This window comes from Lethenteron reissneri, chromosome 10 (assembly GCF_015708825.2).
Source record: "Lethenteron reissneri isolate LAM-NWPU_2019-01 chromosome 10, ASM1570882v1, whole genome shotgun sequence".
Lineage (NCBI taxonomy): Eukaryota > Metazoa > Chordata > Hyperoartia > Petromyzontiformes > Petromyzontidae > Lethenteron > Lethenteron reissneri.
The window spans coordinates 9,663,393-9,735,099 of NC_083788.1; the positions used below are offsets into that span (position 1 = coordinate 9,663,393).

At 48.4% G+C, this 71,707-nt stretch overlaps 3 protein-coding genes across 6 annotated transcripts in view; 2 read left to right on the plus strand and 1 right to left on the minus strand.

Annotated features, from left to right (window-relative positions):
• Positions 1–4,238, minus strand: part of AMDHD2 (amidohydrolase domain containing 2) — a 10,428-nt gene extending 6,190 nt beyond the window's left edge. The window contains exons 1-4 of one of the 3 annotated variants that reach the window (XM_061548971.1): positions 3,849–4,032; positions 1,457–1,558; positions 798–934; positions 289–428 (exon numbers count right to left, since the gene is read on the minus strand). In XM_061548971.1, coding sequence (XP_061404955.1) covers positions 289–428; positions 798–934; positions 1,457–1,545 — 366 coding nt within the window. In that variant the 5' untranslated portion in view covers positions 1,546–1,558; positions 3,849–4,032. Of the gene's footprint in view, positions 1–288; positions 429–797; positions 935–1,456; positions 1,559–3,401; positions 3,422–3,848; positions 4,033–4,092 lie in introns of those variants that run through there. The other 2 variants (XM_061548972.1, XM_061548970.1) reach the window with 2 other exon arrangements.
• A 412-nt stretch (positions 4,239–4,650) lies between these two features.
• Positions 4,651–17,646, plus strand: ZCRB1 (zinc finger CCHC-type and RNA binding motif containing 1). Its single transcript, XM_061549039.1, is given in 9 exon segments — positions 4,651–5,089; positions 7,885–7,988; positions 9,524–9,552; positions 12,078–12,168; positions 12,170–12,190; positions 12,662–12,769; positions 13,389–13,504; positions 13,929–14,001; positions 15,155–17,646. Coding segments are annotated over 8 exon segments (669 nt in total). The 5' UTR covers positions 4,651–5,089; positions 7,885–7,904; the 3' UTR covers positions 15,302–17,646.
• Positions 17,647–19,433: 1,787 nt separating this feature from the next.
• Positions 19,434–49,301, plus strand: SLX4 (SLX4 structure-specific endonuclease subunit). Of its 2 annotated transcripts, none has more exons than XM_061548851.1 (17): positions 19,434–19,847; positions 21,518–22,040; positions 22,482–22,986; positions 25,355–25,395; positions 26,052–26,253; positions 27,068–27,337; positions 29,951–30,177; positions 32,885–33,255; positions 34,591–34,951; positions 35,104–35,222; positions 37,441–37,581; positions 38,036–38,208; positions 38,810–40,889; positions 41,745–41,946; positions 43,641–43,746; positions 47,753–48,091; positions 48,408–49,301. In XM_061548851.1, the coding sequence occupies exons 1-17, from the start codon at positions 19,692–19,694 to the stop codon at positions 48,853–48,855; spliced, it is 6,264 nt and encodes a 2,087-aa protein (XP_061404835.1). In that variant the 5' UTR covers positions 19,434–19,691; the 3' UTR covers positions 48,856–49,301. The 2 variants fall into 2 exon arrangements, with proteins under 2 accessions (XP_061404835.1, XP_061404836.1); XM_061548852.1 differs by having other exon boundaries at positions 26,055–26,253.
• Positions 49,302–71,707: the final 22,406 nt, after the last annotated feature.

Sequence of the window (71,707 nt, forward strand, 5' to 3'; positions counted from 1 at the left end):
GATGCCAATTTCCACATAAAAATGCTGATCAAATTCTCACGTGCAACTTTCAACAGCAGGCTGAGACAAGGCTACTGTGGGTTTGAATGGGGTCTGAGGTGGATACTCAGTCCCACAATGATGAACAGAAGGCACATGTTACAGATGATAGGCAAATAGTCAGTGGACAGATCATCTCACGGACACACACACTCCCACATGTACACTTAAGTGGACACTGTTGTCATGCATCGATACGCGCAGACATCACCCCCCCTTGTACGAACGAACACGACACACGTACGGCACCTCATGGTAGAGCTGCGGAGGGGAGGTGATGAGCGTTGGGCAGAAGGAGGTGACGCCCTGAGTCAGCAGCTTCTGAGCAACCAGAGATAGCCCTTCCTGCAGCCCTGATCCACCAGACGAAAAGTCCACTCCGTAGCCCCCTGCAGACACAAAAACAAGATCCCCCATTTTTCGATTTAAAGCTTTCGTGACTGCAGGGATTCATCTTCTTGGTTCTTTCGGTAAAGTCACGTGACTTTACCGAAAGAACCAAGAAGAAGATCCCCCATGTAGCCTAAACACACCGATGGGTAATGTACTGTTAGTGAGTACCTGATAAGGACAACATTTACCAGTTCAATAAAGCATATGCACAGGCACAGACATATGCTCACAACACACAGCAGCGCATAAGCTTCAGATGCTTATACGTTATTGAAAAACCATACCGACCTCTGTTAAAATACACGAACCGCAAAATTAATGAAACGAGCACTTAATTGTAACCGAGAGAGCTGTGAGCATATTACCATTGAGTTGAACATCGATGAAGCCAGGAGCGAGGATGAGACCGTGGCAGTCCACCCTGCGGTCAGCGTGCACCTTCTCATCGAAAAAAAGTTTTTCAGGATCAAGGATCCGTCCCGATCGCACCCACAGATCGTCTCTGCCCGGCAGAGGAGGAAAGGGACAGGAAATGTAAGTGGCTCGTCCCAACATGCATTGGGATAATGAGACGTTAACACAGTGGCTCTCAATCTATTTGGTACAGCAGTCCCCTCAATCAAGACCACTGGTTCCCATGCCCCCTCTTACCCCAGCCACACTCATGGCGCAACCATCATAGGTTAAAAACCTAAGAATGGTGACAGCTTCTGCATACAGGACTACAAGTTTTAGAATGTCACTCTGATAAATTCCATACGCAGCTCAATCTTGATTGAGTGTAAGATGTGGTGTAGTGACGTAGCATTAGCCTACAGGCACATATTTAAACCCTTTATTAGTAAGTTCCCCTGCACGGTATCCATTCCAAAGCCTGCACCTCCCTCGAAAGGATTTGGAGAACACGCCCCATGGGTTGAGGAACGCTACCTCAAGGGAAGACGCAAACAAAAAATAACTGCTCTTGCAGCTAAGCGTACGGGCTGTGTAGGTACGCACACATTTTCCCAAAGGCAGCCTTTACCTTATCAGCTTGTGGTCTTTGAGAAGCAGGCAGTTGATAAATTGCGTGATTGGCGCATCTCTCACAGCCTGGTGAGAAGGCATGGCCATGCGACACTTCGCCCTGTGCAAAGCAAGAGACACGTGGCGTACTTTCAGGCAGTTTATGCAGTCTGTATTTATAACTGGAAACATCTGAAAGAAAACTTTTCACATTTTCGCATTTTTGGGCCCCAAAAATGTATGACCTACAGGTTGATTGTTTCACTCATAGGGGTAGGGTCAGTTTTTTTAAGTATCCTGCAATACACTTGAGCAGATTGTATTCCCATAATCAGTGAACCAAGTTTCTACACTATGGGAACCTCATTTGCCAGTAAAAATATGATAATTGTTTTTTTACCCTTCTATCTGGCAACAAAACTGACACCTTTTTATTATGATTGCAGGTATTGCGGTCTATGCAAACATGACTCCTTGTAAAAAGGTGTCAGTTTTGTTGCCAGATAGAAGGGTAAAAAACAATTATCAGTGAACCAAGTTATTCGCTGCCAGTGCAGGGTGACATTAAAGCTAAAGAGTGGTTGCCACTAAAAAAATAAGTTTGTGCTTGTTGAGCTTATTCAACGAATCATCATCGAATATGGTCAATCCACTGATGAATGAAGGCCTCCATAAACCGCTCCCATCTCTCAAATCACGATCCTGGCTTTGTTACTAATCCACCTTCTACCTACAAACCGAGCGGATTGGAAGAACATGTTCATTAAACCACATTATTTTTTTCTTATTTTGCGACGGTAAAAACAAAACTCCTGTTAAATCAAGAAACGTGTTCACCCTTTATCCGTTACTTACAACTTTGATTGTGCTGTTTGTTGCTGGCCGTTTGACGTTCTGGGCATGTTCAGAAATCCAAACCTGTCAACCCCTTATCAGTGCCCTACCTTACTACAGACCAATTCAGACGTAATTGGTCACCCCGTGTCCTTATAAATCTCAACGTTCATCTTACAAAGTCCCATCACAAGGGAGAAACACAAACACATAGACAAACATGTTTTTGCTTGCGCCGTATTGAAACGGCTGTACGCAGTATGGACCTGAAAACTCAATTTCCCTGTTACAAGAATACGGGGTTAAACCGTATGCGTTGACACGGTGTGGAAAATTGTGTGTTTTTACACGCTTTTATTTTACTCACTCTGTCTGTTGTTGTCGTTGTTATATCCTCAAATCTTGTAACTCAATTTTAACCCACTTCCCAATGTGGTATCGACTGCAAACTTGGTATACTTATGATGCCAATACTATATTCTATCCTAAAAAAACATATATTTTAAAACATTATTTTTTATATGTTATGTTTCGGCTTGGGTCTAATTCTAGATCCACCTGAAGACGGAAGCTTGTGTTGCCTCCGAAACGTCGTGATTTTTATAAAAAAATGTTTTTACCTACGTGACTTTACCGAAAAAACCTAAGAATATTTGGGTCTAATTGTCCACGCTAAACTGACGTTGGCTGTAAATCACCACGGGTCCCTTACGTTATGGCAAGCTTCGGGGCCACTTCCTGGAGTCCTTCCATTATTAGCATAGTACATTTCATTAAAGCGTGTTTAAAAAAAACGTTTTTGTTTAGTATTACTTATTTCAAAGTACTCCTCCTCTACAGGTTGCATCCATACGCTCAGCACCATCTTGCTGCACGTGCTGTTGTTGTTCGTACCACGCGCGTCACACACACACTCGGTCACGTGACTCCGTGCGGCGCGTGACTGCCACGTGACCGCCACGTGACCAAGCGCGCCTGGGGTTGGGGGCTTCCTCCTCGTCACGGCTCGCTTTGTGAAGTGGAACAAACAAATAAACAACAACAACAACAACAAACATTCAGCCCGAGCTTGTCCCGGGGCTGAACTCCGGAACAGGAGTTTGAGCATCAATGCATCGACGCTCACTCACGCGAGTAGGAAATCACGTTGACTCGTCGTGTCCTATGGTTAAGTTCGCCCCCGTCATAGGAATGTGGAATTTCCACCACTGGCTCTTCAGGGCTGGCAACAGGAGTTTGAGTATCAATGCATCAACGCTCACTCACGCGAGTAGGAATCTATGGTTAAGTTCGCCCCCGTCATAGGAATGTGGAATTTCCACCACTGGCTCTTCAGGGCTGGCAACAGGAGTTTGAGTATCAATGCATCAACGCTCACTCACGCGAGTAGGAAATCATGTGGACTCGTGTCTTATACGCATGTCATCTACATTACACGCGCACATCAATCAACACGGGACACAACAATCACAAACATTACCAGGGCAATTGAGGGTGTCAAGTACAACAACAACAACCACCATTCGCCACTAAGTGGCGGTGACGTCACCACGACGCTTGTGCCAGGCCATGTGCACCTTGAGGCTGCCACGTGAAGTGTGGAACGCCCGCTGGCAGGAGGTCACGGGGCAGACCCAGCAGGTGCCACGGGTCGCCTGACTGAGACGACCGAGACGACTGGCTGATGCACCACCTGTGCCTCCCCTACTGTACCAACTTGCTGTGCTTTATCCACCCAGCTCTCCGCTCGTTGTTGTGAGCAGCGTCGCTCCTCCGCCCCCCGTTGTTGCACGCACACACACACACGTACACACGCCTTACCCTAGGAGGGTCAGCTGATAACGCCGCTGTCAGGAGGGGGTCTCTGCCCTAGGTTCAGAGACGTTTCCTTACGGAGCCGAGTTGCTGCTGCTGCTGCTACCGATGCCCTGCTCTGCTCTGGACCCCCACACAGAAGCCTAAGAACCTCGCCGGGTGGGGGGGGGTAGAAGGGGAGGCACGTGACGCCCGACGTGACGTCATTCGTCAACTCACGGCCTGTGACGTCACGACGGCGTTCTTCCGGTGGATTCCCGGAAGCTCTCGGCATGACGATTGCGGCTCGGCGTGTTGCGTCACCACACGCGTGACGTCACTCGTCAACTCACGGCGTATGACGTCACGACGGCGTTCTTCCGGTGGTTCCCCCGGACGCTCTCGGCATGACGATTGCGGCTCGGCATATTGCGTCACCACAAACGTCAACTCCGGCGTGTGACGTCACAGCAGGCGTTACGTCATCGGACGTCCGATGTTTTGGTTGTCTGTGGGCAAGCTTTGGGTGACGTCATCGAATGTTACATCATTGAGGTGACATGACGTCACTTGGCAATAGAACGTCATCCGACAACAGCAGCCGCCATTCGCGAACTAAGTTGCGGGGACGTCACCGCGGCGCTTGTGCCAGCCTAGGTGCACGTTAAGTGCCACGCGAAGTGCCGAACGCCCGCCGCTGACAAGGAGGCCACGGGGCAGACCCAGCAGGTGCCATGGGGTCGACGGCTGGCTCGAGATGAGTGGCCGATGCACCACCAGTGCCCCCTACTGTGCCAACTTGCTGTGCTTTAGACACCCGGGGCGCTCCGCTCGTTGTTGTGAGCAGCGTCGCTCCTCCGCCCGGTGTTGTTGTTGTTGTGTGCCCACACCGATATCTCCCATCGGATTATTATTATTCGAATCGGCCTCTTATCTACGAACGACTTCACTGCTGGGCGCGCGGGACGCCGCGCGGGACGAGTTGAACAATCATCGGGCGCGTGCGGCGTGGAACGCTGAGGAAGTAAGGAGATTGAACGCGGCAAGACGCGGTGGTGGTGCGGTGGTGGTGGTGGTGTGGTGGTGCGGTGGTGGTGGTGGTGCGGTGGTGGTGGTGCGGTGGTGGTGGTGGTGGTGCGGTGGTGGTGGTGGTGGTGCGGTGGTGGTGGTGGTGGTGCGGTGGTGGTGGTGGCGGCGGTGGTGGTGGTGGTGGTGGCGGCGGTGGTGGTGGTGGTGGCGGCGGTGGTGGTGGTGTGGTGGTGCGGTGGTGGTGGTGGTGCGGTGGTGGTGGTGGTGGTGTGGTGGTGCGGTGGTGGTGGTGGTGCGGTGGTGGTGGTGGTGGTGCGGTGGTGGTGCGGTGGTGGTGGTGGTTGTGGTGACGGTGGTGGTGGTTGTGGTGACGGTGGTGGTGGTAGTGGTGGTGGTAGTGGCGGCGGTGGTGGTGTGGTGGTGGTGCGGTGGTGGTGCGGTGGTGGTGGTGGTGGTTGTGGTGACGGTGGTGGTGGTTGTGGTGACGGTGGTGGTGGTTGTGGTGGTGGTAGTGGCGGCGGTGGTGGTGTGGTGGTGCGGTGGTGGTGGTGGTGCGGTGGTGGTGCGGTGGTGGTGGTGGTGGTGCGGTGGTGGTCGTGGTGGGGCGGTGGTGGTGGTGGTGGTGCGGTGGTGGTGGTGGCGGCGGTGGTGGTGGTGGTGGTGGCGGCGGTGGTGGTGGTGGTGGCGGCGGTGGTGGTGGTGTGGTGGTGCGGTGGTGGTGGTGGTGCGGTGGTGGTGGTGGTGGTGTGGTGGTGCGGTGGTGGTGGTGGTGCGGTGGTGGTGGTGGTGGTGCGGTGGTGGTGCGGTGGTGGTGGTGGTTGTGGTGACGGTGGTGGTGGTTGTGGTGACGGTGGTGGTGGTAGTGGTGGTGGTAGTGGCGGCGGTGGTGGTGTGGTGGTGGTGCGGTGGTGGTGCGGTGGTGGTGGTGGTGGTTGTGGTGACGGTGGTGGTGGTTGTGGTGACGGTGGTGGTGGTTGTGGTGGTGGTAGTGGCGGCGGTGGTGGTGTGGTGGTGCGGTGGTGGTGGTGGTGCGGTGGTGGTGGTGTGGTGGTGCGGTGGTGGTGGCGGCGGTGGTGGTGGTGGTGCGGTGGTGGTGGTGCGGTGGTGGTGGTGGTGGTGGTGCGGTGGTGGTGGTGTGGTGGTCCGGTGGTGGTGGTGGTGCGGTGGTGGTGGTGCGGTGGTGGTGGTGCGGTGGTGGTTGTGGTGGTGCGGTGGTGGTGGTGGTGGCGGCGGTGGTGGTGTGGTGGTGCGGTGGTGGTGGTGGTGGTGGTGCGGTGGTGGTGCGGTGGTGGTGGTGGTTGTGGTGGCGGTGGTGGTTGTGGTGACGGTGGTGGTGGTGGTTGTGGTGGTGGTAGTGGCGGCGGTGGTGGTGCGGTGGTGGTGGTGGTGTGGTGGTGCGGTGGTGGTGGTGGTGGCGGCGATGGTGGTGCGGTGGTGGTGGTGGTGCGGTGGTTGTGGTGACGGTGGTGGTGGTGGTGCGGTGGTGGTGGCGGCGGTGGTGGTGCGGTGGTGCGGTGGTGGTGGTGGTGCGGTGGTGGTGGTGCGGTGGTGGTGGTGCGGTGGTGGTGGTGCGGTGGTGGTGGTGCGGTGGTGGTGGTGGTGTGGTGGTGCGGTGGTGGTGGTGGTGGCGGCGATGGTGGTGCGGTGGTGGTGCGGTGGTTGTGGTGACGGTGGTGGTGGTGGTGCGGTGGTGGTGGCGGCGGTGGTGGTGCGGTGGTGGTGGTGCGGTGGTGGTGGTGGTGCGGTGGTGGTGCGGTGGTGGTGGTGGTGCGGTGGGGGTGGTGGTGGTGCGGTAGTGGTGGTGGTGGTGCGGTAGTGGTGGTGGTGATGGTGGTGGTGCGGTGGTGGTGGTGGTGCGGTGGTGGTGGCGATCTTTACGCACCGCGCGCCAGGTATTTATTTTAGGCTGAGTCGACCTAGGGGAGGAGGCCCCAGTTCAGATAATCGCCGCTGGTGGTGCTGGTGGTTGTTGGTGGTGGCGGCCGTGACCGGCAATATAACCCCTTGTGTTCCACTGTCGTGCCAAAAGAAACTCGGTATTTCTGCGCGTGTAATAACCGTACATACATGCTGCTTCACACTGACACGTTAAATAAGAACCCGTGACCTCGTTTGCAAGAGTAGGCCGTTGTGGGCCGGCACCGCAGTCCAATTTTGAAAGATTTACCTGCATATCGCTGACTTGGAATGTTCATAGCAAGCATTGCCTCCGACTGCAAAAACTTGACAGGACCCTTCGGCCTTGAGACTCCGTGAGTGAGGCTATCCAGAGTAAACAAGTGTAAATACAAACTCCGTGTTAGTCCACATGCCAGGACTAGATATTTCACTTGTTGATTCCAATTTTAAATGAGGTCAACAATAGTGTGTTATGTCATACACATTTTAAATGAGTGGATTGTCAAATAATTAACTTTTATGACCAATATACATATTTTTGTAGTACCAAACTATGCTCTGACCCAGTGTTCTTCACTAATTTTCAGAGAGGGGGGGGCACTTTCGCCGATTAGACATGAATTTGAGGACCACCACACATATGAAACCATTAGGGGTTTGACCGCATGATGATGGAGTGTTTTCACATTTGTGTAAGGTCGGGGGCCGCACTAAAGGCCACCCAGAGCCTGCCAGTGGCCCATGGACCTTGCAACGAAGAACACCGATTTGAGCCGTGGCCTCTGCGTTTCAGTGTCAATTGTGTCTCAAGGGCCTTTCGTTCATGGTGGCTCAGACCCGTGAGGTTGCTCGTTGAGATTTGACCCCCCCAACCCCCCCTGCTGATCCTAGGCTGCTGCGAAGATCTCGTCATGAGCGGAGGTCTGGCTCCCAGCCGGAGCACGGTCTACGTGTCCAACCTGCCCTTCTCCCTCACCAACAGCGACCTGCACAAGGTGCATGGCACCCTGTCACGCACTCTCGGCACCTGCACGTGACGGGTGAACACGAAGTGAACAGGGAGCCAGGGAACACTAAAGCTAGAGTTCGAGGTAGGTAGGGATATTGTCCGATTGGCTAGTCTGGTTATAATCGAGGATGGGGATCGTGCAAGGGGCTGCTTTCCTTGGTTTAGCTCAAGGTGAGGCTACCGTTTGGTGTGCCAGTGTGGTTAGAAGTAGGGCTTTTGTCCGATTGGCTAGTCTGGTAATAATTAAGGATAGGGATATTACTCCAGGCTGGTTGTCTTGGAATAGGAGTAGAGCTGGTGTTTCGTTGGCTAGTGTGCCATGTACCATTCCACTTTAAACCGACCTCACTCTACATTCGTTTTATACTTATGTTTTTACAGCGCCTCACTCCATCCATGTAGTGAAAAAGCGGAACCTCGGTCTATTTTCCTCGTCACTTTTGTCTCACTTTTTTTCCCGTGGGTTCAGCAGATATTTCGTTTGCCAGAAATTGGCACCGCCTGCCTGTGGCGAAAATGTGGATTTTTTTGTTGTAAAGGTCATAACAGTGGAGGTGACAATCCTTGGAACTCCAGGCCATTTTGTTTATTATCCGTATAAATAAAGTTATCTGTGATGTGTTTTTGGTTTCTTCTGAGAGCGAAACAGCACGGCCGCGAAAACCTATAAATGAATTGGTACCATAATGGTGTTGCTCCTCGGGTTGTACCAATTTATGTACTGCTGCTTGTACGATGTGTCTTTCTTCCTTCCTATGTGCACTTTTGCTTTGTCAAACAGTGGGGAAGTTTTTGTGGCAGGAGAGCGGGCGACTGTGGTTGGAGACGTTATGATTGAGAAAGTCACATTATAACATATTATTGGTTTTCTTGGTTCTTTCGGTAAAGTCACGTAGAAGGGAAATAATAAAATAATAAAAGTAAAACATAATAAAATACAATTGTCACGACGTTTTGGCCACAACGCAAGCAGCCGTCCTCAGGTGAAGAACAGGTCTGTCGGAAAGACAGCGTCTGAAATGACGCTGTCTTTCCGACAGACGTCGTGAGAATTGTATTTTATGATGTTTTCTTTTTATTATTTTATTATTTTTCTTCTATGTGACTTTACCGAAAGAACCAAGAAGTTGAATCCCTGCAGTCACGAAAGCTTTCAATCGAAATATTATTGGTTATTTCGGTAAAGTCACGTAGATAGAAAATCAAATCAAAATAACTGATCAAATAAAAGAAAAAGAAAAAATGTAAATGCAAATAATAAATTGAAAAATAATAAAAGCAAAAAACCCACGACGTTTCGATCGCAACACAAGCGGCCTTCATCAATATGAATTCCTGCAGTCACGAAAGTTTTCGGTCAAAATCATATAACATTTTCAGTTAAACGTTTCAGCAACGCTATTTATTGAAGCTGATCTGTAAATTACATACATGTCGGTTGACATTGAGATGAAACTGAGGTATATTTTCATCATAATCGACCAAGTGTTCTAAAGAGTTGTGTTTTATCTTGTGTTTCAGATCATGGAAAAGCATGGTAAGGTTGTTAGGTAAGCAAAAAATGCATTCATGAATCTGGCAGACGTAACGTAGTGACTGGGTGGCACAGTGATCAGCACACATACTTATTGTATATATTTTAATCCAACCCGAGCAAATAATAGTTTACTTCTATTGTATTTACATGTTCTTGGTTCTTTCGGTAAAGTCACGTAGAAGGGAAGTAATAAAATAATAAAAATAAAACATAATGAAACAATTCTCACGACGTTTCGGCCACAACGCAAGCAGCCGTCCTCAGGTGAAAACCAGGTCCGTCGAGGCGACAGAGTCTGAATGAAACAGCACACGAGCTTGGAGCATATATATAAGCTGGGCGCATTGACAAAGGAATTTGCATATCAAAAGGACTTTAGCATATTTATGGGAAATGCAGGAATGTGATTAGTACTGCATATGCATGTGCATTATGCAGGATTAACAGCATCAAAGGAGCTGCAGTTACTGCTGCTGCAGCAGTTGCTGCTGCTGCTGCAGTTTCTGCTGCTGCTGCAGTTGCTGCTGCTGCTGCAGTTGCTGCTGCTGCTGCACTTGCTGCTGCTGCTGCACTTGCTGCTGCTGCTGCTGCTGCAGTTGCTGCCTTATCCATTTTAAAATGGATAAGGCAGCAAGTGCAGCAGCAGCAGCAAGTGCAGCAGCAGCAGCAAGTGCAGCAGCAGCAGCAAGTGCAGCAGCAGCAGCAACTGCAGCAGCAGCAGCAACTGCAGCAGCAGAAACTGCAGCAGCAGCAACTGCTGCAGCAGCAGTAACTGCAGCTCCCTTTGATGCTGTTAATCCTGCATAATGCACATGCATATGCAGTACTAATCACATTCCTGCATTTCCCATAAATATGCTAAATTCCTTTTGATATGCAAATTCCTTTGTCAATGCGCCCAGCTTATATATATGCTCCAAGCTTGTGTGCTGTTTCATTCAGACTCTGTCGCCTCGACGGACCTGGTTTTCACCTGAGGACGGCTGCTTGCGTTGTGGCCGAAACGTCGTGAGAATTGTTTAATTATGTTTTATTTTTATTATTTTATTACTTCCCTTCTACGTGACTTTACCGAAAGAACCAAGAAGATGAATCCCTGCAGTCACGAAAGCTTTAAATCGAAATGTATTTACATGGTTTCCCCAAATGCTGTATGGGCTTAAACATCTGTTATCATTGTGTAATGCACAAGTTGTCAATGCCATCTATCATTCGCTTAAATTTGTTTGATCAAAATGCACACTGACCCTTCCCATTGCGTGCTCACGCCACTGCTGCTGGAAGGGACTACACTCGAGGGAGCTCTAGAGAGACTGGCTGACTATGTTCAACACGAGCCCGACGTCTTGGAAGAAGCCGGAGTGGCCAGACTTTGCCCCACGAAACACGACCTGCCAATCGAATAACTGTTTCAGTTTTTTTATATTCTTAGGTTTTTTCGGTAAAGTCACGTATGTAAAACATCAAAATTAATGAAAATAAAACAAAAATCACGACGTTTCGGAGGCAACACAAGTCTCCGTCATCAGGTGGGACCGTCATAGCCGAATTAGCTGCATCAATCAAGTGAGGCAATGATTCAAGATGTAATCCCTTATAAGCAAGTTGAAGGGGGGAGGAGAGGGGGGGGGCTCATCAGAATGTGGTAGCCAATGAATGGAAACGTATCGGGAGGGAGGGGGGCGGGGCTCAAAGACAGCACGGAGTGCTCAACACATTGTTTCAGTTTGAATTATTAGGATTTATCCTGTGAGCCATTCGGCTCTTGATTTGGGTTCAACCGCAACAAACAATAAAATAACAAGATACACCTAAAATTCATTGTACACGAATCTAAACATCACAAACGTAAACAATAAAATCCTACAGAAAAAGCACAACCCGTCCATGCTGCGTACAGAAAGTGCAAAAAATTCCATTTCGATGTTTCATCGCAATAACAATAATAATGCAATACAGATAAAAACTTTTAAGTATAAATCTATACCAAATAAAAAAAATCGGGCCAAACCAAGACCCTATACAAACTTACTAAAACAATGCTATATAAACAATGTAACAGTTTTCCCAACAAATGTGATTAAAAGTTTACAATAGCGACACACACAACACACATCACTAAACCTCGCATCCTTCGCTAGCTGCATAAGTCAATCCGGTGTGCCCTTTTAGACTGCTGGGTGGACAGAGGCACGGGGGAAATTAGGAAACCGGTATAATGAGTGTTTTTTGTGCTTTATGTGATTCGTGCATTATACGGGCGTCGTTTGTACGTGTAGAACTTCTTTTTCACCGTACGTAGCCGACCGTGCTCATCGGAGGTGCGGAGGAAGGACAAGAAACGATACAAAAAAAGTAGTTCTAAAGAAATTAGTTTTCAATCTAGATGATGTAAATGTGCACAGCTTCAGTGGCTTCCTAATATCGGAAGGAAAAGCGTTCCAGACGGCCGCAGCAGCAGCGCATCCGAACGCGCACGATGCAGGCACCTGTCTTTGTTCGATAGCCAGCCTAAATTCCCGTGCGCGTCTCCTGCAGGGTGACCGTCGTGCGTGACCGGGAGACGCGCCGCAGCAAGGGCGTGGCCTTCGTGCTCTTCCTGGACCGCGAGTCGGCGCAAAACTGCAGTGCGCAAAGTCAACAACAAGGAGGCAAGCGCCACGTTCGCACGTCCACGATACTTGCAAGAGTTTCCCCTGTGTTTGGATTTCCTTGCTCTGAGCCCGAGAATTTGAGATAACGTGTCGATTTCGATTTAAAGCTTTCGTGACTGCAGGGATTCATCATCTTGGTTCTTCCGGTAAAGTCACGTAGAAGGGAAATAATAAAATGATAAAAATAAAACATAATAAAATACAATTCTCACGACGTTTCGGCCACAACGCAAGCAGCCGTCCTCAGGTGAAGAACAGGTCTGTCGGAAAGACAGCGTCTGAAGGTCTGTCAGAAAGACAGCGTCATTCAGACGTGTCGATGTCGTGCTCGTCATATCACGTCTCGCCAGGCAAAGATGTTTAAAATGATAAACCGCTTCCAAAATACGAGTGTTTAATGAATGCGCGCCCAACCTCGCCTAGATTCTTCCCCCGTCTCACTGTGGACGTCTCTCTCGGTGTGTGCAGCTGTTCGGTCGGACGCTGAAGGCAAGCATCGCCGTGGACAACGGCCGCGCCTCGGAGTTCATTCGCCGCCGCACGTACACGGACAAGTCTCGCTGCTACGAGTGCGGGGCAAGTACTCCTATCCCACGCGCGCGCAAAAGGGGCAAACGTGTCTTGCGTTTGTTGATGTGTGATGACACTATACGAGTATATGTGTACATCCTTGGAATGATCTGTCTACTGACATTTGGCCTTTCAGCTGTATGATGCACCTTCCGTTCTTTCACTGTGAGAGAGGGCATCCACCTTCGACAACATTCAAACCAACAATAGCGTAGTCTCTGCTCCTCTGTTGAATGTTGCACACGGACACACGGACAAGTCTCGCTGCTACGAGTGCGGGGCAAGTACTCCTATCCCACGCGCGCGTAAAAGGGGCAAACGTGTCTTGCGTTTGTTGATGTGTGATGACACTACACGAGTATATGTGTACATCCTTGGAATGATCTGTCTACTGACATTTGGCCTTTCAGCTGTATGATGTACCTTCCGTTCTTTCACTGTGAGAGAGGGCATCCACCTTAGACACCATTCAAACCAACAATAGTGTTGTCTCTGCTCCTCTGTTGAATGTTGCAAGAGTGACATTTTATCAACACTTGGAGATGAGATTGGCATCGTTCCCTTCTCCTGCTGATGGTTTCATGTTGGATTCTGTGTGTGTGCACGTGTGCTCCTTGACTCTTAGGAGGATGGCCACCTCAGCTACATTTGCCCCAAGAATGTTCTTGGGGAGAGGGATCCACCAAAAAAGAAAGAAAAGAAGAAGAAAAAGAAGCTAGATGCTACACAAGAACAGGAGACGTAATGACCTCTTGCTTTTGCTACGGTTTTGGCAAAGGGGTCAAGATGGTCAGGGAATTTTAATGAAGTCTGCGAGCTTTTGGAAATGTCTTTACAAATGAATTAGATTAACACAGGGCTGGTACCTCGTTGAAGTATTTTTAGTTTGTCTTTGAAATTGTTACTTTAACAGTTTTTAACAAAAATGTTTTTTTGTAATAACAAAAAACTACAGCTCATGAATTATATACTATTTTTTTCCCCACATCTCAGCCGCGAATTTCATTAAAATTGACTGTGCCAAAATAATAGCCTTCACCCATCACCGCTAATGCTTGTCTGTGTCTTGCATCGGCGTTCACAAACTGCGCGCTACACTCCCGCACCATCGCCGAGCAGGAATTGTTGATTGATGGCTGCTGTTTGGTGCACGCGTGTTGCCCAGGAACGTGTCTGGGAGTGAAGAAGAAGGGGAGGACCCGGCCCTGGACAGCTTGAGCCAAGCCATCGCTTTCCAGGTGCCTTGAAGCAGCCGAGTCTCGGACTGGTCGACAGTACACCACTAAACGTGTCTGCATATCAATTTAGCTTCGGTTTACACATTCCCCGCCCCACGGTAATTTGTGATGGATATTGTAAAATTACATTTTGAGCATCAGAGGGTAGTGCAGATGCTCACACACACACGGACCAGCAGGGGTGAGGTATGCATTCAGAGTATTTGGCTGCTATACATTTCCACGTGATTGCACTTAATTGGGGTATCATTTGTGGCCAGGTCGCTTCTGAAAACCGGCCATAGAGCTCAGCGGGCCTTGCCTAGTAAAATAAAAAATAGTTTAAATAATTTAGTTTTAAACAACCCCCACGACCTGCACGGCATGGGGGGAGGCCTTCAGTAGTGGACTAATCAAGGGCCGTGCATGTACATCACTGTGGAGGTAAAACACCCTTTTGGTATAAACATATTCAAGAGTCGGCTAATGAGCCTTAACAGCAAAAACACCAACCATGCATATTAAACCTGCGCAGTGCATGTATAGCAATGTGTGCGTGTCTTGCCCCTGTTTGTGCTGTATTGCTGTCCGATGGGTTTTCGAGTTGTACCGCGTGTTGGTTGGCGTGTTGTCCGACACGATCTGGGACTTCACACCGAACAAGGTGCGGTAGAAAACCGTGTCTATTAATGTATAATGGATGTATTCATCTTCTTGGTTCTTTCGGTAAAGTCACGTAGAAGGGAAGTAATAAAATAATAAAAATAAAACATAATAAAATTATTCTCACGACGTTTCGGGCACAACGCAAGCAGCTGTCCTCAGGTGAAGAACAGGTCTGTCAGAAAGACAGCATCTGAATGAGACGCCGTCCTCAGGTGAAGAACAGGTCTGTCAGAAAGACAGCGTCTCATTCAGACGCTGTCTCATTCAGACGCTGTCTTTCTGACAGACCTGTTCTTCACCTGAGCACGGCTGCTTGCGTTGTGGCCGAAACGTCGTGAGAATTATTTTATGTTAAATTTGTATTATTTTATTACTTCCCTTCTACGTGACTTTACCGAAAGAACCAAGACGATGAATCCCTGCAGTCACGAAAGCTTTAAATCGAAATGGATGTATTGTTTGCTTTGCTCGTTGCGCTTTGTGCTGGGCGACGCGTTGTGTTCCGCAGCACGCGCGTGTGGAGGAGGAGCGGCGCCATTTCGGTGGCGGTGGTAACGGCGGGGATGGCCAGCCCGGGACCTCGGACGCCGACGGCACGCGGCACCGCATCAAGCAGAGCCACTACTTCAGCGACGAGGAGGAGCTCAGCGATTGACGCCCGCTGACCTCTCTCACTGGCAGACGACGGGGCCCAGCGTCCCTTGTGCGTCGTTCACCAAGACGGGGCGGTAGTGTAGCCTGGACTGCCGCTGATCTGCAGCGTAGTGCTGGAAGCAATTGAATAGCCCTATCGTTAACCCCATTCATCTCGCTTCTCCCATACATAGTTGTGGTGCACCCATAATAAATACACCCATTACTCTTCCCCTTGAGCCCAAAAACATTTTTTCTTGGAGGTAGCAGTGTTTTGCAGAGCAGCGGTATTTTGAATCACGCCAGAAGTTCCCATATGAACGCTGGGTTTCGTATGCAAGCGTTTGCTTTTTGCCACTCGCTGCAAGATTTCACATTTGTTTCAAGTTTATTTTGTTTAAGCAGGGTGAGAACTCGAAGAGACCAAGATAAAGTTTCATTTGCAAGTGACTTGGAACACCAATAGCAGTATCGGACCTCTAGTGGCGAGAGATACAGTAAAACCTTGGATTGCGAGTTACTTGGTCTGCGAGTGTTTTGCAAGACGAGCAATTTTTTTAAATAATTATTAATTTGATTAACGAGCGAGGTCTTGCAATACGAGTAGTACGTGTGTACGCTTTGTCTGCCGAGCGTCACGTGATCACAACTGATGTACGAGTGCTTTGGATTACTAACACGTTTCCGGAACGACTTATGCTCGCAATCCAAGGTTTTACTGTATTGGACTCTTCTCTGCATGCTTGTGGGTATGAGCATCCAAATGCAACCTTGGTTGTTGGCGAGTGGATTGCCTGAGCTGTGTGTGCAGCTCACCGGACGCTGTGCAACGCATGCCAGCCTCTTTTTTTTAAATCCTTTATATTAAGTTCGCTTGCTTGCTTGCTTAGGACCGTGCAAATTTTTCGGTCGTTTTTTAACCCACTTCCCGTGATCCAATCGAGCTGACATTTTGCACACAGACTCGTTGTGCGTGACAATGAATTTTCGTGAAAATTTTTTTCCAAAATTTTACACTTTTTAGGAAAAAATAAATTATATTTAATTACCAATTGCTTAATGGTGGCAGCCATTCATCTGACCCATAGGTGGCAGCCATATCAAGCCAGAGGACGAGAGGACTCTAGCCTCCACGCATATGAAGGATTTATAGTGAAAAACTTTGTTTTTACGGGTGAATTTTTTTTCCCTGTTCGTGGCACCGTGGCGTATCTCCATTTACGAGATAATTTAAACTTACTTTTTCAGGAACGCAACAATTGTAATAGAAGTTTTGTCATTCAAATGTAACAAAATATTTGGTGAAATTAGGTGAAGAGGCAAACATCTGTAAATAAATGTGTATATATTTTTTATGAATGTAAAAAGAATGTGGAACAAATATTAGACCGTGAATGTTTTTTATTCATCTTGCACTGTTTCTCGCAGTGGGCATATTGAATTACGGAGAGAGGAAGGCAAAGGAACAAAAGAAAGGTCTTGAATAGGCGTAGGGAGTCCACAGTACATATTGCTGGTGGCAAGGGAGTTCCAGACTATGGGGACATTCAAAGAAAACGAGCAACCTCCCACTGAGTGAACGTAGACCGGGAACTTCGACCGAATGCGTTGAGAGGAGTAGAGTGGGATGAGAAGGCAGAGGTAATTAGCTTAAAGTAAATTTTCTTTAACCAGGTGGGAGCTCAAGAGACAAGGATAGTCTTATTTGCAAGCATGACCTGCTTCACCAAAATTACTAATCGGTAACGGATGAATGCATGGGGGATCTTCAAGACTGCAATTCTGAACATTGTTCCAGGATTTGATGGAATGTGAACGGAGCATGAGAGATATGGTCTCGTTTATGGGTGGGGTTAAAAAGTCTTGCAGTGGCATTTTAGAGTTTGGAGAGGAGGGAATTTGAGAGTCTGTAGAGGAATTGCAATCATCGAAGTCGAGATGGGATTAGGGCATCGATGAGTGTCGGCACCAGCTGAGAAAATAGGCGAGGAAAATTGAAATTTTACGATAAAACATTTTGTAACTTATAATAAAAGTGACAAAACGAGCGGTAAAAAAAAGTTGGATTCATTGCTTAATTTCCATGACGGTATTTGCCTTCTGTTCTTCGTTAAGTAAAACATTTTTTTTGTTGTTTCTGTGGAAACATCAACAATGTTCAATAGGAGGCACTTCTATTGAGTAGGCAGGGACAGTGATCTCGCTAGGAACATTTTAATGATCAAAAATGATAAATCCACTGCCAAACAATGGTCTCATCACACCGTTGCCATCCGCGTAATTTTGCGATTCCACAAGCCATTTGGACATTTGAGCTGATTCCATCTCACGCGCCGAGCTGGAAGGGCAGACGGAACGAGCGGGAGGAGATGTCGGATGAGGGGCCGTCCATAAATGACGTCACGAATGTAAGGGGGGGGGGAGAAATGTGACGTCACATCAAAATGCGCAACTTTTAATAAATATATAATTGTGCAAACAACACTAGTTGTTATAACAACACTCCTACAACATCAGAGTGCAGCGCCACATTAAATACGCACTACAATGACAATAGTTTAAAGCGATTTGAAGCACGTGTTTTATTTTGAAAATGGAAATATGGTTTTGGGGGGAGGGGGGTGCAGAGCTTTGTGACGTCATATTTGAGGGGGGGGGGCTGACTTTTTGTGACGCTGTGTGACAAGGAGGGGGGGGTGTCAAAAATCGTACAAAATCGCGTGACGTCATTTATGAACAAGAAAACATCTTAAAGTGACTATGTGGAAACAGAAAATCCAAGAAAAGACAGCAAAACATTGCAGAAAAAACACCGTACACCAACGCTGTGTGCAAAAATCTCAGTGGGATGCAAGTCAAACAACAACAACCACAAGACAACTCAGATTAAGGCCATCAGTCTAACTCCGTACTACAACAAACAAACATGGCCAAACCAAAACACTTTTCGAAATCACCAAAATAAAGGCACAAATGGCTCTGTATTCGATTAAGATGTTGGTGTGTGGTGGTTGCTTTGAATGACCCTTCTTTTAACACGGTTGTTAAGCACGGACCCAAAACGTCAAACGACCAGCAACAAACAGCACCATCAAGTTTAGACGGAAAACTTTTCACGTGTTTTTATATTGAGCGAGGATAACACATTCCTGCGGAGGGAGCTGGTAGGAACGTTGGGTTGCTCGGTCAATGGCCAGGATCAATGGCGGCGTGGTGTATTCCGCAAATATGCCCGACTGTGAGGGAGGGCACAAGCCGGCGTGAGTAGGTTAAACGTTGAGTTTTATAAGGGCACCACGGGGTGACCAGCCCCTCCCCACACAGCCCCACCCCTCCCACCCCCCACCCAGCCCCACCCAGCCCCACCCCACCCTCCCCTCTCCACTCAGCCCCACCCTCCCCACCCAGCCCCTCCCCACCCTCCCCACCCAGCCCCTCCCCACCTTCCCCTCCCCACCCTCCCCTCTCCACTCAGCCCCACCCTCCCCTCTCCACTCAGCCCCACCCTCCCCTCTCCACTCAGCCCCACCCTCCCCACCCAGCCCCTCCCCACCCAGCCCCTCCCCACCTTCCCCACCCAGCCCCTCCCCACCCAGCCCCTCCCCACCCAGCCCCTCCCCACCTTCCCCACCCTCCCCTCTCCACTCAGCCCCACCCTCCCCACCCAGCCCCTCCCCACCCTCCCCACCCAGCCCCTCCCCACTTCACTCAGCCCTACCCTTCCCATTTTTGGATCCACGACGGACGGACGGACACAATAATCCCCTGTGGGCTGGTGTAACCAGGAGGTTCCTACCAGTATAATAGCTTAATACTATCTTAAGAGAGACTGCATCGGGTTTCTACTTAGTAGAATGTCGTTAAAATATTTTAAAGCAAGGGATAATTATATTTATATTTTTATGGGATTTAAAGTTTCTTAGATATAGTTGCAAAGGCAGAAAATAATAAAAATATTTAGGAGAATCGATTCCTAATAACTTCAGTCAATGAGAATCGATTCATAAACGATTCATGCATTAGTATCGATTCCAAAATCAGTGAAATAGTTAAAATCGCCGGAATGGAATCGCTGATGAGACGAATCATACCGATCATTGTCTATATTATAACCCACTTCGAATGCTGCAATCACGAATCGTTAAATAAACGCTCAAGAAATAACAACAATAGTCGTAAGTTGACACAAATAAAAATTACATTTATAAAAAATATTCATTTAAATTCAGCCAATGGCGACGCGGCTTCTACCGGCCGGGCTCGTATCGTCGCCGCTGATTGGTTGAGACATTCGCTTTGAACGCGAGTTCCGGCCGCCTTAATTAGCCGAGCTGCTGCTGCTTCTTCATCATCGATAATCATCAATAATCATTAATAATCATCGCCAGCCATGATCTATCTACCGCTACTGGATGAAGACCTCTCGTCTCTGCGGCGCAACGCACGCGGCTGACCTCCGTGTGATCGCACACACACAAAGGTCAAGGCGCAGGACCTGCAATTGCCTCCACTGCAGGAGGGTCACTTGGCCTACTCTTCCACGCCGGCCACACGTTTCTTTAAAGGAGGTAGGGTCAGCCACACCGTGACCCCCACACGCCCGCCTGGTTGTGTCCCATTGACGCTGCTGGGTTGGACACACAGAGGCGACGGGGAGATATTTTAACGAGTAATATTACAATACAAATTTATTAAAAACATGCTTTAATTAAATGTACCGTACTAGTAATGGATAAAACTCCACGACTCCAAGAAGTGGCCCGTAACGTAAGGGGGCCGTGGGCAATTACAGCCAACGTGAGTTGAGCGTGCACAATTGGAGCCAAGCCGAAACATAACATCTAAAAAAAGATGCTTAAAAATAAATATTTTGTATTTTTATGATAGAATATAGTATTGTCATCAGTATGACATAAGTATACCAAGTTTGCAGTCGATGCCACATTGGGAAGTGGGTTAAAATTGAGTTACAAGATTTGAGGATACAACAGACGGTTAAAAAAAGCGTGTAATAATAACAATAAAATAAAATATAGTAGTAGGTTTTTACCCTTTCAACTGGTACAAAACTGACACCTTTATACAAGGCATCATGTTTGCAATAACCACAACACAAGCAGTCAAAATGCAAACAAAAAGAAACAACTCTGATGATGATAATGATATGCACTGTCCTTGAAGTTGATTGGTCCACACCCGAGACAGCTTTTCTTAGAGCCTAGTCTCCACTGGTGTTGGACCAGATGACGCCAAAAGGCGTACAACTCAAAAACAGCGCACTATCAGAGTATTGAGAGCTCGGGGTAAGCATTTACACTATGAGACCTCCTTTACCAGTGGCAAAATATATTGATAGGTTTTTACCCTTTCAACTGGTACTGTGACCTGTGGATTGTGACCCGACGTCACAGTTTAAGCCTCTTTGCGGAGACTCCACTATTAACAATACTGGGTGTTGCATTTATATTTAATTTATATTTAAAGCTTTCGTCACTGCAGGGATTCATATTCTTGGTTCTTTCGGTAAAGTCACGTAGAAGGGAAATAATAAAATAATAAAAATATCAAACAACACAAGCAATCATCATCAGGTGTGAAAACCACAGCAAGAAAATTTGAAATGGCCATCACTTGGTAGTCGTGGGAATGTAATGATATTGCTGTACAGTCGATGTAAACACAGTGAACAGGGGAGATGTGTAATACAGTACATGCACAACTATGGAGGGATTAGCCAATAGGAGCAGCAGAGAAGAAGTTGCCACGTTTTTTCGTATTTCAAAATATCTGCCTGTTTTCGTTGTCATTCACCTGCTTCATAGATAAAACTAGTGAGTATACATTTTTATGTCAATTACATTTTGTGTGATGAATAATGATGTTGACCACAAATCCACCAGATGGGTGCATTTTAGATCCTGGTGGAATGGTGGCGCAGTGCTTAGCACACTGCACTACGAACCCGGAAACCTGAGTTAGATTCCTGACCACGGCTAACATCAGTGGTGAATATCTGAACCGTTCCCGGGCTACCCTTTAGTCAACCTGCATCTGTAGTGATGTGTAAACATTGGCGCTGGCCGGAGGAGGAGGGGGGGGGGTAAAAAGCGGCCTAGTGCGGTGCCAGCCACACCACCCTGCTCGTGCGCAATTCTGCCCCGAATCGATGGCTCGCCAACTGAACTTTCCCCAACAATTTGTACTCTTATACGGGTACATTTTCTTGCCTTTGTTCCAGCTCAGAGCAGGTGCCATGATGACAGATCCCATCACGTTCCCGAGCAGTGAGCCCGGCAGGATGGGACGGAGCAACGGAATGGCGCTCTCCGCGAGCAGCTCGTGCGGGTGGGACTCTGAAGACGACGACTTCGACTCGGCGAGCACGCGATGCGGTCCTCCTGCGCCCAAGTGCCTGGGGAAGGACCGCAAACTCTCCCGGCGCAACAACACGCGCGGCGCCGCATTAGCGGCGAGCCACGATTCTGCTGCTGCCGCTGCTTCCAAAACTCCAGCCGCCGGCGCGACAGCGTGGGAGGACGGCTCGTCTTCGAGGGGCGTCGAGGAGCTGCCCGGACCGGACATGGAGTGTGCGCGTGGTCGGAGAGCGGAGGAGTACCGGCAGAAGCCCGAAGACGCGTCGGTGAGCGCCGAGGCGAAGAAGAGGCGAGTGGCGCGAAACCCCGCCGAGGTGTCTGACCTGCCCGGCGGCTCGCCCGGCAACGTTGGTGCAGAGCACGTGGCAAGGGTCGCGACAGCTGCGGGTACATCTACAAACTCGCTCGTGTGTGCGCATGGTGCGAGCTGATTGAGCGAGCTCTGTGCTTATACTTCTTGTGTCCGCTCGCATTCACACATTTTTAAACTTGAACACAGCAGAAGTTGGATATAAGCACACCCCTTGAGAGCAAGACCAGGTGTGCTTCGATTCCAAAGTAGTGTGCTTGTATTAGAAGTTTCCTTCCGCCTTGCCCCTACTAGTGTAATGTTGCTTATATTACAACTGTGCTAATGTGTGCTTATAACCAGCTTCTATACATAATCTGTAATTGTGTGAGTGCTTTTCTCATTTCAGCAGATTAAACGCTGCCACCTTTGAAATGTAAGCACACAGGCAGTCACAATCTCAGTTCTAAAGCGAGATAAACGCCAGGTGGGGCCATGTGGCGAATATTCGAGCGAGTGCGTCGTCGTGAAACCCACAGACGGGCACGAGGACGTCGCGCTGGATGACCGGCGTCTGCAACCGGTGGGCGACCACAGCGCTGGCACCGGGAAGGCGACCGCCGAGCATCTGGTGCAGGCGCCGTCGACCGCGGGCTTGGGAGCCGGCACGGGCGACGAGGCAGCTGCTGTTGCTCGCTCGGGCGAGCGCTCGCCCAAACCGGGCGGTGAAAATTTGCGGGAGGCTGAGGTGTCGCGAGCGGACTCTGTCGCAAAGCAGGACGGCATCGTCGCCTCACCGTCTGCGACCCAGGGCGCCCGCGAGGGAGTGATCGGGGAGACTCGGCTGCCGCTGCCCGCGCCGATTCCGCCTGAGCCGCACAGAGCGGCCGACGATGGCGACAGCGACGGCGTGATTGTTGTAGCCGAGTGGACGGCGGGGAAGACGGCTGCCGCCTCGGTCGCTCCGAGTACGAGCGTAGACGTCGCGGATAAGCCGAGGCCTCGCGTCAAGGACCTGGTGTTGGAAAATCTTCAGAAATACAGGTAGAGTGGATGGCTCCCCATGTGTGTGGGTTCATCAAGAGCAGTGCCCCTCCTTAACTGGCCAGTTGCTTGTAGGCTTGTGAGGGCAGCTGGGAGAGCTAGAGATCAGTGTGCTTGCTACTGATCCACTTGGGTATTGGGTCCCTGGTTTATCTTTTTTGGGAGAATTTACAAGCTATGATCTGTGTTCAATGGGAAATGTTCATAGCCCCTGTGATGTAATTCGCAAGGATTGGGTATTGCTGGTTTCATAGCCTAAATTTAAAATAATTAACACTTATAATGTTCACAATACATGCATCAAAATCATATGTGAATGAATAATCAAATATGTATGATTGATAGAAATGATATCCAAAATATATACGAAGAATATGCCAGTGTGCCTTTTGCGCTAATTCAGCATGTCAATAAGGGTATATAGTCCATTCGCAAAGAATTATCATTGGACAGCCGTTTCAACTGTGGTTGAAATGTTGGCAACATATTTCCATTTGTATATTTTTACCACGAGGTGGCAGATGCGTAATCCAAAACTACACCATTACGAGAAAAAGCAAAATGTATAATGTTTGTACGTGTGATTTAGAAGTGTTATCTGCGTGGAACAAGAATTTGAAACTTTTATTTGGGGAAAAAAAATCGCCAGAATCACAGGCCTGGTATCGTATTTTTTTTTATATATGATACATTGATTTAAAGAAATTGCATTTTGGCAGGCCCTCTGCAGTTCTAAATCAACTTTTGAAAGTGTTGCAGAAGTCATGGTAGCACACCTGTCAACCCATACGGTTTACCCGGTATTCCTGTACAGTCAAATTGAGTTTTCAGGTCCATACGGCGTACAGCCGTTTCAATCCGGGAAATGTTTTTTGGTCAATTTGTTTGTGTTTCTCTGTTGTGATGGGACTTTGTAGGATGCACGTTGAGATTTGTAAGGGCACGGGGTGATCAAGGTCTTAATTTCTCTGTAATAAAGTAGGCACTGATAAGGGGTTGACAGGTATGTGGTATGATAATTGTTTTTTTACCGTTTTATCTGGCAACAAAACTGACACCTTTTTTTACAAGGGGTAATGTTTGCATTGACCACAATACCTGCGGTCGGAATGAAAAAAAAACACAAATCTGATAATGTATCCACTGTCCTTGAAATTGATTGGTCCACACCCAAGACAGCTTTTCTTCGAGCCTAGTCTCACATGGTGTTGGACCAGATGACGCTAAAAGGCGCAGGTGTCAGTTTCGTTGCCAGATAAAAGGGTAAAAAAACAATGATCCTATTTTGCTACTGGCAAAGGAGGTTCCAATGGTGTAAAAGGTATGTGGTAGGCAATTGGCAGTAGTCGACTCTAAGAGTCTCACTGGAACTGGTTGTTCCCAGGAGCACAGTTGACAACATCGTGCATCAGCAAGTCGGTATTATGCAACAAGCACAGGCACTTCTACGAGTGGATTATGAATGCCACACCGAGTTCTGCACTCGGCGAGAGCGCTCTCAAACCCTGGTGCGATGTGCGTCATCATTGTAATGGACAGACACGTTCGATTAGCCTAGCTCACACTTGGTGTCCAACGTAATTGAAGTCTTCTTCGTGGTTCTTTCGGTAAAGTCACGTAGAAGGAAAATAATGAAATAATAAAAATAAAGCATAATAAAATAATCCTCACGACGTTTCGGCCACAACGCAAGCAGCCGTCTTCAGGTGGAGAACAGGTCTGTCGAGAAGGCAGAGTCTTCAGAGAAGGCAGAGTCTTCAGACTCTGCCTTCTCGACAGACCTGTTCTCCACCTGAAGACGGCTGCTTGCGTTGTGGCCGAAACGTCGTGAGGATTATTTTATTATGTTTTATTTGTATTATTTTATTATTTTCCTTCTACGTGACTTTACCGAAAGAACCAAGAAGATGAATCCCTGCAGTCACGAAAGCTTTAAATCGAAATTTAATTGAAGTCTTTTTTTGGTGAGATTCGCTTCTGTGGGACATTCCTAAATATGAAGGGTTTCAGCGCTCTCTGAGAGATCCGAATGGATTGACGTGAAATCGATGGTACAAGCAGAATGCCTTCGTGTACATCCTGCATAACGAATAAGACACGACACACAAAGCCGACAACATAAATGAGACGGCACAATTGAGACAAATCTACAATCAAGTTTTTTTTTAAATCGAAATCCTGATCCACAATTGTGGCGAACAGTTTAATTGACAGGGGGATTGTTGGTCGTGAGCGTGTATTGTTCCATGCGAACAAACAGCTCTAAATCAAACAAACCGAAACCACAAATAACTTCATCTATCAGCAGATGGAATGGGTGTTGATGATTGTTAACCGTGGTGGTGGTGTTTACTGCTTGTGTTCGCAGGTGGCAGGCTCCTGAGAGAATCCAGCTTAGTCCCGACTCAGGTATGCGTTCGGAACACGTGCAGACCTATGTGAAATAACAAGCACATTGTCTTTTCTCTTTACTGCCAGGCCAGTTTTTCCCCTTATAACTGTGCTGTACTCAGTCCTGAACGGCTGTACCTGTGCTGTGAGTTTCTGACATTCCAAACATTCTCATTAAAATTTCTACACATTTGAAAATGCCTTTCTACTCTTAGGTTTTTTCGGTAAAGTCACGTAGGTAAAACAATAATAATAATAATAAAAAATGGAATACCTCAATTTATTATTATTTTATTTTATTATTATTTTTTTACCTACATGACTTTACCCAAAAAAACCTAAGATTATGAATCATTGCAGTCACGAAAGCTTCAAATCTAGAATAAATGCCTTTCTGTGGGTTACAATATTTTTGTAGTCCTTTGTGTGTTGCTGTATATCTATTTTTTTTCACACCAGTTCTTCACAGGGCAAGTTCGCTGATGCCAACACCACTTTTAGATCATCATTACGAGAGTGATTGGTGACCCCATGTTACAGAAACAAAGTGACAGACGGGCAATGCATCCTTTTGACTTGAATCGAAGAGCACTGTCACAAACGCATCTTGGGACAAATATTTCCACCACTAAATCCGTGAACAGAATTTTAACGCTTGTGTGCGGGCACCGCAGGAGGCACGGCGTCGGTGCTCAGCGACGAACAGCTGGCGCGGGTTTTGCAACAGCAGGAGGAGGAGGAGCGGCTGTTGCTGCTCGCTCCTGGGCTTGAGTATGCCCCCCTTGGTGATGTGCCCTCGGGGCTCTGCTTCTGCCACGTCTGCCAGAAGGAGCTGACGCACATGAACAGCGTGCGCAGACAGCAGCACATCAACAGGTTTGCCACCAGACCAAGGGGTGGGGGGGGGGGGTCACGCCTTCTGCACTGCTGCTCATGCTATGCCGAGTCCGTATTTAATAATCGGGTTTTCCCCCTTTTTTTCTGGCAACAAAACTGAAACCTTTTAACAAGGATTCATGTCTGCATTAACCACAATACTTGCAGTCAAAATGCAAACAAAAAACACACTATAATATATGCCTTGTCCTTGAAACTGATTGGTCCACACCAAAAGAAAGCCGTCCCTTGGTGTGGACCAATCAGTTTCAAGGACAATGCATATATTATCAGAGTGTGCTTTTTGTTTGCATTTTGACTGCAAGTATTGTGGTTAATGCAGACATGAATCCTTGTTAAAAGGTTTCAGTTTTGTTGCCAGAAAAAAAGGGGAAAAACCTTATTATTATATTTTGGTACTGGCAAAGGAGGTCTAATGATGAGTCCGTATTTTTTACATTCCTTGCATATTTATTTGTCACAGGCACAAGTGTTGGTGCTACACGTAGCGGCCAACTGTGCAATCAATGACATTTCTGTTTTATATGACAATGCAGTAGTGACGGTATATTTGTGATACCACTGCATATGTTTTGGCGGTCGTGCCGCGTAGCTCTACGATGTGTTTTCGGGATGTACTGCGTGTCGTTCGGCGTGATGTCCCACGTTTTACTGCAACACGTGCAGGGCTTCTGTTCACTTCCTGAACGCAATTGAGGCCCTTCCGCCAGCAGTGGCGTGAACAAGGGGCTGCAGGGCTGCACCTTTACCTTTACGCAGCCGAGAGACACGTTGACATGTCGTGTTGTCGTAGGTGTTTAGACGATCAGGAACAGTTGGGCCCGGGCCAGGCGCCGGCCTCCGCTGGTGGCGCCGGTGTAGCCGCTGCAGCGGGTGCGGCGGTGCCCGAGTGCCCCATTTGCGGGCGCCATTTCCAGACGGAGAAGGCACGCGCCGGCCACCTCAAGCGCTGCGCACGCGAGCTGCACGTGGCGTCGCGCGACCTGGTACTTGCTGTGCAGCGCCAGCAAGCGCAGGCCGGCACGGCGGCACCGCCTGCCATCGCCACCGCCGCCGCCGGCAGGTGAGATGACCAGGCAGCTCGCCGTGATGTGGCATTGTAAATTATAAGGTCCGCGAGAATCGTATCGTCCGCAATATGCGTATTTTGTTGTGTTTCCAAGTTGTGTCGCTGTGACGGATATCTCCAGTTGTGTGTAGATAAATGTTTTTTCTAAACCCATTATTATTATTATAACCATTGTTTTTCTGATCTTTATCCCGGCCAAATATTTTCAGAATTGCATGAAGGTCTTTTAACATTTCCTGAAATTCTTTCCTATTGGATGTTATAATTACTTTGTCGTCAGTAAGCCTCCTACATAGTGAATCTTAATGACATAAGAGTTTCACACCTAGCGTAATTTCTAGTGTGGCGTTTTTGTAGCCATAAACTGTTGTGGATATTGAAGTCACACACGGACTGTGATCTCAGCACCAGGATATGTCCGAGTAATATTTGAGAAGATTGTTGAGTCACTACTTGTGGTAAAGACAAGAAATTAATTTAGTAGACGTGATATAAACTGACGCACAGATGATCAAAACCAGTGCCAGAGTTTTCCACAACAGGGAGTGTGACATGGAGACGCTATCACTGGTGATTACATGAAATCCACAGTGGGGCCAGAAAGAGTGAGAAAGGCTATAGGCTGGGAACATTTAATGTGTGAGGTCAGATGATGGTGAGATCGGAGTGTCTGTGAGGAACAGGAGATGGTGTTTAGTTATATCAAGGGGACAATACATGGACATCATGTTACTTAAATAAGTGATCATTAGAAGTGAACTTGCTGTTTGCCGCAGTAGAGAAAACTAAAGTTACTATTCAAAGAAACATTATTTGTCTGTTACAATGAAAGCGATTAAGAGATGTAGTGGTGCTCAGGTCACGGGTATTTTAAGACATTTACCACAGACACACTCATGTTAGATATTTTTTTAGTTTATAATTCAGCACAAATGAAAATGCATAAAAATGACAGTACATGAAGTTTGATTTGAAGCTTTCGGAATCATACTCTTTGGTTCTTTCGGTAAAGTCACGTAGCTATAAAATAAAAGAAATCACGACGTTTCGGGCGCAACACAAGCGTTCATCATCAGGTGGGAAAGCTTGCGCTGCGCCCGAAACGTCGTGATTTATTTTATTTTATACCTACGTGACTTTACCGAAAGAACCAAAGAGTATAGTACATGAAGCGTTGAACGCCCACTGCTGCTGGTGTACTCAGCGTGCATTAGATTTTAACAGGATCCTAGGACAATAAAGCCATGCCTTCTTTTCTCACTTGGGTACTTATATCGTGAGAGGCTTCTGAACTTCACACGACATTAAACAAAATCTACAAACAATTACAGCAGTGAAAGCTTCTTAGCTACAAATGGGTTGGAGACACGCGTGTGCAGGCGAACAGAACTCGCGTTATGTATTTTGCAAGGGCTGCTGTGATAGGATGATGCTACAATACACCATGTGATATAAGCTCTACTATAGTCGTACGGTTCGTTTTGAAATGATTATTCATAATCAACGTTTTTTTGGGTTTAGATCACGTTATTTATAAATGTGTCGTAACCCTCCACCACCCGACACGGCCAATCAGTAAAAAAGTGTCACGTTGACAAAAGACAAATAGTTCACTGCTTTAGCCCACCGGTGTGTTGAAGCGTGAAACCACAACATTTACAATTTGAGTACGACATTTCGCTGGTAATTGCATCCAGCATCATCGGGCAATTCGCCAGATGACGCTGAAGCAGTGAACTATTTGTCTTTTGTCAACGTGACACTTTTTTACTGATTGGCCGTGTCGGGTGGTGGAGGGTTACGACACATTTATAAATAACGCGATCTAAACCCAAAAAAAAACGTTGATTATGAATAATATTGGTCGCGAAAGCCTACGTGTTGAAATGATTATTGTTGGTACATTTTTAAATTACTGTATGTAATTCCGTTATGAAATGTTGTTATGAAACAACAATATAATCATTTAAGTAAGAAAACATCTACTGATTGCTTTGGTGCTCTTGAATATGTTTCGTGGTTAAATTGACATGTGGTTATATAACATTATTTTTGGATGGCATGTGTGGTATGAGCATTACAAGGTTGTAAAGTGATTTGTGTTTGGGGTACAGATGTTCAATTCAATTTCAAAGTTAAATGAAACTGATATCGCGATAATAGTCATATTGCGAAATCTAAAATTGTATCAGAAAAATTTTTTTTGGCAACCTTAGTATTTTCCATAACTCTGTACGTCTGTGTCTGTGTGTGTCGGCTTTCGTAGGTGGTGGCTAACGGCACGTGCCCCAACAGTCTTTTAAAGGCTATACGGGGATCTTTGTATATGTGTACCCGTGTGTGTGTGTACCTTTGTGTTTGCTCGATTATCTGAACCAGTCCTGGGCCTCCCCTAGATCGACTCAGCCGCAAATGAGTACCTGGTGCGACGTGTAAACATTTGCCACCAGTGAGACAAAGGCGGCGGGGCGTGGTGCTGGCCACCCACCCCCTCGTGTGCCGTGCCGGCCTTCATAGGTGCTCGCCATTAGCACTTGCCCCTACAGTCCGTCCATTTCGGCTATAATAGGGCACCTTTGTCTTTGTGCGCTCGTTGGGCCACCACAGAGCCTTGGGAGCCGCCCCCAGGCGCAAGAAGGACAAGACCAGAGGCTCCACGGCGGTGCGAGGAAGGGGTGGCGGGGGGGGCTTGCCTTCGGAGCGGCCGCCCCCCACGGACGAGGAAGAACAAATGAGGGTTGCTCTGGCGATGTCGGCCTCCCTGATGGAACTCGAGGAGAGGGCCCCTCCTCGGAGCACGGGGCTGCTGCAACCCAAGCCTCTTCGCGACAAAGGTGAGGCGGAAACGGTCAGTGTTTGGCAGTCGGAAGGGGCCCGGTAAATGAGATCTCGTAGCACTGTCGTTTAGAATCTGAAGCGGAATATTTATTTACTTTGGAGATATCCGACGAGCTACAAAGCTGTTTTTCACAGATCTCCAGCCGGGGGGCGGGTAAGAACGTAACAACAACAAATGTTACAAACAGCATGGTAGTGCAAAGCACAAAATAGGTAAAAAAAAAAACCACTGAAACACATACAAATAAGGCAAAACCATCCCCATTTGACTAGGAAAAGCCCACTGAGGTATTAACTTATTTTTCAGAAGCGACCTGGCCACAAATGATAGCTCAACAAAGGGGCCCTTCATTTGGACATTTATAGCACCAAAATCATCTAAATAAGCTCAATGCATATTTCTAAATATTTTAAAGGGAACACAACCATACACCTAACTTTCGTTTTTTTTGTCGACGCATGCCTCGGTTTTGTATCAATGGGCTGTCTAATATGAGTTTTATGGCAAATATTAATGAGAAAATAGCCTTTAAAATGATGGTCAAACGCATAATGGTGGCGTGCAAGTGATGTCACCCCTATGCAGATTGATACGTCACCAATGCTGCCGCATCCCAGGAATGAATCTGACCAGATCCCTAACCGTTTAGTTTAATTTATACTTGTCCGATAACTTTAGACACCACACAGCGTGGGTGTACATCTATGAGATAAGAGATGTTTCCTTTTTAGGGAATCCGGTCCGCTAACTTATTGCTGCCTCTGGGAAATAAGACGTTCATTCCACTAATCGTCGCACATCTGTGCGAGGACAAAACTAACCACATAGTTCGTATAGCTCGCCAAAACCAGTGCCCAGGCTTGGATAGTTTCTTTTGGCAAAGAAATAAGCGAGAATACCTTCCGAAAATCTCCCAACAAAGTGTAGGCGGAAACGTTGTAATGCGTACCAGTGCGACGAGACTAGCGCTTTCGTAAAAAAAAGCAGACTGGCGGGTGCTGTAAGCGCGTGAGTGTGCGCGCTTATGCGTGCTGGTTTGCGAGCGTGTTTTCCTTGATTCGCTGTCCTTTTCTTGTACGGTGGCAACCAGAGGTCGCAACCGGGTACCCGATACCCGTACCCTACCCGATACCCGGCTACCCGTACCCGGCCGGGTACGGGTACGGGTACCCGTTTGCGACCCTGGTGCGGCTGGGTACGGGTACGGGTAGGCCGTGAGTCACTGGTGAGTAACCGTTTGTCACTCATTTTGGGTAGGGTACGGGTAGGGAACGGGTACCCATTTGCGACCCTGGTGCGGCCGGGTACGGATACGGGTAAGGAATCAAAACCCATTTGCGACCTCTGGTGGCAACACGAAGAGACCTTCCTCACGGCACTCGGCTTGACGGGCTCGCCCGGCTTGTGTTATCCTGTGAATACAACCAAACCCTCCTCGTAAACCAGCAACGCTCTCTCGTTTGTCGTCTCGGCTGCCCTTGGAACGTTCTTGACATCGGCGTGCCCTCGCCGCGCATGACGATGGCACCATTGCGTTGAAATTACAAAAAAAATGTGCAAGTGTCATGCGTCAAACTTGTTTTTTGTTACCAACGGCAACTAAGCACTCGTGTGTTTAATTGCCGAACATGCACAATTACGTCTCGAAATGGGTTTGGGACGGAAAATTAGCCGTTCTGTAAATTGGCACGTGTCATTGAATAAGTGATCAGTCGAACACACGTCGGCATTATTTGGAGATTCTTATGCACTAACGCTGAATGTTTATTCAGTAAATTAGCGGGCACTTAAATGTGTTAAGTGTCCTCATTTTCTGTTTAAAAATCGTGAATTGGCCACGCTTAATATAACACGCCAAATACGTTAAATATTTAAATTGTTAATAACATTGCTAAAAAATTAGCTCTACAGCATTAACAACATTAGTGGTGGCAAAGGAATGAAGTTACAATTTGATGGTCGCGAGCTCAACACCTTATCGTGCTTAACACGGGTGGGATTTCAACAGCGGTTGTGTTGAGGGATGTTATATTTCTGCCACTGGCTTAGGACTGCCAAAATAATCCCACAAAACTCCAACTTTTATACCGTGGGGTGTTTGGTTTCAAACCTGATTTAATCGCGGTGGCTTCAACCCAGATACCAACTCAGGTTCTTGGTAAGTCTCGGTCTACATCTTCTTGGTTCTTTCGGTAAAGTCACGTAGAAGGGAAATAATAAAATAATAAAAATAAAACATTATGTATTTTATTATGTTTTTTTTCATTATTTTATTATTTCCCTTCTACGTGACTTTACCGAAAGAACCAAGAAGATGAATCCCTGCGGTCACGAAAGCTTTAAATCGGAATCTCGGTCTACAGTTCCAACTACTGGAATGTCCTTCCCGAGTTGTCCATTCACCGCGTTTGAGTGCCGCGTTTGACTCGTGTATATTGTACACACAACACACCCGAAGACCCGAGTTCGATTCCTGCTCACGGCCAACACCAGTGACGAGTATTTGAATCGGTCCTCGGCCTCCCCTATGTGAACATCGCCACTGGGGAGACAAAGGCGGCCGGGGATGGTGCTGGCCACCCACCCACTCGTGTGCCACAGTGCTGGCCTTCATAGGCGCTACTCGCTAACAGCACTTGCCCCAACAGCCTGCGTAGGCTACACGGGGGCGTCTTTATCTGTGCGATCGACGTGCTTGGCAGCCGCACCCAAGAAGGTCCGCCGGAAGAAGAACGCCGACGCCGCGTCGGCCCTGCTGCAGGCCGATCCCGCCGCCACCGTGCGCCGACTGACAGAAAAGATGGCCGTGCTGCTGGTGCCGGACACGGAGCTGGAGCAAGAAGTGGCGTCACGTCGCACCCCGCCACTGCCACCCAGCCGCCTGCTGCTGCCCTCGCCTGCGTCGTCATCGGTGCCAGCGCCGCCACCGTGGTGTGGTTCCGTGGCAACGGCGCTGCTGTGGAAACGCAGCGCGCTGCTCACCGCCGACTTGCAGGGAGAGGCGCCGTTTCTCTGCCCGGCCCTGGTGCCGCCACTGTCGCCGGGCGGACCGGTACCAACCGGGGAAGCCCAGGTGTGGTTTGTACTCCATTGGGATGCGTGTGTGCGGGTTTGTCTTTTTTTTTGTGTGTGTGTACGTGCGTGCATTTGTATGTGCGTGCATTTGTGTGTGCGTCAGAGGTCGCAAACGGGTTTTGATTCCTTACCCGTACCCGGCCGCACCAGGGTCGCAAACGGGTACCCGTACCCGTACCCGTCCGGGTACGGGTATCGGGTAGGGTACGGGTATCGGGTACCCGATTGCGATCTCTGGGATGAAGCCATGTTGCAGGCGCGGGTGGGTTGATTCTTGGAACTTGAATTGTGAGAAGAGACAAGACGTTGGGAAATGAGTGACAAACGGTGACTCACCAGTGACTCACGGCCTTCTCACTCATTGGTTGGGGTGAGTCACGTGCGGCTACCCGTACCCGTACCCGGCCGCACCAGGGTCGCAAACGGGTATCCTTACCCGTACCCGGCCGGGTACGGGTAGCCGGGTATCGGGTAGGGTACGGGTATCGGGTACCCGATTGTGACCTCTGGTGTGCGTGTTTTGTGTGTGTGTCTGGGTTGGTGTTGGCCACCCCATGTGTGGTGTATCGGGCTTCATAGGTGCTCGCTAACAGCATTTTCCCCAACAGTCTGTTAAAGGTGGTACGTTGGACCTTGGTCATTGTCTTTGTATCTGGGTCTGTTCCGTAACCTCCCATCAGCGAGCTCTCGGCACTTCATGTGGCCTGTAGGTGCACTTAGCTTAGCACAAGTGCCGTGGTGATATCACTGCCACTTGGCGATCGGCGGCTATTGTGTGGGTTTGTACCTTGCGAGCGGGTGTGTGTTTGCGTGTGCGTGCATTTTTGCATGTGTTTAAGCGTGTACCTTATAATCCAGATGATACGGTATCATGCAATGGGAAAATGGATTCTCATCAAGGAATTGGTGAATATTTACAACCCCACTGTTTATGTGCGATTCATGGTGTGGCGGTCAGTGTGTGCACTTCTACTCGAGAAGACTAGGTTCAGTTCCTGTCCATGATACACGTGAATACTTGTGTTGCCTCCGAAAACGTCGTGAATTTTATTTTTTTATTTTGTATTAATTTTAATTAAATTTTTTACCTACGTGACTTTACCGAAAAAACTAAGAGTGTGAATACTGGAGGCAGTTGGAGTTCGTGGAATATTATTACCTGGCGCCGTGTTTCCACATCAGCACCTATCACACAGTGTGTGGCGCCGCCCTTAATAATCCATGGCTAACAACTTTTACTGCAAAAGCCAGTGTAGGATAAACGGTAGACCGTTGCTTTCGCGTGTATCCTTGCACAGCTCCCTTCGTGCATGTACGTGTGAATTCATTTCAGAAACAGCTGTCTTTCTCCGACACCATCACTGATGCGCCAGCGAACCCGGTCGGAGACCGAGTCTCCCTGCGGCAAACACCGCAGGATTCCTCGCTAAGAAACTCCCAGCCGGGATTGGCCGAAGGGAGTGTGGGTGGCTGCGCTGGCGATGTTAGTCGTGGAGGAGGTGGCTGTGGCATTGGTGGCACGGGTGGTGGTGGCGGCTCGTCAGCCTCCGAATTGGGCCGCTCAGGAGAGTGGCAGCAGGAGGAGGTGTCGGGCAGTCAAACGCTGCTGGCGCTGGTGGAGTTGGCCAGGGAGGGGTTGCCCCTCACTCAGTTCATGCAGGACTTGGGCGAGCCGATACTGCCTTCGTGCACAGGTCAGTGTGTGTGTAAGGGAAGTATACAGCGTCCTTTACGGCATCGGAATGGCGAGACAACATGAGGGATCTTTGGCGATTAATACTAATGATGCTGATGATTATGATGATGGTGGTGGTGGTGGTGATATCATTTGCTGATTGTGTCACAGGAGCCATAGAGGAGATGAGTGGTTTCCTGCCCGAGACGGAGCCCTGCGTCTCACCGTGTTCGTCAGAGCTCCACGGTGCAGGCCCAGCCCAGCACAGCTCCGCGGGACCCAGCCTGTTGGTCCGTACACACCCGGAGCCTCGTGCATGTAACAATCACTTACGGGGGCTGATCAAAACGTCCATTTCTGCGCCATCCCACAGACTTTGCAAGCGCTCCTCATTAACCATGCTTTGACCAGAATCCATGCATGCAAACCTGAATCTGCTGATGAGACACCGATTGTTGAAACCGGTCCAGAGGTTGCTGGTGTTGAATGGATGCATCGAATGATCGGTTAATATTCTTAAGCTCGCAATCCAAGCGTCGGATTGCGTCCGTTGAAATTGTTGTTTTTATTTTGCTTATGTTGGATCGTGTGACCGCAAATCGTGCGAATTTAATTGCGATGGCATTCCATAGTTTCGATGGGACATATAACACAAACCTCCTTCGTATTACAATTGAGTGGTGGTGCTCTCTCCCCAGATGGTGCTAAATGTCTTTGTTTTCCAGTCCTTTGGCCTCTTGGGTCGTCGTGGCACGACGTCGCTGCATCTCTTAATTGAGATAATAACAAAACATAATTTTCTACATTTGGTTTTCCCACCATTTGAGTCGTGCAGGGTTATCATGGAGGCCGATGTGTGTTTCACAGATGGATATCAGAATCAGAATCTTTATTTCGATTGCAGGAGGAATCCAATGAGCCTATTTTAAATTTCGATTTAAAGCTGTCGTGACTGCAGGGATTCATCTTCTTGGTTCTTTCGGTAAAGTCACGTAGAAGGGAAATAATAAAGTAAGTAAAATAAAACATAATAAAATAATATAATAATGTAATGAAACAAAATAAATATTTTATAATGTTTTATTTTTATTATTTTATTATTTGCCTTCTACGTGACTTTACCGAAAGAACCAAGAAGATGTGTAGCTCTTTTTCACAGATGTCCAGTATAGGAGGGGTGAGCAAGTTTTCCACCAGGGAGACTGTACACTCTGCGTAATCTCGATTGAGTAATTTGTGCATAATTTTTCAAAGTTAGCTCATTTGGACCACAACCCGGGCACTCAATTTTTATACTCGCTTGGGAGTAAGGAGCAGAATTGCCCTCGACCGATTTTTGCATAAATTATATAATCCCAAAAAGGCAAAATGTACAACGTTATTAATTGATGTAGGTTAGGTTATTTGTATTATAATGCCGCTCTGTATTTTCCCGATAAAATAATATTGATATATATTTAGTAAAAGTGGTGACATTTCCCTAAAAATGTAATACTCCACTTTGAATTGTCTGTCTTTCAGATAATTACGCTGAAATATGAACTTAATTATGTAATATATATTTAATAAATGTGAATTAGTGTAAAGTAGAGTTTTGTAACGTTTGACCAAGTAATTTTTTTTTGTTTTGACCTGGTAGAAGAAAACCATGGTCCTAGAGAAAACCGCAGAACTCGAATTACACACACAAGCAAGTCATCAACCTACTTGCTTTACTATCTCTTGTGGGCCCCCCACTTACGGTGCAAACGGCCAAGAGTGTGCCGGTCGGGTCACGCCGTGGCATCGTGTCAGTTAATACGGCTTTTCCCCGAGTGGTCAACACGAAACAATATGCTAATTTATTTATGCATTCTGTGAGCCTCGGCGTGTCACCTAGAGCCCGGGCGTGGGAGCTTGTGCGTTGAAGTGACCGGCAGTGGGTCTCTGTTCCCTCCTGTGGACTTCAAGTGTCCTCAGACGGATGACAGCAAAATACAACACCTGGTGCCCATCCTGATGGGCCCCCCCGGGGACGCAGCTGCGCATGATGCCACATCGAGCCGCGAACCCCGCGAGTTGAACGCTTTTCCTTTTTTCCCTGTTCGGACAAGTTTTAGTTAAAAAAAACATTAACGCAAACCTATATTTGGGAAAGTACTCGAACCATCTCCAACAAATCGACCACCGGTAGCTCTCACTGGCTCCCACTGACTCACTGGCTCCCACTGACTCACTGGCTCCCACTGACTCACTGGCTTCTACTGGCCCCCATTTGGCTAGCTCCCGCAAGCAAAGAGATATTAGTAAAGACCATTGTCATGCCCCCCCCCCCCATCGACCCAAAAAGCTAAGAGATTACGAGAAGAGGAAATTGAGTACCTTCTGGTGGAGACGGCACTACTTTGTGGGAAAACGAAAACATTTATCTGCCATAGGAAATGTGACTCGAGTAGAGATCGATATCCATGAAAGAGTGATGTGCGTTTGTGTGTGTGTGTGTGTCGTCTGTGCGGGTCGGGGTGGCAGGCCGCCAGGCTGGTGGCTGATCTGTCGGAGATGGTGAACAACCCCCACATGAGCGACGTGCAGCTGCAGGTGGACACCGGGGAGCTGGCGTACGCACACATGTTCATGCTCTACGCTCGTTGCCCTGCGCTGATGCAGCAGGTGCGTGTGCGTGCGTGCGTGTTCAGCTCATGTGTGGAATGGGTGTGTGTGCCTGTGTGTGTGTGCTCATGTGGCGACTCGAGCTCACGGCCAAACCCCAGTGACGATAATTTTAACTGGTCCTGGACCTCCCCTAGGTCGACTCAGCCTCAAATGAGTACCTAGTGCGGTGTGTAAACATCACCATTGGAGAGACAAAGGAGGTCGGGCGTGGTGCTGGCCACCCACCCCCTCGTGTACCGTTCCGGCCTCCATAGGTGCTCGCTAACAACACTTGGCCAAATAGTCTGCTAAAGTATATATGGGCGGCGGTGGTGGGGAGGGATATTTGACTTTGTTAACGTGTGTGCAATGCGCAAGTGATTTTCACGCGATCGCGTGGATCATCTGTCGGCATGCCGGCACACAGCGGTGGGTCACGAGACTCTTTTTTGTTGGGGGGGGCGGTGTGTAGGTGTTCACCGAGGGCTTCGACGCCGTTTGTGAGCGCGGGGAGGCCCAGGGCCGGCGTGTGATCGTGCACGACGCCTCGCTGGACGCCGTGCTCGCCCTGCTGCACTTCGTGTACACGGGGAGCCTGCACGTGGCGCCCAGCGCGTTGTCGGAGACGCGGGCGCTCGCCGACAGGTATTCTCCCGCGGGAACGACACGCCGAGGGAGCCCGTCGGTTCGCGTCGGCTTGCATTGCCTCCCATGAGATCACGATGGCTCCCCGTTGGATGGCTCCCCGTTGGATTCTGCTGGCTTCCACTGGCTCCCATTGGTTCCCGCCAGCTCACATTGGTTGCTGTTGCCTCTTGCTGGCTCCCATTGGCTCTCACCGGCTCACATCAGCTCCCATTGGTTCCTGCTGGATCTTACTGGCTCCTGTTGGCTCATGCTGGCTCCTACCAGCTCCCATTGGTTCCCAGCAGCTCCCCATTGGTTCCTGCTGGACCAATTGGCTGCCACAAGCTCCCTTTTGCCCCCGCTTTTGATCCCGCTGTTAAATTATACTTGCGCGTAATTAACCGCTAATACATTTAATCAACATTTAATAGCAATGTATTTTAAGACGTATGTTTTTAAACAACAATGTATTTTTTATGGTAGCCTTTATCGCTTAACCCGGATCCCAGAGAGGTGTTTCTGTATAGTAGTAAATAATAATAATAATCACGCCACTTGCCCCCACACAGTGCATGAAGCTGAATGCGGGGCTCGTTGCGTTGCGCGTGCCGAGCTGCAGGTTCGAGCTGAGCGACCTGCTTAGCGCGTGCGCGTCGCCGCCCGTCGGCGGTGATGGCGCGTCGCCGCCCGTCAGCGGTGGAGGGGGTGTGTCGCCGCGGCCGTCGTACTCGGGGGCGGCGCGGGAGGGCGACGCGGCCATACGGGAGCTGCTGCGCTCGCTCTGGGAGCACGAGGAAGAGGAGGAGGAGGAGGACGGCGGAAGGGACGGGGAGGCCGTCAAGGCGCGCAGGCACGACGACGACGACGACGGCGACGGCGGCGGCGGCGACGACGACGACGGTATCGGCGACAGCGACCTGGACGAGGTGTACGAGTTCGTGGCCACGCAGCGGCGTGCATGCGGTGGCCGCCACCGCGGCTCGGCCGACGCGGCGAGCGAACGACTCGGCTCCAACAGCGACAGCGCGAGCGGTCTCGACGGCGAGGAGGAGGCGGCGGCGGCGGCCGCGGCGTCCGTCAAGGATAGAGTGTCGGACGCGAGCGCCGCTCGGTCGCCCCGCGCCAACGACACCTTCGCCGGGGGCAGCTCAAGCGAGGCGGGGACGGTGGCCGGGGCGGCGGTCGCGTCGGCCTCGTCGGGCCCCGACGACTCGTACGAGCGGATGTTCACGGAAGAAGACGCGAGCAGCGAGTACGTGGAGCCGTCGCCGGTGACGCCGTCCGCTCGCAGGCCTCTGCCACGGGCGTTCGATGTTTGCGAGCGCGCCGCCTCTACGCGGCCTCGCCCCGGGACGCTCGGCGAGGGTTGCGACGACCCCTTGTCGCGCTCCCCCTACCGGTTCGGCCCCGCGGCGTCAAGTCCGTTCAGAATGAAAAAACGCTCGCCGGGTCGGCGGCGGCCGACGATCGGCGTCGACCCCCATTTGCAATATTCACTCTGCGAGGCTGAGCACTCTCACTTTGATCGCTCGCCCGTCCCTCGTCATCCGTCGCCCGCCTCGGTACCGCCTTCGCCGCAACGTCCATCGCCCGTGAGGCAGTCGCCCGGAGTAGCTATTCCACATCCGGTAACGCCTCCGTGCTTGACAGCGCTTTCACCAGGTTCCCCCGCTCTACTCGCGACGCCGTCCGCAAACGACACCGTGCCGACGAGCTCGCCCCACGCAACATCCAACCACCCGTCCCCCGGCCGCGCCGGCCGGTCCATTGCCAGGGCTCTGCGCAAGCAGCAGCGCCATCTCGCGAGCGAGTTTGATGCTCTGCTGTGCGCCGGCGGCGAGGACGGGCCGGTTCATACTCGAGCGGACGAGGGCGGCGCCGTGACCCCGGAGCCGTCGTCAAAATTTCAAGCAACATCCTCCATCGGCTCTTCCGTGTCGGAGACGTCGTCGGTGAACTTGCGGCTGTCCACCGACAGCGAGATTGGCAGCGGCGAGGTCTCCTGGCTGATCCCCGGTACGCCCGGAGCGGCTTCCAGGTCCTGCGGCTTTCAGACGTTGCAGTCATGCCTCCTCCCCGGTGCTCGCGGGGCGTCCTCCCCCGGCCCCGACCACGGCCACGGCCACGCGCTCATCGACCTGACGCTTTCCCCGCACGAGGGCAGCAGCTACGCCTCGTTGTTCAGCGGGGGGAGCTCCGCGAGAGACTCGGGGGGCGCCCGCCGTCGAGATGAGGGGACGGGCGCCGCTCCCTGTCCGATCCTAGATGCCGACGATGCGCCCGAGTCGGCCGTCATCGTGTTGGACGACTCCCTTGAGAGGAGCCCCACGGGCGAATTCCTTCTGCCCACGCTGACCGCGCCGGTCCGAGACGACCGTGTCATCAGCCTCGCCGAGATCGGGCGGGGCTCTCCGGAACGTTGCTCGCTCGGGTACGACCCGCGTCCGGACTCGCGCGACCTCGGCACGGGACGTGCGCGCGTGTCCACGTCTGCGGCAGGCGACTCGGGCGGAGAACTGTCGGGTCGTTTTCCCGCCACGCCCGACGAGCTGCCGCAGCGGACGCCCCAGCGTGACGGCGTGCCGCTGACCTCCGGTTCGGCAGCCTCCCCGTGGCAGTCGGGGTGCTTTGCCCGCATGGAGCTGAGTCTCAGAGAGCGGCTGCTGAGCAGGCTCGCGGCTCCAAGCTTTCACACCCAGGTGAGCGGAAGTTGAACCTCTTTGGTTTTCAGGTGACACCGACCCACTGAATTGAAGTTGAATTGGCCGAATGAATCGAGGGGGTTAACGTCTTGACATGGCTGTGAGAATTGTTCATCGACGGTGATGATAATTGGCGGCGTTCAACACTTGTACACCTGACCCAGTTCTAAACATAATTAGATTGTTCTGATGCTGACGTAAATAGGCACTGCACCAATTAGCATGGTTGGCTACATACGTTGTGAAAGAAGTTCAACATACACATATTAAACTGGAGCTGGGCTATGCAATCATTTAAGTCAGGGGTGGGGAACCTTTTTTCTGCCAAGGGCCATTTGTTATATAACATCATTCGCGGGCCATACAAAATGATCAACTTAAACATTCTCCTGTTATATTTGGTCAAACATTTAATTAACTCGCCCCTAATGCGATGGCTGGAACAGCTTCTCTTTGGCGAGGCGTGTGATGTTAGCTGGTATTGATGATGTTGCTACTCGCAACTGCTTTTCCAGGTTTGCTCCTAGATTTATTGAATTTCGAGTCCCGCCTGCGGTTGCCTTGGCAGGGCCACACCAAATGATTTCGCGGGCCTTACATGGCCCGCGGGCCGGACGTTCCCCACCCCTAATTTAAGTAATTGATTACTCTTCCGCTTATCAACTAATTGAATGACACGACGGAATTAGGAGAAAAAGCTTCTCCTCTGTAAGCTGCGTGCGCCACCGGAGACGCTGGAAGGGTCGGCGGGACGGGGGGGGGGGCAGTGACGTCGTCGCGATCCTTCCTCGTGATCCTAGCGTAGCTCTTTTGAATGAAACGCCGACGACGGACGGCGCGGTGCCGCTGCAGGATTACGACGAGGATCGTCTCGTGCGGACGCAGTGCGCCGCCGCCGCCGCTGATGATGGCACCGCCGCCGCCGCCAGAGAGGAACCCGCCGCGTCGCCGCCCGCCCCGGACATCGCCTTCGACAGCTGGAACCCCGGGGAGGAGCAGCTGTGTGGTCTGGGCCTCGGCTCGCCCGACTCGCTCGCTGGGGCCACCACCCCAGGTGCGCGGGGCGTTCGATGAGTCGCGCGTGTGCTTTGCGAGCCGCTTGTGCATTTGTTTGTAAATGCGGGGAGCGGTGGTGCAGCGGTTAGCGCGCTGCGCTACGAACCCAAATTTGAGAACCTTGAATAAACCCATGCAGAACAGGGAAAACATGCACGACGCCTCACAGAAAGCCGCCCAAGTCCGGAATCAAACCCGGATACATTTTGCTTTGAGGCGCTCGGAAATGGAATTTAGGCCCCGAGCCACTTAGCCGTCTCTTACAAGTATAAGCTATTTGTTTGAATCGAGGAGCACCTGTCATTGCATATTGTTCACCACTCAACCCCCGTCCCCGGGCCGGCCTGGAGTGGATGCATGCCCGCATTCAGCAGCTGCTATTTTTATTTGTGTCCTCAATTTGTTAGGGCACAATGCAACAGAGTCCTTCTTGCGATAATAAATTGACGTCGGTTTGCAAAATGAGCACTGTCCTTCTGCTGTCAGGTGCAACTGTGTTTTTGTTGTTGCTTTTGAGGTGGCCGCGGTGAGTTAGAGGGATACTGTTCATGTTTTCAGCCCACGCCTCCTCTTGTGTGTTCTTGTTTTGAGCCAGGGGTCACTTCTCATGATTATACATTTTGTGCTCGCGAGTTTGAGAGTCTTTCTGCTCAGACCTTGGTCACTGATGATTTTTTTATCTTTTTTTCCCCCGAATTATCTTGCAGTTGTGCTCTGTTGTCATACTATGAGATGAAGAAATGTATTTTTGGAGCAGTGCATCATCCCTTGCTAGAGAACTGCATCTGGAAGCTCATAATCAAAGGTCTTGCTGTTAGATCCATTCAGTTTCCCTTTATCCACCGTGATGGATGCCTGCGCTTTATCATGCACCTGGCTATCGAGTTGTCACATGACAGTCCAACCGAAATGTTTGATTAGTAGAGCTGAAATGTGCTACATTAAAGTCGAAACCCAACTTTAACATTATGGTTTTGTTCAGGCATTGCGGATGACTGGACCGAGACCGTCCACTCACTGCACTTGAGAACACACATTTATCCGCGGCCAGCTGCACAAGATCAAAACCCAGGATCTTGGTGGTTATGGCCCAATACTTTGCTGTGTGTCTGGACGGTTCAGGGGTCACTAATGAATTTGGTGACAAAAAAAAAAAGGCAATGACTTTGTGTTCCATTTTCGCTTTGTTCGCCCAGATGTGGATTGATGCACATCAATCGGATAAAAAAACACTACTTTGGCTCTTGGAAATATCATTGTCAGGATTAAATGAAATCTAGACTTAATACGATGGGATTTTTTTCATGCAGTCATTAGGTTACCGTGGCTGACATCATGATATCGGTACATCCGTCACTCAGCATGACCAGGAATCTAGCTTAAGTTGCCGTGTTTATAGGGCAATACTACTGCACCCACCAATAGGTGCAAGAGAGTTGTCTCAGTCTTGGAATATTTAGCGAAGGCGAACCTTTCTGTTTTACATCTTCCCCAGATAATTAAACATCGACGTCACCGGTATGCAAACTGCACGAGTATATCCTGGATTGTAAAGTTTCCTCTCGGGCTAATGACGGGCACATTTGCCCGTACACGCACACACAGACAGCACAGTCAACTTTTGTCTCGATTGTCAGTGGCCCTTCTGTAACGAGAACCTTTTGGGAACGGTGTGCCCGTAAAAACCCACAGTCCACGAGGCGAGGGGCGCTGGCAGGCAGCTCCAAGCGGGGTCGGCCACCCCAATGCCCTGCTACTCCGACATGGAGACACCCCACCTGAAAAAGGAGCTGAACAGGTGAGACACGCGGGGCCCTTTTTCGCCGCTCTGCGTAATGTTCTGGGTCGGTGATGATAATGATATCGTGTGGCCAATCTTTTCCTTTCATGAGGCTGCCGATGTCAATGCCGAGCAACAGCTACAATTTCACATTCGGGTGGACAAGCCAGATAAGCGCGTCTGGAGCAGCGGAATGTGTCGCTGTGACGTCTCATTCGTATTTGTGGATCGGGCGTTACGTCGTTACACGTTGCACGATCTGTTCTGGATGACCGCAGTTGCCCACTGGAGAGTTTTCAATTTTCCATTTGCTCATCGGGTACCCGCATCTGCCATGGTTTGTGCAGATGCGATTGACAGTGGACCGTGAGCTTCGTGGAAGATCAGACCCAGGCATCTTCTGTGTTGGGTCTTTTCACATTGGGGTTTGTTTGTGAGTGTGGCCAATGAAGAATAAATATTTAGAAATTCAGTTCCCAGCGATTTAGCCATTCAATTGCATTGTCCGAGAGTTGGTGAATTTCTGTATATGTCAGCGCTTTCCAATCTTTCTGGACCTGTGGGCCACTGTCAACCCTCAAGGAAAAAAATGTGCAGACCACCACTCGGCAATAAAATGTGAATGACTCGTTAAGCGCTGTCAATTGTTTTAGAAAATATCGTAGCATCTGACACCGTTCCACGGGACCACTTCCCACAGCCTTGCGGAGCACCGTTGGTCTGCGGACCGTAGGTTGGGAACCACTGCCCTTGATCAAAGAATATATAAGCACAGCTCTGCGTGTCCGCATATTAGTCATTGATCCATCGGTCAATGAACAATATAGTCCGCCAGTATTTGTTAACGCAAGCAAACTCTGGGCCCTCTTAGATTGTCTGCTGTCTAGTCAGAGCCATTGGTCCGCAAAGTGTTTCGCTTTGATGCGCTCCACAATTATGCACGAAGAGTGTGCATAGGTAATGTTCTCGAGCCATTTCCTAAATGCCAATCGGAGTGTGCATCAGGCTCACCGGTTGGGATTTTAAGTCGGAATGATTGATCGCGAGCACATGGTGCATGGCGGTTAGCACATCTGCATGATAACCGCGTGAGTGTAAATGCATTACCTAAATGAGTTTAAAGTCCTCTGTAGCATTGAGAGGTTTTAGTAGGAACACCCATGAATCTAAACTCTCAATGGCAAACCAATTGTTCACGTTTGTTTTGTTTAACGAGGTGAGAAGTCATGACATGGGTAACTAAAATGACAAAAGAAATAGAATAAATAAAAGTACGACGAGAAGAATCTAGAAAGCAGAGCTTAAACAACCAAATAGAAATCAGAGAAAAAGCAACCCGCATTGCTGCATGAAATACAAAACACTTGCACGAAACTAAATCACGTTTATATCGAGTACATTCCCCATGATGAAAGCGAGGTTGGAAAAAAATACTTACAAATAAGCCATTTGTAGGCCAATTGAGTTACAGAAAAAAAAAAAAGGATTCGGGCCGATTGATGCACGAATTTGTCAACAAACTACTCTGCAGTGAGCGCAAGACAGAGAGACAGCAGGGCATGCAAACCTGCCAAGCCCTTATCAGTGTTGCCTACCTTATTACAGACCAATTCAGACCTTATTGGTCACCCCGTGCCCTTATAAATCTCAACGTTCATCCTACAAAGTCCCATCACAAGGGAGAAACACAAACAAATCGAAATTTTTTTTTGCCTGTATTGAAACGGCTTTACACCGTATGGACCTGAAAACTCAATTTCTTTTTACACCAGGGGTGGGGAACGTCCGGCCCGCGGGCCGTGTAAGGCCCACGAAAACATTTAGTGTGGCCCTGCCAAGGCAACCGCAGGCGGGACTCGAAATTCAATAAATCTAGGAGCAAATCTGCAAAGCAGTTGTGAGTAGCAGCATCATCATCAACACCAGCTAACATCACACGCTTCGCCAAAGAGAAGCAGTTCCAGCCATCGCAGTAGGGGCGAGTTAATTAAATGTTTGACCCAATATAACAGGATCATTTTTAAGCTGATAATTTTGTATGGCCCGCAAATGATGTTATAAATATCCAAATGGCCCTTGGCAGAAAAAAGGTTCCCCACCCCTGAACCGTATGGGTTGACAGGTATGGGCATGGCCCAAAGGACACTGAGTGCAGATAGTGGCCGCCCACATATAACTGGGGAGCGGAGTGCGTCGGCTGGGGCCGAATGGAGGAAATTTATTCGTTGTCCTCAATTGGTTTGATATGATGTAGACTCTTGGTTCTTTCGGTAAAGTCACGTAGAAGGGAAATAATAAAATAATAAAACATAAAAATAATATAATGTTGTATTTTTATTATTTTATCATTTCCCTTCTACGTGACTTTACCGAAAGAACCAAGAAGATGAATCCCTGCAGTCACGAAAGCTTTAAATCGAAATGATGTAGACTGTCAGCAGCTTTTAACAGCATTTCTTAACGAAACGGCCCTTTTCAGTCATTGTTTCTGAAATACAAGAGCAATATTCTTCTCAACGATTTTGAACAAAATGTCATGGGAGAGGTCGCGAGAGGCACGAACGCGACCGATAACGCCCCCGGGGAACAATTCCTCTCCAAAACGAGCGTTGAGTAATGACTGCGTTGTGTGTTTAGTATGAGGTGTTAGCGAGCACCTCCTATGCAGCACTTGCCACAAAACTATGTTAAGGCTACATGGCGGGGGGGGGGGTGTTTTGTTTTTGTATGACGTCTGCTGCTGTTTGCAGTGCCCCTCAGACAAGCGGTCTGCAAGACTTTCGTGTTGTATAATGAAGACGATTACATTGTCGGGCAATATGAGTTCTCTCGGGGATGCGTAGATCGCCCTGAGAGGATTGATCTCATCGCGTAGTCGAGATTCGCTGTGGATGGACCGCGAAAACATGAAGGCAAATGCTCAAGAGTGTATCGCTCGACCATTAGCGTTTTCGTGGAGCGATATAAAGAGCATGAGATATCTACCAAGGGCACGTTAATGTCCTCTTCATTTGTTTTGTTATTCGAGAGAAGGTTGTCTTGTTTTATCGTCAAAAGCCACATCCAGAAATTGTACACTCTAGCCGAGAATAAGAAAACATTATTAATAGATTTAAACGTAGGCTTTCTTGACCAATTTTGTGATTCACAAATTAAGCTTCTTTTGGTTCAGATCGCAGAGATGTGTAAATTCACAACCATAAAAATATTCGGTTGTAAAGAAATTATATTTCTATACTCTTTGGTTCTTTCGGTAAAGTCACGTAGGTAAAAATAAAATAAATCACGACGTTTCGGGCGCAACACAAGCGTCCATCATCAGGTGGGAAAGCACGGTCCGCTGCTGCCGAGGCAGACTGTTTTAAAAGGTTTGAAATGGGAGTAGCTCAAGGATTATAAATCCTATTTTTACCACCACTAAATATATTCGCCTTTTTATTCAACACTTCTGACCAGCAAATCAGCTCTTAATGATTAAAGTGGTTCATCCGCATGGCTGTGCTGATGATGTCATGTGCACCTACTTAACACCTGATCGACGATGCTGTATGCAATCTCCAGCAAAACGTCGTGCAAATTTGTCGAAAATTTGCTTGCTTTTTCAACAATCTTCCATCTGGTTCGCCGACAAGCTGAATTATTGCATTGGCCGCCGGGTGTTGCCAGATAGACTTTACACTTCCATGAGAAACTTAATTGTGAATCGGAAAAAATCAACCGTGACAATTCAACCACCACACCGCAGGTCACAAAGCTTCTCTTTCCACTTCTTCCCCTCTCGCACCGCTCCACTTGGGAATTCCCTCCCATCGTCTCTTCCCCCCCTTCCCCACCCCCCGCCACCCCCCAAGCTCTTACAATAATAACGCGCTCTCATCTCGTACACTATCAACAATGCTTTTTGTTGCTGGCCGCTTGCCGTCATTGTGCTTTTGCTCCTGTGCTCGGCTAGCGCGATGTTTTTGTTTTTAAGAATTAGACTTTTTTGTTGTTATTGAATCAAACGCGTTTTTCGTTTCATCAGGTTTGGCGTACGCGCGCTGCCCAAGCGCAAGATGGTGCTAAAGCTCAAGGAAATCTACCACTACACACACCCGGGCCAGGACCCCAACCTAGACCCTGGGGATCGGCGGGCCGGCGCGGCGGCCGCGGTGGCGGCGGCACAGAAGAGGCCGCGGGGGAGAGGTCGCCCGCCGCGCTCGGGGCAGCCCGCGCCCACGCTCCCTCGCCCGCCGGTGGGGGGCAGCACCAGCGAAGAGACGGCCGCGTCGTCCGACGCGGAACGGCAGCTCCAGAACCAGTCGCAGGAGAGCACGAGGTCGTCACGCGTGTCCTCATCGCACACGGGCGAGGACTCGGACAGGTGAGGTCACATTCGCACAGGCCGAGCGGGGGGGGGGGGGGGTGCGCTGGGAAACGTTTCACACAGTTGTATCGGTCGCCTAGTGGCCAGAGTAGCCGCCGATGAACTCGTCTGCTTAAGTTCGACAGTTCTGTTCGCACCACCACGATGGAGTTGTTGCGGCAGGGCAGTAAAGACCCGTTGAGTTGTGGTGTCACAGTTCATTGAATTGTCAAAAAACACATTGTCACATTGCGAGCAATGACCTGTCAGCTAAAAAAAAAATCAGAAAGAAAACTAATAAACAACAAAAACGTTCGCGTGAAATTGACCACAGCTCTGGCAGGGAGGAATTCGCAGACCCGACGTTTCTCCTGGAGGAGGGCGTTAGCGGTGACGACGAGGAAGACGGCGGCGTAACGGCCTCCCAGCATGCCCTGCGCGCCGAGGAGAGGGAGGCGGCCGTTCTGGCGTTCATCCGTTCTCGTCCCGAACTGCACCGCGCCATGCTCCTCTACCGGCCCTTCGAGCTCTCCGAGCTGCAGTGCCAGATGCGCCAGGCTGGCCTGCGCGTGCCGGCCGCCGCGCTGCTCGACATCCTCGACGCGCTGTGCGTGACGTTCACCATGGCCGGCGCACGCCGCTCCAAGCAGTCGGGCCGGGCTAAGAGGGGCGGCAGAGGCGGCGGTGCCGGCCGTGGCAGCCCCGGGAAGCGCGGCAAAAGGAAAGCCAGCGTGACGTCCCCCCGAAAGGCGAAAAGGAAAAAGAAGGATGCGCCGATTTGATCTCGGCTTTCCACATGGGTCTGTGGGTGAGAAGCTCCCAGCATGTGGAGCGGAACGTCACACGCCATGCCGAACAGCGAGCAGCACAACCCAAAAACACATCGGAGAGCTGTACGGCACAATCGCAATGACCTACGCAGGAGCAATGTTGAGGCTGTCGGTATATTTCAAAGCCCAGCCGTTTGCCACTCGGTTTTTAAAAACCTGCTACGATATCATGGTGGATAATGCCTGGACTCCAGGGTCTTTCGAGGCAACAGTTGATGAATCATGTCGGTCTGAGAAACTCCCAAACCTTCTGACATTTGAGGTGGGCAGCAAGCGTGTTGTGAACACGTCCCCGCAGAAGGGAAATAATAAAATAATAAAAAATTAACAATAAAATAATTCTCACGACGTTTCGGCCACAACGCAAGCAGCCGAATTTAGCTAAATTCCTCTTGATATGCAAATTATTTCGTTTCATTCAGACGCTGTCTTCCCGACAGACCTGTTCTTCACCTGAGGACGGCTGCTTGCGTTGTGGCCGAAACGTCGTGAGAATTATTTTACTATGTTTTATTTTTATTATTTTATTATTTCCCTTCTACGTGACTTTACCGAAAGAACCAAGAAGATGAATCCCTGTCGTCACGAAAGCTTTAAATCGAAATAAAATACGTCCCTGCAGATTTTAAGAGCTGTCCTTTCGTATATGCGGGTGTTCTCCGGGCACTCTGGATTTCCGCTTAAAAAGCAACTCAACGGTGGAATTGGCCACTTGTTTGTAATCAAACGGAGTTTTCAGATTCAGTGGGCCATTCTATAAATAAATGACATTGTCATTGGTTTTTTTTTTTTCTCCCAATGGACCGCATTGTATATTACTGGCCACCGTGCGGCCGTGTGAGAGTGAGACCGACCGCTCGTGAGAAAACACCAAATTGGAGAACACCTCCAGCTGAGCGTTGTGCCGGCACTTGAAAAATAATTTAAAAGTAAATTGACGGCCTCGTCTGGAGTGAGCTGTGGCCCTCTGAAAGACTCATTATTTGAATGAAAACGTCTTAAAATAAAAACGCAATTCAGGACCATCCTGAAACAGAGTGCTATGACTCAACGTGGCATTCCTTTGATAAATAAGCAGTTTTTATTAAATGAATCCTCAATTGTAATTTTGGGGAATTTTTTTTTCTCTTAATGTATTCTCGCTTGTGCTATCGGCGTGACGTAATGAGCCGTAGAATCCATTTATAACTCTCACAAGGCAGTGCATGCATGTTCTTTAAGACGTCTACGTTATCCTTTGCGCAGTAGGAACCCCGTTTACCGCACACTGTTAAGTGATTTGTACATGATAGCCAATATTTAGTACTTCTCAGAGCTGGAAGTTATCCAAATTAAGTTATAAATATAATAAAAATGATAGTGTTTTTTTTTATGCCGTCATTAGCGACTGAGCTGAGACCCCCCACCACCTTGCTACCCCTGAGAATCCAGTTTTAATCACAGGTCACTGAAACAGATTGGTACCCGGGATCTCAGCAGGGCCAGCTCAGTGCTCTGACCTCTGTGTCCTGCGGTCACTTGCGCTGTTATCTTGACTTGCTATAAACTCGTGAATACTTTATGTATATAAACAAATGAAAGCAATCGTTATTTTGAACCTGAGCCCCAGGACAGTCTCCGAGAGACGAATGAATAGCTTACAAAGCGTGCCATTGACGATTGAAAGGCAGCTGAGTATATGATTGCTGCTGGGTGGCAATTGAGTCTCAGCAGTTAACACCACCAAACTCGTTGACTTTGGGGCAGAGGTCGCAATCGAGTACCCGATACCCGTACCCTACCCGATACCCGGCTACCCGTACTCGGCCGGGTACGGGTAGGTTACGGGTACCCGTTTGCGACCCTGGTGCGGCCGGGTACGGGTAAAGAATCAAAACCCGTTTGCGACCTCTGCTTTGGGGGGGAGGGGGTGGGATGGTGCTAATTTTAGGCCGAGTGGACCTGAGGGTGGCCATCATTGCTGAAGAAACGGATATGGAGCCCAAGTCAAGACTGACGGTTCAGAAAGCACACAAAATATATGTAAACGTTGCGTCTTCATATTTTTATTGGACAACATTCAAAAGTCGTTGCTCAAGTGACCTCTCTGTGTTTTGTTTTTAATATAAAACAACATATGGAGGACGATCTCAGACATAGATTTGCCTCTCTTCCCCCTCTCTCCACATCTCCTCTTTAATCTGTGGATAAATAGCATCAAATGCCGTGAACCTTTTTCTTCATGAATTGTGTTGAGATTTTGACAGATGCGCCCCGCACAGGATGTGAAAGCTGGCCTTGATAAAAAAAATAAAGATGAAATATAAATATCGCACGGGGAGGAAAGAAAAAAACAGACCCAACTAAACTTGTCGATGCTGCTGATAAAATATGTGAATGCGTTGTTGCGCTGGGGAGATCAATCTTGGAAGTGAGTGTGATAGCATTAGCCAGTTTTTTTATATTCCATCATCAGCGCTGCCATGTAATCGGGTGTTTGTAAAGAAGCATGGAGTCAATCAATCATCAATAGAGAGCAACCATCACGTTAATGCATTTTAATGTCATTGTGTAACTAGGTTACATGCTTGAAATATACAGAGATCAAAATTAACCTTTTTAAAAGGACTTTGAAACGTTGGTTATTTTTCACACACCTCTTTCGTTGGCGAATAGCTTGCCGACACGCACGTACTTTTTACTGACTGACCGTTCCATTTTCACGTCCGTCAATCAATGAAGGAGGCGTCAAGCGGGAGATGTACCGACGCCGCCTCCAATTAATGTTCGTGAAATTTTTTTTCCAAAATTTTACACTTTTTAGGACAAAAATATTATATTTAATTACCAATTGCTTAATGGTGCAATGCAATCATCTGACCCATAGGTGGCAGCCATCTCAAGCCAGAGGACGAGAGGACTCTAGCCGCTACGCATATAAAGGATTTATAGTGAAAAACTTTGTTTTTACGGGTTAATGTTTTAAGCAACATTGATCGCAGCAAACCCGTGTTGCCTGTTTTGCTTTCACCCTCGGTTCAACGAGCCACCGTTGTACAGCATGGCTTATGATACACGTGGGCTTCTGTGGCCTATTCAGTTGTCCTTATTACTCTCCAAAGCGTGACCTTTCGTTTCCCAGACAATTATGACTGATGCAATGAAATATTTTAGACCATTGCCCTTTTATATATATACACACTATCCTACCGCAGCCGAGCAATTATTTCCCGGCGTTCTCTCTCTCTGCAGAGTGCCCTCATCGTCTCTGCCTGTGCGCTCATCTCGGTTTGGTTGGGGGGGTGGGTGTAGAGGGTGGTGGGACAGATCGAAAAGAAATCGACCAGAACTCGTGGTAGATGAACATGGGAAACCTGCGTGCGTGTGGATAGTAAACGCAGTGCTTAATATCAACCACGACCGTCGGAGACGCTTTCGGGAAATGATTTGGCGCGTGCCCCCATATCAACCGAATTCTACACATCCATATTCTTGGGTTTTTTTTTGGTAAAGTCACGTAGGTAAAAAATTAAAATTAATAAAAGTTAAATAAAATAAAAATCACGACGTTTTGGAGGCAACACAAGCTTCCGTGTGTTGCCTCCGAAACGTCGTGATTTTTATTTTTTATTTTATTTTACTTTTATTAATTGTAATTTTTTACCTACGTAACTTTACCGAAAAAAACTAAGAATATGAATCCTTGCAGTCACGAAAGCTTCAAATCTAGAATCTACACATCCATCTCTACGTCGGAACAAATTTTTAAAAAAAATGTGTTAACTACTTTAGATTTTACCAGGTAAGGCCCGCTGAGCTATTGCAGCTCTTTTTCAGAAGCGACCTGGCCACAAATGATAGCTCAACGAAGTGTGGGAATTAGCCAAATACTCTTAAAAGGCATATTTATGATTGTGGAGGGAAATCTGAGACCCTGGAGAAAAATCCACGCGACCACGGGGAGAACACGCAAACTCCAAATCTACATGGTCCTGATCTAACCCACGACCTCGTGAGGCTGATGAACTTGTATAATCCACTGCTGGATGATGAAGTGTGCCCAATATCGTCAGATTGTTCGGTATAAAAAAAAAAATCAGTTTTTCTGTGGTCAAGCAGTCGTAATTACGAATGCGGCGACTTTGATTCACGCTATTGCACACTGCTGCCAACGTCCGTGTGAGACGCGAACTACCATTTAATGAGAAGAGAGCCAATATCGAGTATCTCATTTTGTAAGCAACACCTTGATATTCGCAATGGTATAATTGTGGTTATTACATTGCACCCGTCAATGATGGACAATTCGTAGACGTAATTGTTCGTGTGAGACACGAATTATCATTTAATGAGAAGAGAGCCAATATCGATAATCTCATTTTGTAAGCAACACCTTGATATTCGCAATGGTATAATTGTAGTTATTACATTGCATCCTTTAATGATGGACAATTCGTAGCACATTGTAATGCCATTACTCCAGGACTGGGTAGCCTGAATGACGACAGGTCACGTCCACGAGGCATGCAACAATTCGCCCTTCACCCCCTGAACCCCGGCGACCCCCCCAGTGATTCAAGGGGTCTCCAAGATTCAAGCGTTTATTCCTTCATGTCTTGACCCCCTCCCCTCCCCTCCCCCCTCATTTGTTCCCTGTCGCTCGTGGCAGTTTAGTTCAATCTCGTTAGCCTGACACGTGTTATAATATTTTTGTAACAATTTTTTTTTATTTTCAGCTACATAGCTCTCTTTTACAGAAGCGAACTGGCCACAAATGATAGCCCAACGAAGTAGCTCATCGTGTGGGAATTTATAGCGGACAAATACTTTGAAACGCACGATTCTAAACGTGGAGGGAAATCCGGAGGACCCAGAGAAAAATCCGCTCGAGAAGAGAGAGAGAGAGACACGAAAACTCCAAATATACAACAGGCGTCGGGGTCGGGATCGAACCGACGACCTCCTGTATACCAGGCGAGGTCGTTAACATCTCGCCACGGTGGCGCCCACGTAGTGTATGATTATAGCAAATATTTTGTAATTAACCGAATCTCAATGAACGTGGCGACAAGCCACGTTCATTGAGATTCGATGCATCATTAACCTGCACGCCTGGTCTTTTGGTGGTCACGATTCTTCGCAAAGGTGTTGTGGGGGGGGGGGGTAGTCGCGTGGAATTGACTTTGACTCCGAGCTGGTTCAATGTAGAACCCAAGAACCGCGACAGTGCCTCGGTAGCCCGCATGGCAGAGTGCAAACCGCGCCGTTTGTTTTGTCCTCCAAAACAACCAGACGTGATTTAGACTACGTGGTTCTCAACAAGGTGGGGGGGCGGGGGGGGGGGTATGCAGACCCCCTGGGGGTGCATGAGACGATTTATAAATGCATGAAATGATATCATACTTGCCGAGAGTAAATTGGTGAATAATCACGTGTGAATCTGCCAATATAAAATAACTACGAGAACGTTTAAAAATCCATATGGGGTAACCCCGAACGATGTAGAAGACCTTTCTAAACTCACCCATTGATCGTAAAACAACGCGGTGCCCTTTCGATTTAAAGCTTTCGTGACTGCAGGGATTCATCTTCTTGGTTCTTTCGGTAAAGTCACGTAGAAGGGAAATAATAAAATAATAAAAATAAAACATAAGATAAAATGCTCACGACGTTTCGGTCACAACGCAAGCAGCCGTCCTCAGGTGAAGAACAGGTCTGTCGGAAAGACAGCGTCATTCACATCATCATCATTAACATCAACATCATCAACATCATCATCATCAACATCATCAACATCAACATCATCAACATCATCTTTTTTTTCAATTTAAAGCTTTCGTGACTGCAGGGATTCATCTTCTTGGTTCTTTCGGTAAAGTCACGTAGAAGGGAAATAATAAAATAATAAAAAATAAAACATAATAAAATTATTCTCACGACGTTTCGGCCACAACGCAAGCAGCCGTCCTCAGGTGAAGAACAGGTCTGTCGGAAAGACAGCGTCATTCACATCATCAACATCATCATCATTAACATCAACATCATCAACATCATCATCAACATCATCAACATCTACATCATCAACATCATCTTTTTTTTCGATTTAAAGCTTTCGTGACTGCAGGGATTCATCTTCTTGGTTCTTTCGGTAAAGTCACGTAGAAGGGAAGTAATAAAATAATAAAAATAAAACATAATCAAATACAATTCTCACGACGTTTCGGCCACAACGCAAGCAGCCGTCCTCAGGTGAAGAACAGGTCTGTCGGGAAGACAGCGTCTGCCCCCCCAGAGTGACCCGGCTCGCGCGAACAAATGACCCCACGCGTGACAGAGCGTCCGTTGAATTTAGTTTTTTTCTATTCGCTTGCAGTTGCTTGCTAAGTCGGGATACCCCCCACAAAATGGATAATTGGTTGAAAAATTGACGAACGTTATTCGTACATTTATTTCTCGCGGGGGCGGGGGATAACTCGTTTGAAACCAAACTCAACAAGGGGGGGTACAAGTAGCCAACTACGTGAGAATATCCACTGCTCTAGACTACGCATTATGGGATAAACTTGGTTATTTATACTCTTTGGTTCTTTCGGTAAAGTCACGTAGGTATAGAATAAAATACAAATAAATCACGACGTTTCGGGCGCAACACAAGCGTCCGTCATCAGGTGGGAAAGCTTGTGTTGCACCCAAAACGTCGTGATTTATTTTATTTTCTACCTACGTGACTTTACCGAAAGAACCAAAGAGTATGTATTCCTGCAGTCACGAAAGCTTCAAATCAAGATTGGTTTATATATGCACAACGTCTGAAGCATTCACGGAGGCTGCCTGAAAATCCTCTGGTAGTCGGCATGGATTCTGGGAGGGGCTGATCCTTAACTTTTTTTAAAGCGATTTCCCTCGACATCTTTATAGGCAACAGCAACATTGGCACGCGTTTTTCGCATGTCAAGAACGAGACCCTTTCCAAAGTGGTTATCAAACCAAACGGATGATCCGCCATGACAGGAAAAAAACACGATGACTGTCGAATTATAATCGGCTAAGTTAAATGTTACGTTTAAGACGTCGGCTTTCGCGATCAATATCATCCAAAATATAGGTTGTACGCAGACAATAACGGGTACTACTATTTCATTGCACGCAAAGAACAGGAGGTACAAGAATAATGAGCATGCATAATTCACGTTGATAATTACCATGTTATTTACCATATGAATAACCCAACGGTCAGTGGATATCCATTATCATTTATATGCATTCGTTAATCCCCCCCCCACCGCCCCCTCTTCGCTCAAGAAGGGCTCACAAGCGATGCCATCACATCTCATCTCTATCCCTCTATTTAAGGAACGAAACAGGAGGATTTCTCCACAAATCTGGCTGTCGCCTGATGAAGCTATATGTAATTACTGGCGAAACGTCGTACTCAGAGTGTAAATGTTGTGGATTTGCTCTCCAACACACTGGTGTGCTTGTACTAGTGACGAATTGGCATGTTGTGTTTTCGTGACAAACCTTACTAATTGACTGTGGCGGGTGTAACGATACATTCATATTTATGCGATCGAACCAAAAAAAAAACCTATATTATTAAATGTTGTGACGAGCATTTTCAAACAATATTTATTCAGTCGTGATTTAAGCATTGACACTAAACGCCATAGTTTTTCGGGTTGGCAAAAAACTAAATAATGTCGTTTTTTGTCCTCTACCAAACATTTCCACGTAAAATGTGTATAGATATCATGCTCTTCAATTCTCACGACATGTTACTCTCATGGCGAAGTGCATAGATAAAAAAAAACTACTGATCATCACTCGGGACGTTAACATTAGCAACAACAAAAATACGTTTTCGAAAAAAAATATCTTTCGTAAATATCCGAAAGCATTAGAACTGTCTGCTTTTCGTGCTTCAGACTTCTCAAGTTTGGGATGTTTGCCGTGGCTTCTTTGCTTTGTGCCTCTCTACACGAGGAGTGGTGGGGCAACGCTTAGCGCACCGCACCCACAACAAACCGGCGCCCGAAATTTCGATTCGCGTCCACGGTGAACACCATCGGCAAAGTGATGTCAGAACTGGATCTGATTACCAGCATGGTCACACAACCTCGAGACAACAGGGGGAGGCCCTCATACAGCATTAAGTTGACATAGGGGCCGTCCATAAATGACGTCACGCGATTTTTTTACGATTTTTGACCTCCCCCCCCCCCCCATCGTCACACGGCGTCACAAAAAGTGAGACCCCCCTCAAATATGACGTCACAAAGCTCTGCCCCTCCCCCCCCCCAAAATAAAACATGCTTCAAATCGCTTTAAACTATTGTCATTGTGGTGAGTATTTAATGTGGCGCTGCAACTCTGATGTTGTAGGAGAAAACATTTATTACAAAGTCTATCTAATTAAGCAGAACGTGTTGTCTATATTTAAAGTTGCGCATTTCTATGTGACGTCACATTTCTCAAACCCCCCCCCCCTCGTCACACATCGTCACAAATGTCTGACCCACCCACCCCCCCCTAGGTGCGTGACGTAATTTATGGACGGCCCCATAGGCCTGCTAATTATTATTACCATTACTACCCATGTGACCCAAGCGTCAAACATAACATGCACATTAACATTTACACAGACAGGTTCGTTCAAAGTATAACAACACAATCCATCGTGCGGATGCGTCGTTCCTTTGTATCGCTCACACTGAGCCAGCACCTCGCTTTGAGACGGCTACAAGTTTCAAGTTTTCAAGTTTCATTTATTAGATATAGCCCTGTGAGCCATTCGGCTCTTGAATCGGGTGCAACCGCAACAACAAAAAACATGAACAAGAAAACATCTTAAAGTGACTTTGTGACTCTGTGCAAACAGAAAATCCAAGAAAAGACAGCAAAATATTGCAGAAAAAGCACCGTACACCAACACTGTGTGCAAAAATCCCAGTGGGATGCAAGTCAAACAACAACAACAACCACAAGACAACTTAGATTAAGGCCATCAGTCTAACTCCGTACTACATCAAACAAACATGGCCAAACCGAAAAACTTTTCAAAAATCACCAAAATAAAGCCACAAAAGCAATGAAACAGTGATCATAGGAACTGTGACCGAATCTTCACAATAAACGACGTAAAAAACATGTACTACCAAACTCTGCAGCCATAGCTGGCTGCATGAGTCACTCCACAACAGCAGGAGCATCAGTCGGAGTGTGGGGGGGTGGGAGGCGTCCGACGTCCTGGGGTCACCACCGCGGAGTTCAAAACGATGTCCGTGCAACGAAATCGTCCGCGTTGTCACCCCCCCCACCCCCAGCCCTGGGGATCTTTCCATCGTACAAAACGTCGCCTTTCGCCGCAGGTGTCTTAATTGGATGTCGCATTTGATTCGTTCACGAGCCCCAGAGTCGCGAACAGGTCAGGAGCGCGCGACGTCGACGGGAGAGAGAGAGCGTCTGTTTCACGGGATCGGTACAAGAGGTTCAACAAAAGTAACAAGACATTTGTGTGAACCTATTCATGGGTGGAATGTTCCCTGCCGGGATGTGTTGTTCTGTTTCAACAGGGGGTTGGTTCCGCAACGTATGTTATCGGAAACAGTTTCCAAGCAGATTACAATAACAAAGAGAGAGAGAGATGACCCATGGTGCTCGTTGCTGCCTTTAATCAATACAAGCGAAGCCATCTTTGAAAGGGAGCGAAAAAAATGCCCACTTGCCTTCCTGTTTGAAACGGCTTGGCAACATCAATGCAACATAATTGAACAATAGGAATATGTAAATGTGGTGTGTGTGTGTGTGGGGGGGTATCATTACGACCGTGCCTCGCGAGCTACCTGTGGGCGTGCAACAACAACAACAACAGCAGCAGCAAGAACAGCGGTAAATTATACAGCCTCGAGTTGCAGCCGCATCTCAAGACACTTCTCGTAAGTGAGGAGGGAAAGATGTGAAACCGGGAAGAGGCGGTGAGGGGACATGGGCCACACGGGGCCAGTGGGGAGGGAGTGGGGAATGGCGTGACACGACCTCACGTGCAGGAATCCATACTCTTTGGTTCTTTCGGTAAAGTCACATAGGTATGAAATAAAATAAATCACGACGTTTCGGGCGCAACACAAGCATCCGTCATCAGGTAGGAAAGCATGGCCTACTGCTGAGGCAGATTGTTTTAAAAGTGGGTATTGTTAGCGTGACACGCGGTTACCACTACCACTGGTGTAGTGTCAGCCATGGGTCAACAGGGGACGACAGCGAGCTCGGTCTGTACTAAGTAACAACGTGAGGCCACGGAACCCAGAGGGCGTTTGGAAACCGGAGGTACACACCCCAGGCCCCCAGTGGGGGCTGGGGGATTACGCAATAGTTGAGGTCCTTCCAGAAGGTTCCAGAGAGTAGGCGTGGCCAGGGGCAGAGTGACCCTGGGAGCTGTATATAATATACTCTTAGGTTTTTTCGGTAAAGTCACGTAGGTAAAAAATAAAAATAATAGAAATAATAGAAATAAAATAATAAATCAGCTAAATTTACTGTATCAAGTGTTTTTTATTACTTATTTTAATTTTTTACCTACGTGACTTTTACCGAAAACACCTCAGAGTATGAATCCTTGCAGTCACGAAAGCTTCAAATCTAGAATTAAGCTGTATATAAGTCGGACCTCTGAACGGGTTCGTCAGTCGTCGTCAAGCTGAAGACCCGAAGAGCCGGCTTAGACTAGGACCCTGGGAACCCCTGGGCCCCGACGTCCTTCTAAGGGCTGGGCTCATTGACAGTCGATCGGCAGTCAGGTGGTGTGTGCGTGGGGTAACGTTTGGGGTATTCCCACCACCTAGTGGAAGAGTAGAAACAAAGCCCTCTCGAGGCGGCCCTCTAGAGTTATCTCGAGCAGTGGAGAGGCCCTCCTGCCAGCAGTGGCGTGAACAATAACATTGCAGGGCTGCGCCTTCATCCTGTATTTTTGCATTACTGGATTACGTTTGTAATTGTGATAGTGCTGCTGCTTCAATTGGTGGTAACTGTCATATGTGACTATTATTAATCGTGATACAATAACACGTTCCTGCGGAGGGAGCTGGTAGGAACGTTGGGTTGCTCGGTCAATGGCCAGGGTCAACGGCGGCGTGGTGTATTCCGCAAATATGGCCGACTGTGAGGGCGGGCACAAGCCGGCGTGAGTAGGTTAAACGTTGAGTTTTATAAGGGCACCACGGGGTGACCAGCCCCTCCCCTCCCCTCCCCACCCAGCCCCACCCCTCCCCTCCCCACCCAGCCCCTTCCTCCCCACCCAGCCCCTCCCCACCCAGCCCCTCCCCTCTCCACTCAGCCCCACCCTCCCCACCCAGCCCCTCCCCACCCTCCCCACTCAGCCCCTCCCCACCTTCCCCACCCAGCCCCTCCCCATCCTCTCCTCTCCACTCAGCCCCCCCCCTCCCCACCCAGCCCCTCCCCACCCAGCCCCTCCCCACCCTCCCCACCCAGCCCCTCCCCACCTTCCCCACCCAGCCCCTCCCCACCCAGCCCACCCTCCCCACCCAGCCCCTTCCTCCCCACCCAGCCCCTCCCCACCCAGCCCCACCCTTTCCTCTCCACCCAGCCCCACCCCTCCCATTTTTGGATGCACGACGGACGGGCGGACACAATAATCCCCTGTGGGCTGGTGGAACCAAGTGATTCCTACCAGTATTAAACAAAAACACAGAGAGGAAGACGAAGGGAATTCTGCTTCGGAAGCGGTAAGCGGTGGATCGGTGCAACACTGCCCCGAGGAACACCACAAGCACCAAGACTGCAGCTGTTGGAGGTCTACCGAGACATCCTGAAAGCCAACCCTGTGCGATCCAATCGTTCACGGGAATAGGAGCAGTAGTAGTAGTAGTGGTGGTAGTTGGATCATGTAATATGGAAATTATTATCAATATATATTTTATGATTCTGCACGGCAAGTTCATTAAGCGCAAACATCCCCCCCCCCCACCTCAAAATACGACAACCCGAAATGCGGCTGTGTTTTTTTTAAATGCTCGCAAAAAAATCTGCGTTGCCACGTGTCCGTACCGTGCTCACATTTCTAGACGTAACACGCTGTCCCCGAGATGATGGCTTGAAAACAACAACAAAAATAAGTGGATATTTTTGTCCGGATTGCTTTAAAACAGACGTGCACTGTGGCAAACATTTTTAAATTACAAGCCACGATCACAATTATGCTTGGGTGTTTTTATATGATTATTATTCAACATTTGCTTATAATTTCCATTCTGTATGAGAAGCCTGGCTTTACTGACCCCTCGCACCGCCATAATCATAAACGCGGTCTCCGAGTTAATACCCCGACTTGAGTGACAATGTTTTATTGCGTTTCGCTTTGCTATTATGCGCGAAGCGTGCGTACGCTCACATTTTTATGGACATGTGGAGGACACGTGGATCACCCGGGCACACAAAGACCGCCCGTGTAGCCTCTAACAAACTGTTGGGGCAAGTTGCCGTTAGCGAGCACCTATGACGGCCGGCAGGGCACACACGGGGTTGGGTGCAGGTCAACGCCACGCCCGGCCGCCTTTGTCTCCCCAGTGTTGTTGTTTACACAGCGCACCAGGTACTCGTTTGAGGCCGAGTCGACCTAGGGGAGGCCCACGACCGGTTCAGATATTCGTCGTCAACCGACGGCGGCTGTCAGCTGGAATCGAACTTTGGGGTGGCCGGATTCGAAACGCTGCAGTGCGCGCTAACCATCGCGCCACCGCTCCCTGCGTGTGCGCACATGCGTAGACACGTGGAAAACAAACCACGCACACCCGTCGCACATCAGCTACCGTCGATTGTCTGTGGATGCTAAGCCCTCGTGGGAGGGTTGTGTGTGCTGCCACCCAACCCACCGCTGCCTAATTGAGGTTTTATTACGACTAAATATAGCGTTGCTCTTTAACACTCGCTGCCGGAACATTGACACACACAACAACAATCACTTCAATAATAAAAACATTGCACGCAAAACACAGGGCAATATTTGTATTTGCGTGTGCCTCACTGCAGTCACGTTCGAAAACAAAATCTATTTTGAACGCATTCACAACACGAGCGATGAAAGGGCACTCCGCCGCTATTTTGATTTGCCGTAACATCCTGTTGTCTGTTGCGAGTTTCCCTTCCTGTCCATCATCGTCATCATTTCCATAAGTCATGGACGTCGGCTTCCCACACAGACTCGTTGTGTGTGACAAATAATTTTCGTGAAAAAAAAATTCCTACATTTTACACTGTTTAGGGAAAACAAATTAAATATTTAATTACCAATTGCTTAATGGTGGCAGACAATCATCTGACCCATAGGTGGCAGCCATCTCAAGCCAGAGGACGAGAAGACTCTAGCTGCCACGCATATAAAGGATTTATAGTGAAAAACTTTGTTTTTACGGGTTTACTTGTTAAATCCTTTATATTAAGTTCGCTTGCTTGCTTGCTTAGGACCGTGCAAATCTTTCGGTCGTGTTTTAACCCACTTCCCGTGATCCAATCAAGCTGACATTTTCCACACATACTCGTTGTGCGTGACAATGCATTTTCGTGAAAAAAATTTGTCCTAAATTTTACACTGTTTAGGGAAATTTTTTAAAATATTTAATTACCAATTGTTTAATGCTGACCCATAGGTGGCAGCCATCTCAAGCCAGAGGATGAGAGGACTCTAGCCGCCCCGATGCCACGCATATAAAGGATTTATAGTGAAAAACTTTGTTTTTACGGGTTTACTTGTTAAATCCTTTATATTAAGTTCGCTTGCTTCCTTAGGACCGTGTAAATCTTTCGGTCGTATTTTAACCCACTTCCCGTGATCCAATCGAGCTGACATTTTGCACACAGACTCGTTGTGCGTGACAATTAATTTTCGTGAAAATTTTTTCCAAAATTTTACACTTTTTAGAATAAAAAAAAATTTAATTACCAATTGCTTAATGGTGGCAGGCAATCATCTAACCCATAGGTGGCAGCCATCTCAAGCCAGAGGACGAGAGGGCTCTAGCCGCCACGCATATAAAGGATTTATAGTGAAAAACTTTGTTTTTACGGGTTAATTTTTTTGTGTTGAACGTGTGGGCGTCTTTTCTTATAATACAACAACCACTCTAAGCCCCAGTGTTCTTCACTAATGGTCAGAGGGAGGGGTGCGGGTGGCACTTTCGCAGATAAGACATCATCAGTGTCGAGAACCGCCACACATTTGAAACCAATTGTTGGGTTTGACAGCACGACGACGATAATGATGATGATGATGATGGGAGAGTGTTGTTACATTTGTGTACTTTCAGGGACCGCACTAAAGGGGCCATCCATAAATGACGTCACGCACCTAGGGGGGGGGGGGTCAGACATTTGTAACGATGTGTGACGAGGAGGGGGGGGGGGTGAGAAATGTGACGCACATCAAAATGCGCAACTTAAAATAAATATAGACAACACGTTCTACTTAATTAAATAGACTTTTTAATAAATGGTTTTTCCTACAACATCAGAGTACAGCGCCACATTAAATACGCACTACAATGACAATAGTTGAAAGCGATTTGAAGCATGTTTTATTTTTTTGGGGGCGGCGGGCAGAGCTTTGTGACGTCATATTTGAGGGGGGGGTCTGACTTTTTGTGACGCCGTGTAACGAGAGGGGGGGGGGGGAGTCAAAAATCGTCCAAAATCGCGTGACGTCATTTATGGCCGGCCCCAAAGGTCACCAGGGGCCGGCAGCGGCCAACGGGCCTTGCGATCACCACTGATCTACACAGCCTCCCCTCTCTCGAAGCTCTTTGTTTGGCTTTTTTACTCCCATTCTGGCCCAACGTCTTGAAAGAGGTGGGTGGGAGTACGCACGCAGACTTCCACTTGATCACGCGCGAGTTGGCCTTCGATCGATAATTGTGGTGTGTCTCCCCCCTCCCCCCCCCGAGATTTAAGAACCTTTCCCAGTTTTTTTTTAACTGCCACATCGGGAGATTGATCGAACCGGCTACCTCCGGATTGCAAGTTCAGTATGCTAACCATCGTAGCGCAACAGCAGCCCCGCGTGCATTGCATATATATGTAACGGTTGTTACGGGGAGAAAGGCGGACAGAAACACAAGGATGTCTGCACCCACACACGGGTGTCTACATCCACGTCCGCATCGGTTAACCCTGGGTGGCCATGGGGGGCGCAGTGATCCCCCATAGCCCCACCCCTCGGAGAGGATTCCTATAAAAGGCGGGGAGCCAGAGGGCTCGGGGCCAGTGTGTTAGAAGCTTCACCAGTGAAGACTGAAGACCGGCAGAATAGGCCCTGGGACTCCCCTGGCTCGCTGTCCTTGTCAGGGCCGAGCAGGGCAAGCCAGCGGCGCGGCCCCAAGAGCTCCAGGACCGCTGCTCTTGTAAGAGCACGGCCTGGTTAGCTGGGTGCCGGGATCCCTGCTTGACCAGGGCCGGATCAGATAGCCTCCCCTAGCACTCGTAGCGGAGGACTGGGAATAGGACGGTCGGGGAATAGTGCTAGGGGTGTTTCCCATTGAGTACGGGTGAAGGGGCCGTTACCCCTTCAAGTATTGTTACTGCCGTTTGGTTGAATAAAAGAGTGTGCCTCAACTACGTCGTCTGTCTCCCTGGGAACTCACTACACATACAACATGTTGTGCATGTGTCCAGGAGTCCTTTCCCCGCACCGCTGATTAACACGGTTGGCTATGCACGGTGTGAAAGAAGTTCAACATACATACAGTAGATCCGCTCTTAACGACCACCCCTGTTAACGACTAACCGCTTAACGATGGGCGGACATAGAGCCCAATGTGTATAGTGTAGTGTATAGTGTAGTGTATAGTAGTGTGTAGTGTATTGTAGTGTGTAGTGTATTGTAGTGTGTAGTGTATAGTAGTGTATAGTAGTGTGTAGTGTATAGTAGTGTGTAGTGTATAGTAGTCTAGTGTATAGTAGTGTATATTAGTGTAGTGTATAGTAATGTGTAGTGTATAGTAGTGTGTAGTGTATAGTAGTGTGTAGTGTATAGTAGTCTAGTGTATAGTAGTGTGTAGTGTATAGTAGTGTGTAGTGTATAGTAGTGTGTAGTGTATAGTAGTGTATAGTAGTGTGTAGTGTATAGTAGTGTGTAGTGTATAGTAGTCTAGTGTATAGTAGTGTATATTAGTGTAGTGTATAGTAATGTGTAGTGTATAGTAGTGTGTAGTGTATAGTAGTCTAGTGTATAGTAGTGTAGTGTATAGTAGTGTGTAGTGTATAGTAGTGTGTAGTGTATAGTAGTGTGTAGTGTATAGTAGTCTAGTGTATAGTAGTGTAGTGTATAGTAGTGTGTAGTGTATAGTAGTGTGTAGTGTATAGTAGTGTGTAGTGTATAGTAGTGTGTAGTGTATAGTAGTCTAGTGTATAGTAGTGTATAGTAGTCTAGTGTATAGTAGTGTATAGTAGTGTAGTGTATAGTAGTGTGTAGTGTATAGTAGTGTAGTGCCTCCATAGAGCCCAATGTGTTCGCTTATCGACCCTGTTAACGACTCGCTGTTTGTAGGTACAGTAAATATGACTGAATGCATTGATGAATATCCATTGTTTAAATATTCTAAAGTACGTTTTTTGGATGAAAAAGAGTCACTTTCGATGCTATCGGAACGAATTAAGCCTTTAGCCATGTGTTTCCTCTACTCGCCTAACGACCAAATCAATTAACGACCGGTTTCTGTATTTTCTTGTAAATCTTACCCAAAAACTACAAATGTGGGTACTGCCGTTGAGAAATCTGCGCGCTAAGCTTCATACCAATACGGCAGACCAGTCGCCTCCTGGCTCCCCAAACGATATTAATTTAAACATCGACACATTGCTATACCAAACGTCCCACGCCTTGAGAATGTAACGGTACAATGAGGCTGTTAAAAGCCACCCCCCACTCCTCCCATGCTTAGGGAATGTTCGGGAGAGAGCGTGAATCCGGGTTAGGGAGAGGGTTGCTTGGGATTCACCGCATTATCTCTCTTCCACCACCCCACCCACGCCTCGTGTGGCGTGATGCAAACGCAACAGCACAAGTCCCCCCGGGGAGGTCACGCCACGTGGCCTTGCAAGTGCCACGTGCCGTGACCACGTGGGGGAGACGTTGCCAGAAACGTCGCAAATATATGTACCCTCCTCCCTCCCTCTCTCTCACACCACACCAGTGAAAAAATAAAAATAATAATAGAAATAAAATAATAAATCACGACGTTTCGGAGGCAACACAAGTCTCCGTCATCAGTTGGGACCGTCACAGCTAAATTTAATGTGACGGTCCCAACTGATGACGGAGACTTCTGTTGCCTCCGAAACGTCGTGATTTTTATTATTTAATTTATATAATTATTTCTATTATTTTTACCTACGTGACTTTACCGAAAAAAACCTAAGAGTATGAATCCTTGCAGTCACGAAAGCTTCAAATCTAGAACCACACCAGCGGTTTGTTCACCTTTGCTGCAGCCTCGCACCCCTTTGGTTTGGGTACGGGTAGGGTACGGGTATCGGGTACCTGATTGCGACCTGGGATGAAGCCATGTTGCGGGCGCGGGTGGGTTGATTCTAGGAACTTGAATTGTGAGAAGAGACAAGACGTTGCGAAATGAGTGACAAACAGTTACTCACCAGTAACTCACGGTCTACCCGTACCCAGCCGCACCAGAGTCGCAAACGGCTACCCGTACCCGTCCGGGTACGGGTAGCCGGGTATCGGGTAGGGTACGGGTATCGGGTACCCGGTTGCGACCTCTGGTCGAGACCCGCACCTTGGCTGGGTCGGGTCAGGTAGCCTTCCCCAGGGTAATCATAGCCGGAGGATCCGAGAGCGTAGCCAGTGCCAGGCACGCTAGGAGTAGGCTGTGTCCCTAGGCTGCATCAGTGCTGTTGGCGTGGTGTGTTGGAATAAAGAAGTTGCCTCTGCAAAGTGTCTCCGGAACCCATTACACATTGGTAGTAGCTACTTTTGCTACGAGGATATAATCAGGCACTGTTCGTACCCCCAGGGTGTGCCGTGCACCCCAGGTGAAGGACCACTGCACTACACGATTGTGTGTGCTGTGAAGAAGGTCCATTATACCCCGAATCGTCGCACGCTGTACGTATTTCGTCTTTTGATTGAGGCGTACACAGTGTTCCTCTTAATGAATGCCTTGTTGTGAATGCCTTTGTTGTTGTTAATTGTTATTTGTGTTTTGTTCACCACTCGACAGTGAAGCAGTAGGAGCATCGTCGCCACGTGGTTTGTTTAGGGGCCGTCCATAAATGACGTCACGCACCTGGGGGGGGGGGGATCAGACATTTGTGACGATGTGTGACGGGGGGGGGGGGTGAGAAATGTGACGTCACATCAAAATGCGCAACTTTGAATAAATATAGAATTGTTATAACAACACTAATTGTTATAACAACACTCCTACAACATCAGAGTACAGCGCCACATAAAATACGCACTACAATGACAATTGTTTAAAGCGATTTGGAGCATGTTTTATTTTCAAAATGGAAATGTTTTTTTTGGGTGGGGGGGGGGCAGAGCTTTGTGACGTCACATTTGAGGGGGGGGGGGGGTCTGACTTTTTGTGACTGCCGTGTGACGAGGGGGGGGGGTCAAAAATCGTCCAAAATCGCGTGACGTCATTTATGGACTGCCCCTTGTAACCCGCACTTGTCAGCGTCTCTTCGTCCGATGTACGACGAGACGAAGGCGATTCGCCTGCGTGGGATGTGTACGGGAGATAAGCACACTGCATGGGGGCTTAAAAACAAAAATAATACTGGTAGGAACCTCCTGGTTACACCAGCCCACAGGGGATTATTGTGTCCGTCGTGTAGGGAGCGGCTGGGTGGGGAGGGGAGGGTGGGGAGGGGCTGGGTGGGGAAGGTGGGGCTGGGTGGGGAAGGTGGGGCTGGGTGGGGAGGGTGGGGAGGGGCTGAGTGGGGAGGGTGGAGCTGGGTGGGGAGGGTGGGGAGGGGCTGGGTGGGGAGGGGAGGGTGGGGAGGGGCTGGGTGGGGAGGGTGGGGAGGGGCTGGGTGGGGAAGGTGGGGCTGGGTGGGTGGGGCTGGGTGGGGAGGGGCTGGTCACCCCGTGGTGCCCTTATAAAACTCAACGTTTAACCTACTCACGCCGGCTTGTGCCCGCCCTCACAGTCGGACATGTTTGCGGAATACACCACGCCGCCGTTGACCCTGGCCATTGACCGAGCAACCCAACGTTCCTACCAGCTCCCTCCGCAGGACAATGTGTTTTGTTACCTCTTCTAAGAATTTGCAACAATGCCACGAGAAATGTGATGCCTCCGGGCTTTGCAGAACCACCTGCAGAAGATTACAGGCCACGCGTTGACAACGATGGCGAACGAGTGGAGACTTTGACTTTTTGAAGCTATTAACGTTACATTTGTTATCACGTCACAATGTATATTAGCCGCTCTTTTCTCCATTAAAAACGACCGTGACATCTAAGTGTTCACATTGTTTTTGAAGCACCGTGTATATATTTATTTATTTGTATTGCGAGCGTGCGGTCCCATCATCATCATCTCTGCACCTGCAAGCTGGACGGGAGACGACCCGCTCCACTCGACACGAAGGCGAGGCACAACAAAAGGCAAAAGATCTCCCCCTTATAGCCTTCAACAGGCTATTGAGGCAAGTGCTGTTAGCGAGCACTTACGAGGGCCGGCACGGCACACGAGGTGGTGGAAGAGGGGAGGGGGGGTGCAGGTCAACACGGCACCGCCTTTGTCTCCCCACAGCACTGATGTTTACACATCGCACCAGGTACCCATTTGAGCCTGAGTCAACCTAGGAGCCGGGGGTGGGGGGGATGGGTGCGGGTCAGGAGCGATTCAGATGAGGATCGTCACCGGCGGTGATGGCCCTAAGCGGGACTGGGTCATCTTCGTTGTCGCCGGCTTTGTACGACCGCGGCACGACCGCTGCGCCACCTTTCGCCCCTCTTCCGCCAACCCCACGGGCGCTACGAATGAGAGAGACTGCGGGGACACGTGGTGGGGACACGTGGTGCGTGGTGGGGACACGTGGCCCACGACTTGCTGAGCAGGCCACGTGCTCCGCCCGCTCCATTCTTTTTTGTTGTTGCAGATTTTACAAAAACTTTATTGTGGGGGTTAGGTTATTTAATTTAGTGTGTCTCTCTCCCGTTCTCCTAATTTTCAAGCTTGCGCACCTTACCACCCATCCTGCTACTCATTGACATGCTAATTCTCTCTAACCCCTCCCTCTCTCCGCCCCCGCCCCCCCTCTCTATTTAAGGCCTCGTCACAGAGACGTTCTCTCTCTGTGTGCCTATGTGTGTTCTCTCTCTGTGTATCTCTGTGATATCTGTCTGCTTATATGTCTGTCTATAGTTTTCTGGTTAGATTTTTGTTGCTATTTCATGTATACCTGATGATGATTGCTTGTGTTGCAATCGAAACGTCGTATGCTATTATTTAATTTATTATTTTATCTTTATACGTGACTTTACCGAAAGAACCAAAGAGTAATTCCTGCAGTCACGAAAGCTCCAAATTAAGATTTATTGTGGGCATTGTATTTTAGTTGCGTGTTACACAAATAGCACCTGTAAACTAAATGACGAGATTGACATACAGGTCCATTAGTGACATATATCAAACTAATGCATACACAACGCACAACTTTCTAGAGCAATGAAAACACAACAGATCATCCTCGTTTCATCCTTCCGAAATAAGTTGTGCTATATTATGGAGGTTGCGAATTACTCGATAATAATTTAAAATATAAATTGACACACAACATTACTAAAACGCACGGCTGATCTCATCATAAAATACACAAACACAATGACCAGTCGCATTCTTCAGATGTGTAATAAACAAAACGACGGGGAGGTGTAAAAATTGTTGCGGATTATTATTATTCACGAGCAACAAGGTGAATGTGTGGAGGTGAATTGTGCAACTGGAATTTTTCGTTGAATACCGTGCTCTTCAGCGCCACAGAGCAAAGGTCTTCTCGCTCTCGCCGATGGCATCGGGGGCATCGGCTCCATTCCATTACGGGGGGGGGGCCCGCTCGCCTCATTAACACTAATTAGATGGGGTGGGGAACTGTGCCATTTTCCTTCGCCGCTGTGGCCTCATCATATTTCGCCTGTAATTATATTTAACGAACACAAACCGACGTGGGAGGAGGAGAGTTGTTTATATATTTGAATTTCCCGATCGAATTCTTGTGTTTTTTTTTTAGCCCTTCACTATCTTGCTCGGCAGCGACTACGTGAGGTTGGCATTTAGATGGCAAACTTGATTTGTTCACTTTAAGATGTTTTCTTGTTCATGTTTTTGTTTTTTTGTTTGTTGCGGTTGCACACGATTCGAGAGCCGAATGGCTCACATGGCTATACCTAATAAATGAAACTTGAAACTTGAATTTGGAGCTTTCGTGGCCGCAGGCATTACTCTTTGGTTCTTTCGGTAAAGTCACGTGGAAAGAAAATAATAATTAAATAACGGCATACGACGTTTCGATTGCAACACAAGCAATCATCATCAGGTACAAATGAAAGAGAAAACAGACCTAGTAGATATTATTGGTTCTTTCGGTAAAATCACGGAGAAGGAAAATAATTAAATTATAAAAATTAACCAATACAATTATCGCGACGTTTTGATTGCAACACAAGCAATCATCATCAGATATCAAAACCACAGCACACCTGATGACGATTGCTTGTGTTGCAGACACACAAGCAGAGAGAGACACACAGAGACACACAGATAGGCACACACAGAGACACAAAGATAAACACACAAGCAGAGAGAGACACACACAGAGACACACAGATAGGCACACACAGAGACACACAGAGAGAGGCACACAGACAGACACACAGAGTGACACACACAGAGACACACAGACACACAAGCAGAGAGAGAGACACACACAGAGATACACAGAGTGACACACACAGAGACACACAGATAGGCACACACAGAGACACAGAGACAAACACACAAGCAGAGAGAGACACACACAGAGACACACAGATAGGCACACACAGAGACACACAGGCACACAAGTAGAGAGAGACACACACACAGAGATACACAGAGTGACACACACAAAGACACACAGACACACAAGCAGAGAGAGAGACACACACAGAGACACACATATAGGCATACACAGAGACACACAGACAGACACACAAGCAGAGAGAGAGAGACACAGAGACACACAGAGTGACACACAGAGAGACACACAGACAGACACACAAGCAGAGAGAGACACACACAGAGACACACAGACAGACACACAAGCAGAGCGAGACACACACAGAGACACACAGAGTGACACACACAAAGACACACAGACAGATACACAAGCAGAGAGGGACACACAGAGACACAGAGAGAGACACACACAGAGACACACAGACAGACACACAAGCAGAGAGAGAGACACACAGAGACACACAGAGTGACACACACAGAGACACACAGACAGACACGCAAGTAGAGAGAGACACACACAGAGACACACAGACAGACACACAAGTAGAGAGAGAGACACACAGAGACACACAGAGTGACACACACAGAGACACACAGACAGACACGCAAGTAGAGAGAGACACACACAGAGACACACAGACAGACACGCAAGTAGAGAGAGAGACACACAGAGACACACATTTAGATGGCAGTTGTATCTCAGGGGCTGACACCTCCCAGGCTACGGAACGCTCTTCCACGAAATATCAGGACCTCTGAGCCTGTGGATTTTTTTTTAATGCGTTTCCGCT

Bases quoted from the DNA above. Each gene is read 5' to 3' on its own strand.
- SLX4 (XM_061548851.1), top strand. From the start codon at position 19,692: ATGAAGACCTCTCGTCTCTGCGGCGCAACGCACGCGGCTGACCTCCGT. The intron at 38,209-38,809 runs GTATTCTCCCGC...GCCGAGCTGCAG, and splicing joins ACGCGGGCGCTCGCCGACAG to GTTCGAGCTGAGCGACCTGC. The intron at 41,947-43,640 runs GTGCGCGGGGCG...AAAAACCCACAG, and splicing joins CGCTGGGGCCACCACCCCAG to TCCACGAGGCGAGGGGCGCT.